General features: G+C 38.7%; 1 long non-coding RNA gene and 2 other non-coding genes across 5 annotated transcripts; all 3 read right to left on the bottom strand.

The window, feature by feature from the left end:
* Positions 1-6,842: 6,842 nt before the first annotated feature.
* On the bottom strand, positions 6,843-45,764 carry LOC124607329. 3 transcript variants are annotated; one of them, XR_006978807.1, is made up of 5 exons: positions 45,268-45,764; positions 45,001-45,111; positions 38,229-38,585; positions 24,376-24,504; positions 6,843-7,073 (listed from the first exon to the last, which is right to left on the bottom strand). It is a non-coding gene; the product is annotated as an uncharacterized LOC124607329 (long non-coding RNA). The 3 variants fall into 3 exon arrangements; XR_006978808.1 differs by lacking the exon at positions 24,376-24,504; XR_006978806.1 differs by lacking the exons at positions 6,843-7,073; positions 24,376-24,504 and having other exon boundaries at positions 34,740-38,585.
* On the bottom strand, positions 45,474-45,592 carry LOC124608560. Its single transcript, XR_006979182.1, has one exon. It is a non-coding gene; the product is annotated as a U5 spliceosomal RNA (small nuclear RNA).
* Positions 45,765-55,266: 9,502 nt separating the features above from the next.
* Positions 55,267-55,474, bottom strand: LOC124608408. The gene has a single exon (XR_006979052.1). It is a non-coding gene; the product is annotated as a small nucleolar RNA U3 (small nucleolar RNA).
* Positions 55,475-72,089: the final 16,615 nt, after the last annotated feature.

Raw genomic sequence — 72,089 nt, forward strand, 5'->3', positions numbered from 1 at the left:
ACTGATGACCTCAGATGTTAAATCCCATAGTGCTCAGAGCCATTTGAACTATTTTGCGATTAGATCTCAGTGGTCAGAATGCAGACAGGTCCTCAAGTCCCCTGTGACTGATACAGCACTGAGGAAGGGAGTCATTCAAAAAGCCTCATGGTGCCAATAGGGTGGAGCTCCATCCTGCTGGAAAATGAAATACTGGGAATCTTTCATAACTTGAGGGAATAGCAATTGTTCCAACATGTCCTGGTACGTGATCCCCGCAAAGAAAAATTGTCCATAAATTTTTGTATGGGATACGGCACAGAACATGTCGATCTTCGGTGAGTCTCTTTCGTGTTGCAATGGTAAATGTCGATTTTCCAGATCCCATATGTGAACATTGTCTGTTGACTGTTCCACGAAGATGGAACATCACTCCTTCACTGTAGAAATGCGTCATCCTCCATCTTTGCTAGCACATAACCACAAAATGCGAGATGCTTCTCTTTGTCATTGGGGTTGAGATCCTTCACAAGTTGTAATCGGTAAGGCTTGTACGGCAAACGGCGTCTCAGAATTTTCCAGACAGTAAGTTGGGGCATTCCAAGTTCTCGACTGGCTCCATTGGTAGACTTACTGAGACTGTAATGTTACTTTAAATCCGTCTTGATTGCAAATTTTTTTTTATTATTCATATGACCGGTTTCGGTTCATTCAGAACCATCTTCAGATCTGATATTTAAGTTACAGGAGTAACCCGTCCAATTCAGCAACTTTCACATGCTACTGAGACTGTGCACAAAACTTTCTTGAATCCATCAGACATCATCCTCTGACACAAGCGGTTGGCCTGTGCTTTTTCCTTTGTGCGCACTCACTGTCTGTTTGAACTGATTAAACCAACAGCTGATGCTTTTGTGAGTTGGTGGTTGAATACCGAATTTGGTACGAAATTCCTGCTGCACTGCAATATGCGACTCACTTTTCGCAAACTCCACCAGCCACTTCTGAAACCATCACCGCCAGCCCGCCGCCGCCCACCAAAAACTTTGAAACTTTCTCTTTTCATTGGTATAAAGCTTTTTTGGATTTGGATCTGTACTTGAATACATACGAATTTTTGAAAATGGGTCCATCATTTAGAATAACTCTGTACTTGCAAACTCGTGTGCTCGCTCTTCTTTCTGAACAAATTGAGTCCACCCGACAGCAGACTCAGGAGACCCATGTGCTGAGTCTATGGGCACACAGAGATGGCTACTTCAGAGATGATGCCACAGCACTCACTGGTGAGTTTAAAGAGAGTATATGGAGCTCATTTCTGGTCTCTTAGTAGCAACCACCACAGCTGTAATCTGCATTGTCGGCAGTATCGTCAATGCTTCGGCTGTACTGAGTGACTTACCAGGGGCTGCCTTATTTTCTGAAAAATAGTGTATAAATCACCAGTGCCTATGTAGTGAGTCCGTAAAAACGCAAAGGAAAAACGGTTGTAGTCGGATATAGAGAAGGCATGCTTTCCGACATACCACGACCAATGTTTATGGTTCAAAACAATTAGTTTTGAAACCACTTTAATTTACAGTAGCAAAAGGGTCAGTCCTAAATGGTGTGAAATATGATGAAACTGGGTAAACAGTATGAGCAGAGCATTAAGTTGCTTAGTTGCTTCACCTCCAAAATAAAGTTTGATAGGCTATTTCGCATACGATCTTAATATTAGTCTCTACTGATTATGGCTTCAACACAGAGAAAGAAAAGGGAACGAGGAAAAACTTAAAATAAGTTACAGATAAAGCAGAAAAAAATTTGGTGGTGTGTTGCAAGATGAGGAGCAGTGTAAATGGTAGTAGTAGTGTATTCATACAGCGACGATGTACATTGTATAGATTTCGTCAAAGAACATAGCATAATAAAAATACGATAAGGGTGTACAGTTTTTCACATAATACAATGGTTCATGGCACCCATCACAATATTTTTGGGCAATACCACTTTAATTACTGTAATAACATAAAAGAATGAAAAGGACCTTTTACATGAAATACATTACAAGAAAATAATTTATGTAACACCTTTTGTTCAGAAAAATTAACACTGTGGCTGTGACAAGCATTTGATTAATGGTACTATTAACATATAGTAAATGAATGCATTAATGGCACATCCAAAGGACAGAAAATGGTAGGGAAGGACACCACAGGCTATTACAGGAGCAACGGTCAGTATTCAAAGGAATCCTCATATGAGGCAGCGACCTTCTTACAGACATGTGGCTTATTCTGAATGGTTTCCAAAATACAACAAATTCAATATACATTCGGTTTTGGACTAGCGGCGTGCACATATGGGTACGTCATTTGCTTCCATTAGTATTATTCACTGATGAAGCCACGTTTACATGGAATGGAATCAAAAAACAGCACATGTAATAATCATCAATGATTGCAGGAAAACCCACATGCTATACTGGAAACCAATATTCAAGTTCGTTTTTCGATCAATGTTTAGTGTGGCATGATTGATAACATGTTGACAGGTCCAGTCATTTCAGAAGAGCGAATGATGGGACAGAATTACTTGCATTTTTTGAAAAAAATGTTTATTGAACACCTTGAAGATGTTCCTTTGGCCATGCAGACTGCAATGTACTTCCAGCACGAGGAAATCCCTCCACATTTTGCCAGATGTGTGAGGGAACATGTGTACCGCATTTACCCTTCTTGCTGGATTGGTCGTGGTAGTATAATTAACTGGCAGTGACGATTCAGACCTTACAGCATTAGATTTTAATTTATGAGGTCGGATGAAGTGTACTAATGAAAGGTGAAAATACGAGGTGGGTTCCTCGGTGGTATCATGGACGCTGCTGCCCTCATTAGGAACATGCAGAGGCATTCAGACAAACAACACAACTTGTTCTCCAAAGAGAGCACAAATGCACTGAATCTGGTGATGGGATATTTGAACATTTGTTGTGAACTATACAACATCTGTAATGTGATGTGTGTGAGAATGCTAAGAGGTGTATACTTTGTAAAACTCATGTTGCACATGAACCAGACAATGTATTGAATAACACAGAAAATAAATAACAGCGTACATTAACTCTTTCATGGTTAAAATTTAATTTAACATATATCTGAAAAATGAATGGTCAAAAACTGTCTTCCTTTGTGATAAATAATACACGTCCACTACCAAAAATTTTTTAAATAGACTGGTTTTGAAAATCCGTGAAGTGGAACATGTGTCCCACAAACATGAGTAGAAACTTTTCTCCACATGAAATAGGATTTACAGACTTAAATTTTTAATTTAGATTGATTTTATCAGGATGACACTTATGGGAAAAAGTATAACAAATCAGTTCCAAAACAAATTCATTCTCCCAATAATGAAAAAAATAAAATATTGCACACAAGTTTTCAGCATAACATTTTAAGATGGATTTGACATACCAATGTCACCTACATTGTATGCAGTTTTCTCGGGCATGTACATCCCACTGCATGCAAATTATGTACAAACCAGCAGAATTACTGTGGTATGTAGTAATGTTTCAAAACAATGACTATAATGTGTAAAAAAACAGAATTAATTACTTCACACATCCTTGGAATGGAGAAGATGGTGTTTTGATCTCATTTTTGTGAAACAGGTGCATTGTGCCACCTATAAACACATACTGCTCTATTTGATCACTCACAGCCTTATATACATCCAACAGGTGGCCCGCAGTATTTTTTTCCAAGTTCTGAAAGCACCTCACTGCATGCTTCCATTAGACATATATGAGATATAAAAGTCCCAACACTCAAACCTGTGTATCACTTTAGTGGCACATATGTGTCCCATCAACCAAGAAAGAGTTAAAATGTTTGGAATAGGGCATATGTCCATATGAAGTTTTTTGCTTCGAGACCATTCGGAATAGGGCTTATGTCCATATGGATTTTTTTTTTTTTTTTTTTTTTTTTTTTGCTTCAAATAATTGTCCCTGTCATATCCCTGAATATTCACCATTCTTCCTGAAACATCCTGCATAAGGATGTCAGTGTAAGCTGTCACCTTGTATTGTATTACAAATACACACTCTGAGCTTAATATACTCAAATGTGATCAACATAAATCCATCACTGCATACTGCTAGTTTGTAGCAGGCATAGGGCACAGTGTCTGGTGTGCAGCTGCAGATAAATGGTTATGGAGATGCTTATAATGAGATGCAAGTGGGAATGGAGAGAATGGATGTAGATATCTTAAAGAACATACACCTGTATGCAAAAAAGTAAACAGACAAAGGAAAATGGCAACCTCACTGATGATAGTGAATAACATGGTACTATTGATATTTGGATAGTATGTACACAGGATTATTGAAGGCTGATTAGGCTAGAGGATACGAAGATTTCAGTGTGAAGATTGCTCAATTTTGAGAAGAATAAGTGTTTATTATTTTTACTTTGTATGCTTTACATAGAAAATATGCACTGAGGTGACAAAAGTCGTGGAACCCCATCCTAAAATCGTATCAGACCTCATTTTCCCTCGTATAGTGCAGCAACTCGATGTAGCATGGACTCAACAAGGCAATGGAAGTCCCTTACAGAAACATTGAGCCATGCTGCCTCTGTAGCTGTCCTTAATTGTGAAATTGCTGCTGGTTTTTTGTATGAACTGATCTCTCAATTATCTCCCATAAATGTTCAATGAGATTCATGAGTGGCAATCAGGGTTGCAAAATATTCACTCAAATTGCCCATTCAAACCAATCGTGAAGGATTATGGCCCAGTGACATGGTGCACTGTCATTCATAAAAATTCCATCATGCTATGGGAACATGATGTCCACGGATGGCTGCAAATGGTCTCCAAGTAGCTAAACATAACCATTTCCACTCGATGATTGGTTCAGTTGGACCAGAGCAGCCAGTCAGCTCCATGCAAACAAAGGCCACAACATTATGGAGCCACCACCAGCTTGTATCGTGCCTTGTTGGCATCGTGGATCCATGGTTTCCTGAGGTCTGTGCCGCACTCAAACCTCACCATCAGCTCTTACCATTTCATATCAGGACTCATCTGACCAAGCCATGGTTTTCCAGTCGTCTAGGGTCCAACTGATATGGTCACGACCCCAGGAGAGGCACTGCAGCTTATATTGTATTGTTAGCGAAGGCACTCAGGTCAGTCATCTGCCACCATAGCACATTAACACCAAATTTCGCTGCAGTGTCCTAATGGATACGTCCGATGCATGTCCCGCACTGATTTCTGTGCTTATTTCATGCAGTGTTGCTTGACTGTTAACACTGACAATTCTACAAAAACACTGTTGCTGCTCCCAGTCAATAAGTGCAGATCATCAGCCAATACATTTTCCGTGTTTAGAGGTAATGCCTGAAATTTGACGTTCTTGGCACACTCTTGATACTGTGGATCTTCGAATATTGAATTCCCTAATGATTTCACCGGAGTACAAATGACATCTCTGTCAATGCACTGCCCTTTTATCCCTTGTGTATGCAATACTACTGTCGTCTGTCTATGTGCATATCTCTGTCAACTCAGTGTAGATGTGAACATAAAGAATCACAATTAATAATGAGAGGGCAGCAAACACGGTAAAAAGACTTTTGTGTGGAAGGATGTGCAGTAATTCTGTCAGGGTTGAACTTGTGTTTCTTATTAATTAGTTTATCTAATACCATAAGTTGTTATCTCATGCATTTATACCTTTTGGTAATACTGGAAGTCCGCATGTATGGCAGGCATTATCTACAGTTCTGAATGTGAAATGTTGGCAAATTATTCTAGACAGAGAGTGAAAAGTTTTAGTTCAGTGAATCTGGTAAGGAGGGTAAACTCCAGTAATAAAGTGTGTAGGGATAGTTTATTATCAGTGACATATGGTTAGCCTTCCAGCACTTTTAATTTTAGGAGATCTGTGGGATTGTGTTTTGTAAATGTTAATGATGACTCTTGCTGTCTTCTGGCTCTAAGAAGGTTCCAAATGTGTCTAAATATTTGCCGAGCATGTGACAGTGTACACTGAGCAATGTCACACAGAGATACTCACAGCTGCCGAGTTCTGAAGAATATAGTATAGCATACATGGAATCATCAGGGTGCATACAATGCAGAGAATGTGTGGTGTAACAACATACATAATGTTTGATGTCTATCGTACAACAACGCACTACATTCAATTTCTGAAGACTTGTATCTCATTATCACAATATACATGATAGACATGTGTCACTCATTGTTCAGAGGTCTAGCAGTGATGATGTTCTAATGATTTACAAGTCTACAGACACTGGATGTCATGTATTCTTCAATTACTGACATACTGAACAATGTTTAAATTCTATATATTGTGTTCAAGTTTTTAATGCTGTGTAGAGAGAGGGAAGGGAACCTCGTGTGTATCCACACTGATGCTGTGGTTGAAAAATTACATGTGTCAAATGATGATTACCAACAATCAAAACTGGTAGCAATAAGTACGATTACCATAGCAGCTGAAGGAGGTGATGGCTGTCAATGATGTACATATTCTTTGGTAGGATCAAACCAAGAGAAAGACCAGATGACAAGATATTTCTTTTACAGCAATCAGCTTAGTATTCTTGGGAAAGAAAATAAAGCTTTTGAGCTTCACCAGTTACGAAACAGTCCAAACAAATTCATAAGTCTGTTCCTCTGTTGGTCGATAAATATTTCATCGCTATTGATACTTTTTTTTGTATTAACAGTAATATTTTTGCAAGACAGGAAAGGAACTGGGGCTCTAAAGGACCATAAGGAGGAAGATAAAAAAAAAAAAGTATGTAAAATTTTTGCCGTCTTTCCATGTCAGGCACTTGATTTGCATTGCAGTGGATTTTTAATCATAATATACAACCAAATACATCACACTGATCATATAATTCTGGAAGTAGAGTATGAAATCCTATATACACAAAAACTTTGCATACTTCCTTTACTGTCCATTCTCACATTTGTACATGTGAATTCTACTCGAGCCAATGTTACTTCACCAACGGTAAGCCAGTACACTAGGAGACATGCCGGTCCTGACAGTCCATTACCTGAAAAAAAGTACTTGTTTTTAATCTACAGACACAATTTTTCTTTATTTTCCCTATTGGCTACCATTTTCAGTAGGTACCATCCTCAGGCCATCCTACAATAAAAAAAAATATCATAGTAAATAGTTAAAATAATCACGTGAGAAAAATTTACATAATATTTTCTCTCTATAATGGCAAATGTATGGCACTGAGTGCAATGTTAATAAATATAGGTAACCTCTTACCCTTGGCATACAGTCATCACATTTGCTTCCAAAGTATGTAGGCGTCTAAAAAACTTTTGGTGTGACTACAGACTAAAAACAAGATATATTGATTGCTGTTCCAAGTGGCAGTATTACAGGAATATGTAATAGTGCATTACCTCAAATATCTTCTAAAACTCTAGAGTTTTAACTCAAACATAACACAGATGGAATACTGAGAGAAACAACATACAAAAGGCAAGGATACAAGGCAATGCAATTCGTGGTCTGCCACCCTCCAGATATTGCATCAAGTATTTGTGCATCCGACAACTCAGATGTTATTTAAGTTCATTTTTCTCCTTACAACTCAGATGTTATTTAAGTTCATTTTTCTCCTTATAATAGGGCCAGACAGGATACCTTCACTTGGTTTAACACTGCATTTAAACAACTTGGATGCCATGTAGAGGCACTAAATGAGACATGTTATATTTTACAGTAAGCTATTCCTCAAGTAAAATGTAAGTAAATGTTTCTTCATTCAAAGGCGCATAATTGAGCAATTTGACATTACTCCATGCTTTTAGGGAAATACTGTACTTTAATATATTAAGCAAAAAATTCTTTTCCTACACTTTCTGATACTCATTCTAGAGCAGCAATCAAAGCACAAATTTAATAACTAAAATTCTGACTGGGTAAGGGCATAGTTGATAATGAGGCCAGTCTAAGACAATTGCTTTGGAGGGCCACAAAAATAGATATTTATTGGTCATACACCTCATGAAAATACACGATCTATTGATCAGATGCAATTACAATTTCCTTGAGACATATGAGTCTCAACTTTACCTTCAATAATGATAGAAGATGAAGAAATGAATTAAAATTTGTGGCACGGCCGGGACTTGAACTTGGGTCTCGTGCTAACCTGGCAGATGTACTAACCATTACACCACCTTAGCAGTATGGCTAAAAAGCTACAGTACTATTCCGGTCCAATGTCCTCACAAACAAAAAATAGTGACGATTTAAGAAGGGGAAAATGGGTTGATTGCATGAATTGAGCTCTGCGTATGGGATGGCATTGGACTAGGGTAGACCTTGGAGCTTTGTTAGCCATACTACCACATCAGTAGAAATCTTTGGTGTTCAGATGCATAAAACACACACACACACACACACACACACACACACACACACACACACACACGGTGTTTCAGAAGTGAAAGTCAATAATTCACACATGGAAAGTAAAGGCCAAAAGGAGCTAAAAAGCTCCAATAAACATGGCTCTGCAAATCAACCGTTGCTGAGGTATCACATTAATTCAAGTTGGGAAGCAACTGTAAACTCCTCCGGACACCACAGTATTTACATTGGTATCTCAAGGTTTGGGACCAACTATCTGTTTCTTCACGCATGCACAACTACTTCCCTTTCCCCCTTTGTGCACTGTGCCATACTGGCTTCACAATCAGTTATGCCCAAAAGGCATACATTTAGCCGGTTACATTGGTGCCTTAGAGAAACTGGAGTTTCACACACCATGTACAAGAAGATCGACCCAGATCCATAGCACACAATGTTGAAGAAAGGGTGTTACACATTGTACACGAACATCCGAGTACTTCAATAAGGTGGATTGCTAACCGAAAGCATGTCCTGAGTCATAGAAGTGTATGGCATATTTTACATCAGCAAGTATTCTGTCCATATCATCTCCAGCAAGTGCAAGCCCTCAACAATGCAGACTTCCCTCCTAGAGAGAATTTCTGCCAACGGGTACAACAAAAGTGTTTCCAGAGCCCCCTCTTTGTAAGCAGGGAAGCTGGATTTACTCATGACAGTGTTTTTAACTACCATAACTGTCACATTTGGGCCAATGTCAATCCTAATGCAACACACGTATCATGACATCAACAGCATTATTCATTGAACGTCTGGGCGGACTGCTCGGAGACTGCATAGTTGGGCCACACTTCCTACCAGGGAGACTAAGCAGATAGCAGTACATGCATTTCCTGCACACTGTACATCCAGATATACATGATGATGTCCCACTGAATCAAAACCTGAACATGAGGTTCATGCATGACAGTGCTCCAGCACATTGCCTGTACTTTTCTTGTGTGGATTACTGACTGTCACTTCTGAAACACCATATCTCACATTCACCACTGTTAATTTACAAGAGAAAAGGACGTTAAATTATTGTCTGGAGGCATTAAGCAGTATCTAGAAATTGAATAAAAACAAAAAGTTGTGTACGTAACTAGCTACAGCTGTGAGACATTTGTTTTTGTTGTTCAAAAAATGGCTCTGAGCACTATGGGAGTTAACATCTGTGGTCATCAGTCCCCTAGAACTTAGAACTACTTAAATCTAACTAACCTAAGGACATCACACACACCCATGCCCGAGGCAGGATTCGAACCTGCGACCGTAGCAGTCGCGCGGTTCCGGACTGAGCGCCTAGAACCGCTAGACCACCGCCGCCGGCTGTTGTTGTTGTTGTGGTCTACAGTCCTGAGACTGGTTTGATGCAGCTCTCCATGCTACTCTATCCTGTGCAAGCTTCTTTGTCTCCCAGTACCTACTGCAACCTACATCCTTCTGAATCTGCTTGGTGTATTCATCTCTTGGTCTCCCTCCACACTGCCCTCCAATACTAAATTGGTGATCCCTTGATGCCACAGAACATGTTCTACCAATCAATCCCTTCTTCTTGTCAAGTTGAGCCACAAACTTCTCTTCTCCCCAATCCTATTCAGTACCTCCTCATTAGTTATGTGATCTACCCATCTAATCTTCAGCATTCTTCTGTAGTGCCACATTTCGAAAGCTTCTATTCTCTTCTTGCCCGAACTATTTATCGTCCATGTTTCACTTCCTTACATGGCTACATGCCATACAAATACTTTCAGAAACGACTTCCTGACACTTAAGTTTATACTCAATGTTAACAAATTTTTCTTCTTCAGAAACGCTTTCCTTGCCATTGCCAGTCTACATTTTATATCCTCTCTACTTCGACTACCATCAGTTATTTTGCTCCCCAAATAGCAAAACACCTTTACTACTTTAAGTGTCTCATTTCCTAATCTAATTCCCTCAGCATCACCTGACTTAATTCAACTACATTCCATTTTCCTTGTTTTGCTTTTTTGATGTTCATCTTACAACCTCCTTTCAAGACACTATCCATTCCGATCAACTGCTCTTCCAAATCCTTTGCTGTTTCTGACAGGATTACAATGTCATCGGCGAACCTCAAAGTTTTTGTTTCTTCTGCATGGATTTTAATACCTACTCCAAATTTTTCTTTTGTTTCCTTCACTGTTTGCTCACCATACAGATTGAATAACATCGGGGAGAGGCTACAACCCTGTCTCACTCCCTTCCCAACCACTGCTTCCCTTTCATGTCCCTCAACTCTTATAACTGCCATCTGCTTTCTGTACAATTGTAAATAGCCTTTCGCTCACTGTATTTTACCCCTGCCACCTTCAGAACTTGAAAGAGAGTATTCCAGTCAACATTGTCAAGAGCTTTCTCTAAGACTACAAATGCTAGAAACGTAGCTTTGCCTTTCCTTAATCTAGCTTCTAAGATAGTCATAGGGTCAGTATTGCCCCACGTGTTACAGTATTTCTACGGAATACAAACTGATCTTCCCCGAAGTCGGCTTCTACTAGTTTTTCCATTCATCTGTAAAGAATTCGTGTTAGTATTTTGCAGCTGTGACTTATTAAACTGATAGTTCGGTAATTTTCACATCTGTCAACACCCGCTTTCTTTGGGATTGGAATTATTATATTCTTCTTGAAGTCTGAGGGTATTTCGCCTGTCTCATACATCTTGCTCACCAGATGGTAGAGTTTTGTCATGACTGGTTCTCCCAAGGCTGTCAGTATTTCCAATGGAATGTTGTCTACTCCCAGGGCCTTGTTTCGACTCAGGTCTTTCGGTGCTCTGTCAAACTCTTCACGCAGTATCATACCTCCCATTTCATCTTCATCTATATACTCTTCCATTTCCATAATATCGTCCTCAAGTACATTGCCCTTGTATGGACCCTCTATATACTTCTTCCACCTTTCTGCTTTCCCTTCTTTGCTTAGAACTGGGTCTTGATATTCATACAAGTGGTTCTCTTTTCTCCAAATGTCTCCTTAATTTTCCTGTAGGCAGTGCCTATCTTACCCCTAGTGAGACAAGCCTCTACATCTTTACATTTGTCCTCTAGCCATCCCTGTTTAGCCATTTTGCACTTCCTGTCAATCTCATTTTTGAGATGTTTGTATTCCTTTTTGCCTGTTTCATTTACTGCATTTTTATATTTTCTCCTTTCATCAATTAAATTCAATATATCTTCTGTTACCCAAGGATTTCTACTAGCCCTTGTCTTTTTACCTACTTTATCCTCTGCTGCCTTCACTACTTCATCCCTCAAAGCTACCCATTCTTCTTCTACTGGATTTCTTTCTCCCATTCCTGTCAATTGTTTTGTTATGCTCTCCCTGAAACACTCTACAACCTCTGGTTCTTTCAGTTTATCCAGGTCCCATGGTTCTTTCAGTTTATCCAGGTCCCATCTCCTTAAATTCCCACCTTTTTGCAGTTTCTTCAGTTTTAATCTACAGTTCATAACCAATAGATTGTGGTCAAGAGTCCACATCTGTCCCTGGAAATGTCTTACAATTTAAAACCTGGTTTCTAAATCTCTGTCTTACCCTTATATAATCTATCTGAAACCTGCCAGTATCTCCAGGCTTCTTCTCTTCCATGTATGCAACCTTCTTTTATGATTCTTGAACCAAGTGTTAACCATGATTACGTTGTGCTCTGTGCAAAATTCTACCAGGGGGCTTCCTCTTACATTTCTTACCCCCAATCCATATTCACCTACTACGTTTCCTTCTCTCCGTTTTCCTACTACCGAATTCCAGTCACCCATGACTATTAAATTTTCGTCTCCCTTCAAAATTTCTTTTATTTCATCATATATTTCTTCAATTTCTTCGTCATCTGCAGAGCTAGTTGGCATATAAACTTGTACTACTGTAGAAGGCATGGGCTTCGTGTCTATCTTGGCCACAGTAATGCGTTCACTATGCTGTTTGTAGTAGCTTACCCGCACTCCTATTTTTTTATTCATTATTAAATATACTCCTGTATTACCCCTATTTGATTTTGTATTTATAACCTTGTATTCACCTGACCAGAAGTCTTGTTCCTCCTGCCACCGAACTTCACTAATTCCCACTATACCTAAATTTAACCTATCCATTTCCCTTTTTAAATTTTCTAGCCTACCTGCCTGATTAAGGGATCTGACATTCCACGCTCCGATCCGTAGAAGGCCAGTATTTTTTTTCTCCTGATAATGACGTCCTCTTGAGTAGTCCCTGCCCGGAGATACGAATGGGGGACTACTTTACCTCTGGAATATTTTACCCAAGAGGATGCCATCATCATTTAACCATACAGTAAAGCTGCAAGCCCTCGGGAAAAATTACGGCTGTAGTTTCCCCTTACTTTCAGCTGTTCGCAGTACCAGCACAGCAAGGCCATTTCGGTTAGTGTTACAAGGCCACTTCAGTCAATCATCCAGACTGCTGCTCCTGCAACTACTGAAAAGGCTGCTGCCCCTCTTCAGGAACCTGGCCTCACAACAGATATGCCTCCGTTGAGGTTGCACCTACGGTACAGCTACCTGTATCGCTGAGGCGCACAAGCCTCCCCACCAACGGCAAGGTCCATAATTCATTGGGGGAGGGGGGGGGGGGGGGGGTGATGTGAGACAGTTATAGAAAATAATTTTTATTTGCTGTTAGCTATATATATTGTATTTATTCATGACCAGTTTCAGCTATTTCAGTGGTCATCAAATGGAGAAAAAATTATAACATCTGTTGGCCTGAGATGGCAACTGCCTGTTAACTGTCAAGAGTATGTGTGCAGCTTACCCAATTTTTCAAGATACTGTTAAAATTTGGTTACCTTGCATTTTACATTTTGTCATTGTTACATTGGATATATGAAACAGTCTTCTATGAGAAAAATGCATTTTTAAACCAATAGATGCTTCAATTGTATTCCCAGTTGATGATGATTAAAATAACCGAAATTCGTCAAGATACATAATATACATAGCTGATAGCAATTAAAAAGGATTTTCTAAAAATAGTTGCAGCAGCAAGTAATACATACTTTTTTACTACATCAAACATGTAAAGTTAACACCTTCTGTAAAAGGAATCAGACTTAATATCTTAACACACAAAGGACATATTTAATATCAGACAACTCATTGTGTGTGTTGTGTGAAGCATTGCAATACAAGATACATATCCCATTACTGATTATTTTAAAATTAATGACAAGGGAGATTACTACACAGTGTAAAACATTTAACATTATGTAATACTGCAGTCCTGACAGTTTTCTTTCCTTTTAACATGAAAAGGCTCTGCTTCTCGGAAAATAGATGTACTCTATTCTGCAGTCTTCAGGGATTCTAGGTTTATTTGCTTTTGTTTCTCATTAAACTGAACCAAGTAAACAATGGTTGCCATGTTGCCAATTATCTCTGGGGACCGTCACAGTCGAAACACTTCAATCAGTTTTCAACTTCACAGATTCAAAATCTGTTAATTGTGTCTCAAAAATCAATGAATTTAGTGTCAAAATTATTTCATATTTTTTGTTTCTACATATGGGTACTATAAATGGAAATGTGTAAGTCAATGCTAATTAAAAACTAGTATCAAATTACAGCAATATTTGAGCATAGAGACAATGTATGAAGATGTAGAGACTGTACTGCTAGTCTTATTCAAACAAGCTAAGCCTCAACACACTTGCATAACAGGGTCTTTGTTGCTGGAAAGAATTAATGAACTTGCAAAACACATTTGTACTGAATTTTCTGTGGAGGGAAGGGGTATGTAAAGTCATTTTCTTTTAAACCTCAGCAATGTAGCAAAAAATGTTTCGCAGTAAAAATTAAACTACACTCAATTTTCTGCCTATTTTCTGCAAGACTAACAGTTTCCACATTGCAGGTAATGGAAAAATTGCAGGTTATTAAAATAGTATTTTAATGTCATAAAATTGATGTTTATTGTTAAATGACATGGGTTAAAAACAAATATTAAATGTGTATAGCACAGCTGTCGAAGTACATCATGGGATAAACTGTCTGCTGGAGGTGTAAAAGGGTGGAAAGGCGGGGGTGGAGGTTGGAAGCGTGATGGAATGTAGATTGCTGAGTTGTGGTCATGTACTTCTCTCCTTAATATATAATGAGAAAATAAATAATTTCTTCTTATTACCCAATTTCTTTCGTATATTCATCTATGATGTAGTGTAGTGTCAGATTGTGTCTCTAGTACGCAAAATTTCATTGTATCGATTCCTGGTTTGGTGAAAGATATTTTTTTCCAAAGTTATGTATTACTTTAAGAGAAAAATACAATAGTATGTAGGTCTATAGGTACCTGTTTTTAAGAATAAATCCTAATTCCTTTAAAAAACATATTATTTGCAAAACATACATATATTTTTTCTGAATATTTTCGTTTGTTAAGTTACTGCATACAAACAATAGGAACAGAGTACATTTGTTATCAGATACTTAGTAGTGTCAGTCCTGTTTTTATGCTTCTGGACACTTTTGAATTCTAACGTGCGATGAATCGTGCTCTGTTTGGCAATCCATAGTCGTTTTTGGGCTAATGGGATAAACTCTTTTTGTACACATGTTCATCCACTGTGTTATTCATTAACTGTCACATTGTTAGTTCTGATTCCTTCATGGCACATTTAAATGAATTTTAGTTATATTGATCTGGTGTAAGACATAGCATTATTGTTAAAGGAGTTGGCTCAATAGCATAGCTCTTGTGAAAAATGTATGTTGATTTAACAGGTATCTTGCACATATTTAAACACAACAGCTGCTGTATGGCTACCAGAACACACAGCAGAGACTAACACTATGTGTCTGGCCTGGCACTGAAATCTACTACACTAAGTGTGCAGCAGTCAATGTGTTAAATAAAGGTAGCCTAGCACCTGTAGCATTAACGTATCATTTAAACAAACGCTTCACATGCATTTTAAGAAATATTTCATTTCGAACTAAGCCCTGGCACAGTGATCATTTCTTACAATTTTCTGAAGAAGTCTTTCCCAAAGAACTGTACGCAATTGGAATTACAGAAAGGAAAGTACACGTATCAAAAACTCCTAGGTATGTGGCATCGTCTGCCCTTAAGGGAACACAAATGAGCTTCACAAATACAAATGACATATTAGTGAATGTTCCACTTTGACAGGATGTGATGGGAGCTTCATATGTAGACTGGACAAAGAAGTATCGAAAACTAATATTAAATACAAAAAAAGTCTGTGATCATTTCAGTAATATGACACTAATAAATATTAGTACTTCTGAAAGGGACCATTGTGCGAAACATGGTCAGCATTTTACGCTGGTAAAGTAGCCTTATGGAAAGTTACTGAAAGAGCTGAAGTGACAAATTAACATTGAAGAAAACGTCCAGGTTTCAAACACAAGTGTCTCCTCTGGGGAAACTTGCAATGATGGCCAAGCCTTGTCTTTACAAGACTTGGTCTATTAAACCCAGCAATACCAATACATTTTCAATAACACACTTTAACTGTTGTTAACATTATCAACAACATACTTTTTATAGTGGTACTGATGTGTTAAGTAAGGTCCAGAACCTGAAAATATCTTTTACCGTGCTAATACCAGTATCAATGCATTTTCAATAATGTGTACTACCAAGCTATGGGTACTTTATGATTCCACAAATATAATTTAAAAATGCAGGTTACATTAGTTTATGTTGACTTTTACTCACAACATACTTTTTAAAGCGCTACTGACGTGTGATGTGTAAGTAAGGTTCTGAACTTCAAAATACTCACTATTACATTTATTGGTTGGATGATTCATAGGAGGGGTTGAAACAGCAAGGTCATCAGTCCCATTGGATTAGGGAAGGATGAGGAAGGAAGTCGGCCGTGCCCTTTCAAAGGAAGCATCCCAGCATTTGCCTGAAATGATTTAGGGAAATCACGGAAAACTTAAATCAGGATGGCCAGACGCGGGTCTGAATTTCCATCCTCCTGAATGCGAGTCCAGTGTGCTAACCACTGCAACACCTTGCTCAGTGAATTTATTGTAAAGAGTGACATCTACCATTAAGACTTAAATTTTTGAATTAAGTTTAACTGAAAAATTTATAACAGCTACAGAATATGGTAGGATTTTGAATTAAATTTAACTGAAAAATTTATAACATCTACAGAATATGGTAGGAGAATTAATTAAAAACAAATATTTGTTTCAAAATTTTAAAATATTAAGTAACTGACTAGATTACAATATTTTCAAAAGGTGGCTATAAGGTACCAAACCCCCTTTGGTACTACGAGGGTTGCATTATAATCATTAGTACCTACACACTCAGGTAACGTTTAATTTGTGCTACAGTTAAAAGCTAAAGATTATGAACACCTGTCCTGCTTCCACATAAATATGCAACCAGTGAGAAATAAAACTCAACTACTTTTAGAAGTACTGTGGTGTGATATTCTGTGCCTGAATGAGAATTGGCAAACACACTGACTGCCACAAGGCTGCCGGCAACCACTGCAAAGTGTTACAGAACATGAGTACAAGACATATATTCCAGTTGGCTTTAAATTTTTAACAGGTCATTTTAGATCAAATGTGGAAACTGGTGGGCTATCAATAGCTGTCAATACTAATCAAATGTGATCTTAACCATATATTTAAAATAATGGGTTTCAAGCATTTAGTTCATGAATTAGCATTAAAATAATAGTTATTGTTGAACATATGCATTATTAACTTGGTATGCATTGTTTACCAGTCATGACTGACTGCATCAAATTTACATTATTGCTCATTTTACATGTAAAGAAAGTTTATTCAACAATTTTTATATAATCTATAAATAAAATCATTTATGACAAGGGCATATAAAAAAGATTAAAAACAGTATTATTTTGCCACATCACTTGAATTACTACTGCAAAGATCTCCAACAGTGTATTATGGGTACTGCAGACAATGCTACAGGTGCTAGGCTACCTTTATTTAACACATTGACTGCTGCACACTTAGTGTAGTAGATTTCAGTGCCAGGCCAGGCACATAGTGTTAGTCTCTGCTGTGTGTTCTGGTAGCCATACAGCAGCTGTTGTGTTAAATATGTGCAAGATACCTGTTAAATCAACATACATTTTTCACAAGAGCTATGCTATTGAGCCAACTCCTTTAACAATCATATTATGTCTTACACCAGATCAATATAACTAAAATTCATTTAAATGTGCCATGAAGGAATCAGAACTAACAATGTGACATTTAATGAATAACACAGTGGATGAACATGTGTACAAAAAGAGTTTATCCCATTAGCCCAAAAACGACTATGAATTGCCAAACAGAGCACGATTCATCGCACGTTAGAATTCAAAAGTGTCCAGAAACATAAAAACAGGACTGACACTATTAAGTATCTGATAACAAATGTACTCTGTTCCTATTGTTTGTATGCAGTAACTTAACAAACGAAAATATTCAGAAAAAATATATGTATGTTTTGCAAATAATATGTTTTTTAAAGGAATTAGGATTTATTCTTAAAAACAGGTACCTATATACCTACATACTATTGTATTTTTCTCTTAAAGTAATACATAACTTTGGAAAAAAATATCTTTCACCAAACCAGGAATCGATACAATGAAATTTTGCGTACTAGAGACACAATCTGACACTACACTACATCATAGATGAATATACGAAAGAAATTGGGTAATACGAAGAAATTATTTATTTTCTCATTATATATTAAGGAGAGAAGTACATGACCACAACTCAGCAATCTACATTCCATCACGCTTCCAACCTCCACCCCCACCTTTCCACCCTTTTACACCTCCAGCAGACAGTTTATCCCATGATGTACTTCGACAGTTCTTAGCTGTGCTATACACATTTAATATTTGTTTTAACCCATATCAGTTAACAATAAACATCAATTTTATGACATTAAAATACTATTTTAATAACCTGCAATTTTTCCATTACATTCAATGTGGAAACTGTTAGTCTTGGAGAAAATAGGTAGAAAATTGAGTGTAGTTTAATTTTTACTGGGAAACGTTTTTTGCTACATTGCTGAGGTTTAAAAGAAAATGACCTTTACATACCCCTTCCCTCCACAGAAAATTCAGTACAAATGTGTTTTGCAAGTTCAATTTCTGGCAGCAGATATTGCACTTCTCAAAGCATTCAATTGAACACTTTTAGCGAACTATTGGAAAACAGTCTTGTGTTCCAGACAATCGACAGGTTGGTATTTCTATGTTTCTCTTGGTGCAGGTATTGTAATTATGTATTTCTGGCCTCATGATGAAAGCCCCTTGGTTTTCTTTTACACAGGTGAGGCATAAAAACACATCCTGACAGAAAGTGACCATTATTCCTAACCACTTGAATATAGCCTTGCAGTGCTCCAATTAAAGCCATTGCTTCTGATGCAGCAAGGAGTCACTGTCATCCGTAACACATCAGGAGGCTCTGTCCACTAAAGAACTTAGCCCACACCTTCACGACGTACTACAAATGGTTTTACAAACAGTTGTTGTTATTAATGCTAAATATGGTAATTCTGGGCTTTTTAAAGTGCTGCATGAGGAGATGGGTGCTGAATGCATACAACTGCTCTTTTTTAGTAAGCTCAATGGCTTTCAAGGAATGAAGAACTAAAATGAACGCCTGAACTGAGGTATCCTGTTCCTTAAACGAGAAAAATCACTCTCTGGAAGTCTGTTTCAGCAACAAAGATTTTCTGCTGAAAATGGCTTAACTCACTGACATTTTCAAGAAACTTAATATTCTTAACACATCACTTCAGGGTAATAATCAGGCAACTGTACTACATTGGAATGAAAAAGTGAAAATGTTATAAAGAAATGCTGGATGCGTTCGCTGCTCTACTGTCACCGTTACAGGATACAAATAATCAAATACTTCCAATGGAGATAAAGCCTGCCTTCTTCATCATCTTACAACACTAAAAGTCCACTTTCAAAAGCATTTCAGTGACAATTTGATAAATTTAACTGGATCAAAAAGCCATTCAAAAATGCTCCTGGACCATTATATCTGAATATTAAACAGCAAGACCAAAATGAAGATCCAGATTCCTTTTGCAACAACATACTTGTGCAAGACAAGGTTTTCGACTTTGTCAGCTATGATTTGATCTTTATTTGATCCTGTATAATCACATTTTGTAGAAAGGTTTTACTGTAGTAGGACAAGTCAATTAATTCAATATTATATGGGCAAGAATAAAACCAAATTGACAGTACTGTAAACAATATAAATACAAGCTATACAATAATACATTCAAGGTTAAAAATAAAAAAAAAAATAAAATGGACATCATTTGTAACATTCTACATCTTATAGCTCTATAAATTCATTTCAGTTATATATAGTACAGTTTATGAGTAACTGTTTCAGTTTCACCGTGAATAGCGGTACATAAGGGTTGTGATTGTACTTTTTTATATTCAGTAAGAGCTTATTATAAATTATTATTCCAGCCTGTACAACTCATTTTGGTACTATATTGAGAGTAGCTGAATCTTTCTGAATGATTTGCTTCTGCCTTGTGTTATGAATGCAAGCAGCACAGTTAGGAAATAATTTTTGTTGTTAGTTACAAATGTCATCAATGAGTAGATGTATTGACTTGTGAGTGTCATTATCCAAAGTGTCTTGAATAGGTACCTACAAGATCTCTGATCTGAAACACAGATCAATCTCACAGCTCGTTTTTGTATTTTGAAATTTTTTTCCACTTTTGCATCATTTCCCCAGAATATTGTGCCATATGAGATCAGAGGACAGAAATATGAATATGCAAAATAATTCCCAAATGATTGCTTCCCTGTCAAGATAGGGCAAAATAGTTCTTAGTGCAAAACATGCTGAGCTTACTTTCTTGAGCAGGTAATCACTATGTTCATTTCATCTTAATATGTTATCCATTTGTATTCCTAGAAACCTTACATATATAATTTCATTTAGTTTCTGACCATTGCCATCTATTTCAAGGGCTTAAAGCTTGTTATTGGTTATCTGAAGCTGCAATATTTTTCTTATTTTTGAGAGGTCTAATGATAAACTATTTGCTGTGAACCATTTATCCACTTGTGTCATTTTTCAGTTGTAATGTGCATTGAGGATTTCATACCCTTGATCAAGATATTACTATCATCAGCAGAAAGTACTACATTTTAATTTACTTATGCTGGTGGATCATTAATGTAAAGTAAGAAGATATGTTGTCCAAGGTTCAAGTATTGGGTTACACCATACTTAATAGTTCCCCACCCTGATTTTATTTCTTCACCAACCCACATTAGGGCAACTCTCTGTTTTCCGTTACGTAAGTAGAATTCCAACCAAGCTAAAGGTTGGTTTCTGAAGTCGTAGTATTAGACTTTTTGTAATAATATATTATGTTTTACACAGTTGAAACCTTTAGTGAGATCATAGAAAATCACTATGTGATACCTTCTACAGTTCAGATCATCTAGCATTTCTTTGTAAGACTAAATATTGCCCCCTCTGTGCAAAGCCCTTAACGAAAGCCAAACTGGGAGGATGGCAGTGAGCCATTTTCTGTAAGGTGTTCATATAACCTGTTGTACACAACCATCTCGTATATTTAAAAGAACTGGCAGCAGAGAGATATTACGTACATCTCTCACCACCTTTCTGTATTGGCATCACTGTAGCGTGTTTTAATCTATTAGGAAATACCGATACCACAGTTTCCATAGACTGGTTACATAAATAGCACGATACGTTGCTGATGAAGTCACTGTATAATTTTAGTGCCCTGATTGATATTCCATAATATTGGTGATTGGTGATTTTCAGTGTTCTAATAATTTTTATGATTTCACTGGGTATTCTGGATTTGAAGTGCCATGTCACTGTTGGTGTATAATGGGGAAGATTAAGTAGTTTTATGGCTTCTGATGGAGGCTGGGAAACACTGTTAATTGCATCTTGCGGCAGTCATCTACCCTTGTTGGGAATAAGATCACTGGGCATAAGATAAAGCTATTGGTTAATGGAAAATCAAGATTAAAATCCCCCACATAAAATAATTTTACTGTTGTTCTTGTCAAGTTTTGCAGGGACAGTTTCCAAATGAGCCCATCGGATGGTGCCTTGTAGCCAGTGCTCAGCATATGTAACCGAGTTGGAGCTGCACCAGATGCAAAAATCATCAACATACAATGCCGGGGTAACCGCAGGCCCAACAAAGGTTACAAGTCCTTTGATGGCTATGAGGAAGAGTGTGACACTTAACATAGAACCCTGTGGGATACTGTCCTCCTGAATCCAAGGAATGCTGAGAAGTGCCAGAAGAGCCAGCGGGATAAAAACTTGTGGATAAAAATCGGAAAAAAGACCTATTACTACAAGACTGTCAGACTGCTGTTTTCAATCTGAGTAAATGGTCACTTGGTGTCATCATGCCTGGAAGCCACACTGATACGGGGACAAAAGGTTCAGAGATTTGAGTATCCAAGATATTTGGAAGCTAACTATCCTCTCAAGCAGTTTACAAAGTATTTCATCCCAAGACGGCGAGCCTGGCTCTCCTTCCATGGTGTAGCCAGGGAAGGAAAGGCTGCCGGGTCATACGAAACAGCATTCAATGATCCTTCACCATTTGAAGACACGACCGTTTGAGAACGTCCATATTTTTGCAGCTTCATGCACCAAGCATCCACCATGATACCAACCACTCTGATCAGGGGCTCTCCTCATGGGTGCCACCCAGCCACAGAAAGGGGCCCCTGACATAGTGGCCACTGCAGATTCTTCCAATGCTTCAGGAAGACAAGCAACCATTCCATGGCATACATGGGAGGGAAAAGATCAGGTACCTGAAGTGTGATCCCTGTGTTGTCAGGGGGCTCAGCCAGATGGGTACATAACAGCCCCATCACATGGACTCACTACATGTGCTTGTGACCTAGCTGGGTGGAGGGGGACTACAGCAGAGAAGGAAGAGGTCACACCATAGATGCTAGGGAGGGAGTTCTTCCCAAATGGCTCATACGAAAAACAAAAAATTTAGAAGTGGAGGTCAAGCCTTATGCGGGGATCTAAATGGCAAAAAGGATGAAAGAGAACAGGCAGAAGGAAAAAAATTGGAAGCAATACAGGGAACCAGGTGGGTAGCCAGGTTGACATAAATCAGAACACCAAGAGAGGGGGGAAGGAGAGGGTAGCAGGGAAGAAGCAAGGATATGGAGGGATGGGCAAGGTGAAGGAAATGCAGCCAGGTAAGGAAGAATGGGCTGCAACAGCTCGGGGCGACGTGTGCGCCACGCACAAACTCACGAAAGAAGCATGAACCCCCTGGTGGGAAAGGGGGGGGGGGGGGGGGGGGACAGCAGACACTGCTTTTGCAGAACATCTGATTAAAGAAGGCCTCAAGGTGCAACATGAAGTCTTACAAAACATCCACAAAGGGAGGAAGATGTGAACTATCCTGAAATTATTGGAAATTAAAAAAACTTATGTCCTCTTGCTCAAGCTCAGTACTGAGGAATCGGACACAGTTCCATTACACACCATTCCTAACTGCAAATACTAATAATAATCCCACCCAGACCACTTTGTAAATTACCCATCCTTCTTTTATGCCCCAATTTTCCTTTCTTTCAAGTACTGTAGTTCAACTTACCCTGTTAAAATTTTACTTTGTACAATTCAACTTTTCACTTGCCTGTTTGTAATATTGAACCTGGTAAGGACAAGATTATCTTGTTCATTCACTGCCTCGGAAAAGGTCACCATATACTGCTCGATTTACTCACAACCCACACATTTATCTATGAACCCAAGAATGTCGCAACAGCCGAAAACTGAATTGTAAATTAGTAACAAATATTTTAGAATATTACACCAGTGTCATGTTTCTTTTTTCTTTTTTTCCACTAATAACTTAGATTGAATTCACAATTTACAAGAAGCAAAGCTGAAATTAGATTCGCCATAATTTATGTGAACTACCTATACCAGGTGTATACTGGATGTAGCTACTTTAACAAGGCCCAATATGGGTCCCAAAGGGGCTATCAACAGTTAAGGCAGTCCAAGGGGCTGTATTATTAGTACTGCATGATTTTGTAAGCAAGCAGCACATCTATACCATTCCATTAGATCTAACCAAGGTATTAGGCATTGTCTCTCACAGCATTTTAAATAAGAAACTTAAAAGAAATGGAATAACTAAAACAGAACTAGCACTTCTGAAATCATATTTGATATTAAAAGACATGATATAACTAAAACTACCATGTCTGAAATCATATTAGATAAACAGAAATAATATGGATGTTGTAAATTTAAATTAAAAAATCTGAACTTCTCAAAGTAAAATATGGAGTCTCACAAGGATCTGTGCCAGTTTATTTGTTGTCTACATGAACGATCAGCCCAACATATTACCATATAAATCCACAGCATACACTGATGACAACTTTCTTCACACCACACAATTTGAATACTGTTGAACAAATAATCATCATCATGATGAAAAAGGCAGGTCAGTGATTCCAGGAAAACAGGTTGACAGTAAATAAACAATAAAATAGAATGTGTCTTATTTTCCCTTAGAAATATTAATAATGCGCAAAATGAACTCAGGAATTCTGTATAATTGTTAAGGTTGCACCTCAATAGTAAATTATGTAGTAATACCCACACAAAAGCTCTGCAGAAAGTTTGCAAGACTTTTATATTTCATGAGAGACTGAAGGAGAATAAAGAGCTCATTCTTATGGCATACTATGCCTTTTACCAAGAACATTATGGAATGGTTCATTGGTAAGACTCTGCTGGGATAAAAGCCTTTTGCTCTAGCAGACAGAAGCCATTAGATGTATTTTGGTTTAAGTAACTTCTTGGAGGCTATATTTTACTGAGCACTAACCTGTTTACAGTCCCCAGATTTACTTACACATGCCGAACAGAATGTTCATATGTTTGAAAGTACATCAGATGTGCACTCATATTGAACCAGAAACTTATTGGACTTTCCTTGGACTCAGTTAAGTAAAGTCTGGAGAAAATTATGTCCTTATGAAAAATTATGTTCATTTATTATGAATGTGATTGTGAGCTAACAATATTGTAACTTATGGCACAAAACTTAATTTGTAGTCTATGCAATCTGTGTAACAGTAGTGTCTCACAGAAACTTTTAGCAATGTGATGCAAACAATTAATGCATTAATATGTCCAAGATCTTTCACTACCCCTGTATGCCACTTATCACTGTTCCCAAATAACAAACATGGAAAACAAAATAGTACACCTTGAAGATTATATCCACAGATCCATTTCTTTTTGTACACATTTTATTCAATGTCCTCATATACTCACTTTTCTATACCTACAATTGTAGTAATCTTAACTAAATCGAATGTGTTAATTTAAGATATCTAAAATGACTATTTGAACATATTCAAATTTTATGATTAATAGTTTGGCACTGAGAGGGATATAAAAGAAATTTATTGTACCAGTGGGATTCAAATTCAACAAACTGCCAGTCTACATGCTCGACCACTGTAGCGACACATAAAGGCCAGTTAAGAAATCCCTCATACTCTACTCATAAATCTCTGGAGAGCATTTGACCTTTTCCTACAGCCTACTTAGGTGAAATGTTTTAGGAACTTGAAATGTGCACCTACGTGCTTTTACTCACATATTTTGAACAAAATCAGTGATTCCTGTCCCATGCCCTCCCCTAGTTAGATTTAAATTTGGAATAGGTCTACTTAACTCTTGAACTCTCACTTTCTTCTCCAAAGCTCTACTGGAAATGGGTCTCTTTATGAGATCATCTACAGCATTTTCCATGTTGCTTGCATAGTACTTCATCCACTTTCAAAGAAAAATACTGGTGTGGTGTCTGAGCAACACAGCACCCACAGTGCCAGCAGAGATGATGTCAGATCAGAGCATGCACATTTGAAAACAGGCAGCTGTATCCACCCTCTTGCGTTGATCATGGCACGGCTGATCATTTCATCACTCAACACTGGTTTCTAGTTATTGTGGGGGTTGTGTTACAAAACACATCTTCATCTGTTTTATTTGCTTACCAGCACACACTGGAAGAGAAATGAGTTCACATTCAAAGAGAAACGGCATGCTGTACCACATTAGAACATGATCCACAGCCGCCACATGCTGTGTAACAAAACTAATTATGTGATGAGGTAAGATGAGCAATATCTATGAAATGATATTTATATATTTTAGTCTTTTGTATAATGATTTATGTATTAGCAACACCTTATACAACACCACAGTGGTTTACAAGCAAGTAAAACTATTTCAGTTTCAATCAGAAGCTGACGAAAGACGAAGCTTTATTGCAATTATACAAAAAATACATAAAAATTTACAACAACGTACAGTTAGCTACAAAAAAACTTACAAACATTAAATATTACAGATGGCAGTAATAGCGAGAAACAACAAATGAAGGAAAACATCTGAATTAACACATTTAGAAACAAACAATGGAAAATCCAGGATGGAATGTAACAACATTATAAAAAGGATAGCTGCTACTCTCACCATATAGCGGAGATGCTGAGTCACAGATAGACACAATAAAATGACAGAACAAAATAAGCTTTCGGCCAACAAGGCCATTATCAAAAACAGACAAAACACACACACACACACACACACACACACACACACAACTCACATACACATGAGACCACAGTCTCTGTTGTCTATTTTTGACAATGACCTTGTTCGCTGAAAGCTTACTTTGTGACAGTCTTTTTGTTGTGCCTATCTGTGACTCAGCATCTCCACTCCATGATGAGTAGCAACTATCCTTTTCATTACATTGTTTGGAAACAAAAGTTGCTCAAATAAGCCATCCAAAGGAACAAGCAAACTATGTGAATATTCACTTGAGTAGTATTGCTAAGAAATTAGAGCAGAAATTTCCAGATACCTAAGTTTTACTCATTAGGGACCAGCCAGCAAATATAATGTGCTCCTGCCAACAACTGAGACAGGGCGCAACTGTGGTATGCCAATTAAAAATAAAAATTTGGCAAGTCTAGATTCCACTCCAGTTCATACCCTTACAGAATGCATAAAAACCATAAAAGCAAATAAGCTAAAACTCTACCTATGCTCAAAAAAGTGGTGGCAGAAAATGTAGAAAACTACAAGACAACTTCAGTACTGACTTCAATTCTAAAATAACAGAAACAATAATGAAAAACAGGCTAATGAATTACCTGAAAAAAAAAATCTTCTTTACAATGAACAATTTGGTTTCAGATCCAAAGGAGGCGCAGCACACTTTATGAAAGCAGTTGTTCTTCAAGCACTGGGCAAAGGCGACCACGTGACTGACATCATCTTGGATCTGTCAAAGGCTTTTTCACATTGTTAAACATAGAATCTTGTTACATAAACTAGAGATATTAGGAATAAGAGGTGTGGTAGTTACTTGGTTTGAGTTTTATCTAGAAGAGACAGTGCAACAAGTTGAAATTTCACATGTTCCATGAAGATTACTGGTAAAACACAATTAGACTTGAAATATATTAAATTAGATTTACCACAGAGAAGTGTATTGGGTCCAATCTTTGTCCTAATCTATATTAATGATTTCCAATAGTGGGTAAAAAAAAAGTGAAATAATACTGTTTGCCAATACCAGCAAATCATAGATAAATCACCAATATAGTTAATAAAAAGTCATGATGGTGATTATGTGTTTAAAGGGACTAAACTACTGGGTCATCAGTCACTCCATTTCACGAGAGAAACATGTAACAAGGTAAAAAATGAAAAAAAGTGGGGACTTAGATGCTCCCAACTATATAAGCTAGTCATGGAATTTTAAAAAAGGGTGTGACAGTAGTTGTAACATAATAGGTAAATTAAAACTGAGATAACCCAGGCACCATCTTGCACACGAGGGTCCACAGGCACAAGATGAGGGAGGAAGCAAGTACCCTGCAGTAGCATGGGAGGGTACCAGCCGCTGGGGGAGGCTCTCCCTGCCACAACCATCCCTAACGCTGCAAGTAGGGGAGTATTACAGTTGAGAGTAAAATCAGCTTTCCCTCAAGAAATTCAACACTTCTGTAATAGCTGTCTCATCATCCGCAAGCATCTGAGGTAGTGAGGTAGGCAAGCTGAGTGTGTTGCAGATCGGCCAGCAGGGTGCACTCAACAAGAACGTGCACTATCGTCAGTAGACTTATCACAAATTCCGCAAAGAGAATCATCCCAATGCAGTTGGAACTCATCGGTGAGCCTTGTGTCGCCAATGCGTAGTCTGCACAACACAATGGCATCTTTCTGAGAGGCAGGGAAAGATGTATGCTACACTTTAGTGGACACCTTAACTGCTCCTAACACGTTTTGGGTCATAGTAGCCTGCCATTCTAATTCCCTGAGCATAAAAATATTGCGTTGAAGTTGTAATCGTAAATCTGAGCCCAGTATTCTGAAGTCCCAAGTTGATATGCTGTAATGGTGTCTTAAAAGTGAGAGTCAGCAAGTTCATTTCCGGGAATATCTATGTGTCTCAGTGTCCAGATGAAGGTCACTGTCTTTCCAGAGCTGTAGAGATCAACCAGTACGTCCCGGATATTGGCAACCACAAGATTTTTGGGATAGCACAGGGATATGCCTTTCAAGCAACTCATGGAGTCACTACAGATCAGCAAGTTTGTCATGGCAAGCCTCAAGGCCTGAAATATGGCAACCAATTCTGCAGTGTATACACTGCAGGCACTTGGCCAAGAGTGCTTCTCATATCCCCTTACGCGTGCAAAGGCATAACCAACCCTGTCGATTTCAATCTGTCCATCAAGATGTAGATGCATACCGAATTAGAACAATCGTGGAGGATCGAACAAAACGTCGGAGAAGGGTAGGATCAGCATCCTTCTTTGGGATGCAAAAGAGGTCCATCCATATCACAGGACATGGTACAGATCATGGTGGGCGTCAAGAGGGACGCTAGAAACACACACTAAAGGAGGCTGTTGGAGGTCCTTCAATAGAATATCAAGTCAGATCCCAGCTGGTCCACCCAGTTTTGTGTGGTGCGCTATCAGTCTGAACTGTTGGTTGTGGAAAAGAGTTGAGTGACATGAGTGAGTAGGCATCTTACACATCGTGACTGTGTAATTAGCAAGAAGCAGCTGTTGTTTAACCTGCAGTGGGGGACACTGGGTTCCACCCAGAGGCTCTGGAAAGGGCTCATATGGAAGGACTCCATTGCCAATCACATGCCAGTGTGGTAAACAGGGTCAGTTTGGGTGGTGCTGCCAATTCATAGGCAACGCATCCACCTGGTATAGCAGCTATTGCCCAGAGTCCCAGTACCTTGAAGTTGAAATGCACCTAATTCTTGGCTGACATGAGGAGGTTACAGCTTGGGCATCGCATGCAATCCCTGCACTGTCAGGGGGCCACCACCAAGTGGGTACCTGAAAACCCAACTATGACAGCCTGGTTACTGCAGTGGATCAGGTGCAGAGGTAGATCCACTTGATTGATAGGTGTAAAGGATAACAGCGCACAGTGGACAGTTAATGGTCCACAGTAAGGCGTCCTTCCCCAAACAGCCCGCATTTCTGTACAATTTGGAAAGTGGGGGTCAAACCCCTAATGGGGACCATAATTCAAAAAGGCAATAAAATTGAGTGGGAAAACCATTTAAAAAAAGTGAAACGAGCAGAAATCTTGAGAAGCCAAAGCATAGTCAAAATATCAAAGTAAAAACATGACCAAATAAAAACACTCCTGAATAAGGTTTTCACTCTGCATCGGAGTGGAAGCTGATATGAAACTTCCTGGCAGATTAAAACTGTGTGCCGGACTGAGACTCAAACTATTTGTCACTTAACTTTTGACACCTACCCGCACACCACAACATCACTGGCAAACAACTGCCGACTACTATCCACCCAGTCTGTCAGATCATCTGTGTGTACAAAAAAGCACAGCAGTCCAGTCTCCCTTTCGGGGGGCACTCCTGACCATATCATTGTCTCTGATAAACACTCGTCATCAAGGACAACATATTGGGTTCTATTACTTAAGAAGTCTTCAGGCCACTCACATATCTGGGAACCTATTCCATATGCTCGTACCTTCATTAACAGTCTGCAGTGGGGCACCGTGTCAAATGCTATCTGGAAATATGTAAGCTGCCTGTTGCTCTTTGTCCATAGTTCACAGCATATCATGTGAGAAAAGTGCAAGCCGAGTTTCACAAGAGCAATTCTTTCTAAAGTCATACTAATATGCAAACATAATCTCCTGTCTCAAGAAAATATATTATATTTGAACTGAGAATATGGTCAAGGATTCTGCAGCAAATGGAGTACCTGGTTCAGTACAACACATGAAGGTAAAAACAGTCACTGTTACAAGACATTTAATACTGCTCCAGCCATGTAAGTAAAGTCCTTTGCCACATTTTTGATGCGTCACTTAAGCAAGGAATAGCTCCTGAGAGGCTTAAGTATGCAGTTGTAAAACCGCTGTATAAGAAGGGGGATAAGACAGATACTGCTAACTATTGGCCAATATCACTACTGACAAGCTTTTCAAAGGTTTTAGAGAAACTAATGCATGCCAGGATAGTTAAGCATCTCAGTGAACATAATAGCTTCAGCAAAAGTCAGTTTGGATTTCAGAAAGGTTTGTCAACAGAAGATGCAATATTTGCATTTACTGGCAAACTCTTGGAATCTATCAACAAAAAACTGAAAGTGATTGGCATATTTTGTGACCTAACAAAAGCATTTGACTGTGTAAATCACCAAATTCTTTTACAAAAAGCTGCACATCTCGGTATAAGTGGTGCAGCAGGGAAATGGCTCGACTCATATCTGTCAAACAGGAAATAAAAAGTTGTAGTAGATAGTCAAGACGGTGTTCCAGTATCTTCAGAATGGGGTACCATCACATGTGGAGTGCCGCAGGGCTCAGTTCTGGGCCCCCTACTTTTTATTATATTTATAAATGATCTTCCTCTCTCTACGGAATATTGTAGATTCACCTTTTTCGCAGATGACACTACACTACTTATTGATAATTCAGTAGATAAACTTGAGGTAACGGCAAATAAGGTTTTAAATGAAACGGTGAACTGGTCTTATTTTAAATTACTGTAAAACAAACTACATTCAGTTGTTCCATCATCGTTTCACAGGCGTGCACTCGGGACAGCGACAATTCTTCTTGCGATATTTCGACTAGAAACCTCCCAGCCATCTTCAAGGCGAGTCGGAGACTGAGTTCATAGCGTTTGCGCATGTCTATTTACACGGAGTCACGTGATACAAAGCTGCTGAGGATTGAAAGCGCATGCGTCAAAGATATCAAAGTCGCCACTACTGCGCTAGTCATAGATAAGATGTATATAGCAAAGATAAACATATAAGCGCAGAGTGCAAACAAAATAGTGCTGCTGCGAATCCACCGTGCTTGTAAACAAATAATTAATCTTTAAAAGTGGTAGCATCTGTCGGAAGTGAAGATGCAGAAATTCTTTCCGAACGAAGGTGTGAAATAAGCGGTTTCCAAGCATTGTCAAGATGAAATCCTTCGTCGCGGTTTAGCAGGTTGTCGGCTAGTTGTATTTCTACAGCTTCCTTAACAACTGAGTCCCAGAAAGATGAAGCAGTAGTTAAAATCTTAACATCTTTATAATCCATGGCATGGCCAGTAGAAATGCAATGTTCGGCAACTGCTGATTTGTTGGTCTGAAGAAGACGTGTGTACCGCTGGTGTTCGACGCATCGTTCCTGTAAAGTGCGCGTGGTTTGCCCTATGTAACGTTTGCCACACTCACAAGGGATTTCATAAACTCCCGCCTTTCGCAAGAGCAGATCATCCTTAACGGATCCCAACAAGGCTGCAGTCTTAGCTGTTGGGCGGAATATCACATCAACTTTATGTTTCTTCAAGATTCTAGCAATTTTAGAAGAAACATTACCCACATATGGGAGAAAGGCTGTAGATTTCACTTCCCTTTCCACTTCCTCATCCTTTTCCTGTGATTTTTCTGCAGTTTTTATTTGCAGGGCTTTCTTAATCTGCTGTTGCGAATAGCCATTTCTCCTAAAAACTGCCTCCAGGTGTACAAGCTCATCCTGCAGGCTGTCAACGTCAGACACTACATGAGCCCTGTGGACCAAAGTTTTCAGAACACTCATAATTTGCAACGGATGGTGGCAGCTAGATGCCTGCAAATATAGGTCAGTGTGTGTGGGCTTACGGTATACGCAATGACCTAGGGATCCATCTTCTTTCCGGCGAACCAGCACATCCAGAAACGGTAAACAGCCATTCTTCTCTCGTTCCATAGTGAACTTGATTTTTCCGTGAATGGAATTGAGATGTTCCAAAAACTCTAGTAGTTTATCCTCTCCGTGGGGCCACACTATGAATGTGTCATCCACGTACCTCCAGAAGACCGTCGGTTTTAATACTGCTGAGTTGAGGGCTTTCTCTTCAAAATCCTCCATAAACAAATTAGCCACCAGGGGAGAGAGAGGGCTCCCCATAGCGGCACCATCAATTTGTTCGTAATATTGTTCATCAAATAAAAAATAAGTGGAGGTTAATGCATGCTTAAACAAAGCTGTTATATCATCCTCAAACTTGCTGCTAATGAGATACAAGGAGTCAGCCAGAGGTACTTTGGTGAACAATGAGACAACGTCAAAACTAACTAATAAATCTGTGCTATTGAGCTTCAAACCTTTCAACCTACTGATAAAATCCGACGAGTTGCGGATATGAAGTTCACATTTCCCCACAAACGGTCTCAACAGAGAGGCACCTACATTGCTAACTATTGGTCGAAAAGTCAGCACTTTTAAAATCTGCTCAAGAATCACAAACTACATTCAGTTCCACAAAACATCCAAAGATGAGGAAATATTTGTAAAGATAGGTGAGCAGACAATAACTAGGGTAGATTCCTCAAATACCTAGGCTTGCATATTGATAGCAAACTGAATTGGTCAAACCACATCGTGGATCTGTGCAAAAGACTAAGTTCAGCAACATACGGATTGCGCATTGTTTCTTTTTATAGAAATATGGAAATCATGAAGTCAGCGTATTATGGTTAATTTCATGCAATTATGGCATTTGGAATTATATTTTGGGGAAATCAGCCACTGGCTAAAAAAGTACTGTGTGTACAAAAAAGAGCCATAAGGATCATGTGTGGAGTCCATCCTAGAGCCACATGCAGGAATCTTTATAAGAAGCTTGAAATACTTACATCCACTGCGCAATATATATTCTCGTTGATGTGCTTCATAAGGAAAGAAAAATCCATCTTTAAGCTGAATAGTGCATATCACAGTCACAATACTAGAAGGAAACATGATATCCACTATGAACAGCCAAATCTAAGTATGGTGCAGAAAGGAGTCCATTTCAGTGGCTGTAAGATTTTTAATGTCCTCCCTTCAAGAATTAAGTGTTTGGTAGATGATGATCTCTTGTTTAAAAAAACCTTAAGGTAGTTCCTACTGCAAGGGTCATTTTATACATTAGAAGAGTTCCTGAACTACAGTGTTTAACATTTCTTGTATTGTAAATTGCAAATGTATGCCCAAATTTGTATTTATAATACCAAATATTTTTATTGTAAACATATACAAGGTCCGGCAGAAAAACCTCCCCTTTAAGGAAAGCTAATAAAAACAAAACCAAATAAGGTAGAACAATTTTATTTATACTAAATAAAAGTACATATTATGCCATTTTAGAAAATACTCTTATGGTCTTACTTTTTAAATAAAACATCCCTTAAATGGCTTCCTGCACTGTCGACACACTGTTTGAGTCTTTCCCTGAAGTTATTCATTACTCTTTGAGTCATTTCAGGTGGAATAGCTTCAACCTCTTGTGTAATTGCTTCTTTCAGGGCTCGTAAAGATTGTGGACGTTGTTCATAAACTTTTGCTTTTAAATAGCCCCAAAGAAAGAAATCACAGGGCGTTAAGTCTGGCGATCGTGGGGGCCAGCCAATGTCTCCACGCAACGAGATCACATGTCCAGGAAACATTTCCTTCACCAATGCCAGTGACTGCCGCGCTGTGTGGGCAGTAGCACCATCTTGCTGGAACCACACGTTCTCTATTTCACCAATAAGCTCCCTTAGTTGCGGTTGGAGAAAGTCGCGGAGCATGGCACAATAGCGTTCACTGTTGACGGTTAAATTCCTGTCATTTTCTTCGAAAAAGTAAGGACCGATCACTCCGGAATTGTAAACAGCACACCATACTGTTACTTTAGGGCTATGAAGTGGTCGTTGATGAAGTTCTTGGGGATTGTGTTCACACCAGTACCTGCAATTTTGGCTGTTCACTGTTCTGGCAAGGTGAAAGTGTGCTTCATCAGAAAAAATCACAATATCATTGGGACGAATGTTCCGAAGAAGGTCTTGGCACAAACTTACACGGACACCACAGTCTCGTTCACTCAGTTCCTGCGTAGTTACAATTTTGTAAGGATGCATTTTAAGATCTCGATGCAAGATTCTTCTCACACTTTGATCTGATATCCGTAATGCTGCCGCATGCTTTTTAGCGGATCGTCGAGGAGATTGTTGAACTGAAGCTCTAACTGCATCAACATTTCCGGGGCCTGTTGCAGTCCGTGGTCGTCCAGGTGGTTTCCTTTTTAATGCGGAACCTGTCTCACGAAAGTTAGCAACCCAAGAATAAATTGTTTTCTTATCGGGAACAGGGTCCTGTCGTCCGAGCGCAAAGCGAACGCGAAAAGCACGTTGAGTATTAATAGGCGATTCGCCATTTTGAATAAAATCTTCCACTACGAAGGCACACGATGTTCACCAGACCACGCCATGGCGTACACTGAAAACGGCACGTAGGCAGCTACTTAACGACGTGCCCCCCACCACTCTGCTCCTTCTACTGTCCGCTGCACGTTACTTTGTAATCGGGGAGTTTTTTATGGCGGACCCTGTATTTTTGCAATATTTATTTCTCTGTAACACTTATTATTTTGTAATCTTTATCTATCTCTAAAATGCATTTTTGTAGTGGGACCTAAGTTCCTGTTTACTGTTTTTTGTTATGTAATCTCTATCTATCTCTAAAATGTATTTTTTTGTAGTGGGACCTAAGTTACTGTTTTTGTTTTGTTTTATGTATTACCATAAATTCTGGCCAAAAGCTTGTAAAATTGACACGTTCCATATCCTGTGATAGTGTCACAGCATGGATCACTGGAACAAGAGATAAATAAATAAAAAAATAATAAATAAATAGATCTGTAATTTTATGGGTCTGCCCTTTTACACTTCTTATATACTAGAGTCATCTGTGCTTTTTTCCAGTTGCTTGGGACTTTCTGTTGGGTGAGATATTTGCAATAAATGCATGATAAGTAAGGAGCCACTGCTGTAAGGTACTCTCTGTACAACTGAATTGGGATTCGATCCAGGCTGGCAACTTTTTCATTTTCAGCTCTTTCAGTTATTTCTCTATGCCAGGGATGCTTATTACTATTTTGTCCATACGGGCATCTGTTTGCAGGTCAATCGACGATATGTTTATATGAGCCTCCTGCGCATCCAATTTCTTAAATGCGAAATTTAAAACTTTGGCTTTCATTTTCCTATCTTCAAGAGCCACTTCAGACTGGTCTGGTGACTGGGTGGAAGCCTTAGACCTTCTTAACAATTTTATATAGGACAAGAATTTTCTTGGGTTCTAGATCAGATCTTTTGCTATGACAGTAGTAGGTGTGTGCTTCGCACATAGGTATTTTCCACAGACACACAAATCTCTACTAACCTTTGCCACTCGTCATTTGTGCATTCCTTTTGAACCAAGATCTTTACTTCCTCAGCATTTTCTGAATTTCATTGTTTCCTTAATCCATTTACTAGGAACATAGTTCTCCAGACCACAATTTACTCTCTCTTTAAAATTTGCCCATAATTCCTTTACATCCATTTTACTGGAACTAAGTGATATCAATTCGCTAAGTGAGACGCTAACAACCAACTACTTATCTGCTCTTTCTAGCAGAAACACTCTCCTCCCCCCCTTGACTAATTTATTAACTTTCATAACTGTAAATGCTGCAACGATATTATGACCGTTAATCCCTGCCTCTATACCAATTTGTTTGATAATATCTGGCCTGTTTGTAGCTACAAGGTCTATGTTATTTCTATTGTGTGTGGGCTGTCAGACTATCTGCTCAAGACAGGTTTCAAAAACCGTATTCAAATTTCATTTACATCACATGGCTCCCCACTTGAAATCAATAGTTTATCATCATTACAACTACCTGCAGGCAGCTGCAAGCCTATAATCTTCTGACAAACACATCTGCTACTTAATGCTCAAGCCAACATATGAGCAACAATACTTTTGTATGGACATATTGCACTTTACACACTTTGATTTACAGTTACACATCACCTAAGTATCCCTGATACAATATATTTCTGCCACATTTGAAGAGTACATGGTATTTCCAATCCACCATGATAATTAGTGCTTGCTTAACATTTCAGTTAAGCTGTGCCTGTAGTGCACATCTTGCAGTTTGTGGGTGAGATTTCCTTTTTGTGGGGACAATAAGTCTGACAAATAGTTTTTTCTTGGTAAATGACACCATAGCAAACAGTGATTTGTCTAGGCATTCACACTTTTTAAATAAAAATATTTAATTGGGTGGTGCATTTGTTCTATATACATATATGTGTCATGTCACCATTTAATCTGTGGCACTAGGGCTTGCACTGTGCATTATGCAGGTAGTTATCCTACAAGTAATAACTAAACTGCAATGTTCTGGATATCTCTGAAAGACAGCTAATAACATCATTTTAAATGTAGCCACATCCCCCAATTCAATAAAGCTGTAATAGTTCATAAGCTTAGGCTTTTTTCTCTAGGCCCTTAATTTTTCAACTGATATTTCTTCTCCACAATTGGTAAATATGCCAAGTGCAAAATAGTTTTATCGCAGGTGGGTCCATTATTGCATTCCATGTATTACAGAAAGAAACAGCCAAGCCGCACATGAACACCTCTGATGAAATTTTACCAATCTCCAAACTTATAAACTCAAGAAATATGGACATCACTAGGGTATTGGTCCAGTTCGATACAAGGAAGGCACAAGGGAAAACCTCTTTAATATCTTCTAGCACTAATAATGTTGCTAATTCGAAATGGTAGCTATTTAGCTCACATGTTGCAGACAGACAAACGCAGCGTGTCCATATTTCTTCGAAAGTTCATCTTGGGCCTTATTCATTATAATCAACATAAAATCAGTGCTTTGCAGGCTTGAATGAGTTCTGGTAACTACGCCTTGGGCTTATAAAATAGCAAACAATGATTCTCACCTGAGATCAGTTCTTGCACATCAGTCTCTCACTAATTGCATTGTTCTGCAGTCTTCCTCATAAGCACAAATTGTAAGAATGTTCAATGTTTGCAAGATCTTGCATCATTAGGAGATGAATTCTTTCCTGTTCAAAACAGACTGAATGTCTGATTTTCTCAACTACAGCCAGGAAAGGGATTTTGTTGGGTATGTCTGCCACTACTTACTCTTTAACTTACATCAATGTGACATAAGTCACTGTTGTGTGCACCATGTGTTGAAACAAATGTTACCTGGCACGGGCCACCTGTGATCTGGGTAACTTTAATCTGTGCTAGGAACACTCCATTATTTTTTCATGTGTTTGGCACCCTTACTTAGTGAAATATGTTGATCTGAGCAATGGCAAATATAATAATGTCTCACACAACCATTAGCAACAACTTTAGAGCCACAGTTTTTAACAAAACTGTCTTTCTTGTCTTCTCAGTGCCTTCTTCCCACTGTTATAAATCAGAAAATGATCACAACTACAAATTTTCTATACTAATCTGAACATCATGCATTGTCTACAATGTTTTACATAACAAATTCCTCATGATATCTCAAAATTACAATCATACCACTTTGTCTTACCCCCACATTCTGTTGCTTGAGGTCCCACCATGATAATCACACTGATGATCCTTGAAGTTAAATTCATAATCGAAATTTTTATGACAGACATTATATTGATAAATATAAGACTTTTGACTTTTTTGAAAAGCTGGAATTACACTAAATTTCTCAGGATGAACCTTTGATGCATGCTCGCTCAGATGTTTGTTAAATTTTTACTGCTTCCCACACGCTGAACACTTGAACTGTTTACCGTCATTCACATCAACAGAGAAATAAAAATTTAATTCTTTTAACACAAAACATGCAAAGAACAATTTCTCTTCTCGTGGCTTCAAGAGCACTGGTGATTGCGTGACCGAGGCCTGAGGTGCCGAGAATGATTCGCTGAATGTGACATCTGCTGGCAGAAGATACTCAGTGACCTAACAACATGAGCTGCCACTCCAGAAAGCTCAGGATCTGATGTACAGTCACCTTCTTCGACAATGGTCAATCCATGCATTTCCGCTGCTTGCTTTCCTCCTTTGTCTTGGGGTGACAGTGATATTCCCTGCACTCATTTAATGTGAATCACTGGCTGAAGAGCACCTCTAGATTGACCTGACACATGTGCAACATTTCTGCTACTGCCTCAGTTACGTAGCTTTTTGAATCAGTGCTAGTAGTAGCGAAACCCAGTAGTCGCTGACCTCTGCTATATTGAAAATTCAAGCTAGATGTTGAAAACTCATTTTCCACTTTTTCCACTATTACCTCAATTGTGATATGCCAGCCTTCAAGCTGCAGAGCCTCCACTTCTGCAATTCCTGATTCTTCACAGAGACATGGTCTGGCACTTTCTTCTTTGTCACTCACACTTGTTTTACCACAGTGGAAGTGAGTGTGTCACCTAACCTCAGTGTCATACGATGGTGCATTGTTGCTGTGCACTTCAAACCTCAGCATGGATTGTTGCAGCAGCATTGTGCTCCCTCAAATTTGGGGAAAAGAGTACCACATGTTACCCCACTTCATCAATAGTCTGAGCCATTTTGTTTTGGTTTCTCTAACAGCATATTGTGTTACTGTGGTGTGGAGATTACAACACATGCCACAACTGCAGACATTTACCTGCAAACAAGCAAAAACATTAATCAGGCAACTTTATTTTTACAATGCGACTCCTCATTCACTCTGTACCTCAAACGTAAATTTAAGCAGGAACTCAAATTACTGTAGTATAATTAAACTTGACAAGCTCAAAAATATAGTGTCTTTTTTCCACATTGTATACATGTGATTTTTTCAAATATATTTTCTTCATCTCAGTTCTCCGTGAAGTATTTTCCATTGGATGTACAAGAAGTTCAACAGAGTCCCACCAGGTCACAAAATAAAGTGAATACAACATGGAGCTGTTGATCGAGTGCTGTACTTCAGTAACAGACATGGATACATAGCTATTAATAATACTTAATATAAAAAACAAGGAAGTGACTGTATGTGAAGATTTCAATGAAGACTTCATTCAGTATAGTTATAATTGTGTGCATCAATTTACATACTGTGGACATTCCCAACAATAATAGAAGGATACAGCACAACAGCAACTGATAATTTATTTTTAAACCTAATGTTTACGAAACACGCCCCATAATAAATTGTTTATCTGACCATTATGGTTAACAGGGAGTGATAAAGCATCCCCATCAAACCAGTTTAACAAAGAACATAAATGTAAAATTAGTAAAATTCATAAGGCAAATAATATTCAACTCTCTGATGTCACTAACAGTGAGACAGTTGATTAAACAGAAATCTTTAGCTGCTAAATCCAATGTGTAACAGCACAGCAGATCCGTTAGACCTCCTTAAACAGGAACTGCATACTCCCCCACAAGACAACATTTGCTGAATCATCTGCTAGACATATCACAAAAATCACTAGGTCACTGTAAAACAATGTTATGAAGGTACTTCACCCAAAGTGTTAAAATCTTTTGCTGAATTGGTAGCACTTGCCTGTATTACCTACTTAACCAGTTGATAAGTCAAGGTGAATATTTCCTGAAAGACCCCGGTATCTGCTAGTACAGTGTCTGTAAACTGAAGAGTGAGCACAGCTTGCAGTGGGGGAAGTGGTCGTTCCCAAAAGCATGCTCTAACTGTCATACAGGATGACTAAGACTCAATTTTCCATCTAGCAGCACAGTGTACCATGCAGTGATTATATCAACTCTGTACACGTTCCTTGCATTATTTACTAATTTCGTGTATCATATGCTTCTCCTGGCATTTCTACACACTGTGTTGACACAAGTTCAAAGGCTCGCTGCAGAAGGGCTGGACTTCTTGTGGTACATGGGTTGCTCTTCAGTTTGCAGACAGACTACCACCCCATTAATAAGCAACTTACCTCTAATTATAGATCCATCTCCTTTTGAAAAACGTTTTTTAAACGTAAGATCACTTTGGCTTTCATGAAGGCTTCTCTATTGAGTACGCAACATAACCCCGGATCTAGTAGAATTAAACGAGATAAATTTTCATGATGGCACTTTCCATTATGTTCCAAGGCCTTTGACTATGTAAATACAAGTTCTACTAAAGAAACTTAAATGCTATGATATCAGAGGCATTCTCCTTGCATGGATGACATTATGGCTTAACAACAGAAAACAGAATATCACATTAACAAATGACAGAAACATGAATATGACTAAATTTGGAACAAAGAGACATTAAACAAGGTGTGCCTAGGTTCCTATACTTGGCCCAGTACTCATATTAACCATGTAAATGATTTAATTGTGATATTACAGCATTCTTCTACAGCTGCGATGTTCGCAGAAGACACTAATTTCACGATGAAGATCCCAAATAAATCCATATCACAAAAAATCAAGAGAATAATGAAAGAGGCTAACAAATGATTCATAGCAAGTAGTTTAATGCTTAATATTACAAACACTCATTTTATTCAATTCCAAACTAGTCACAATGACTTACTGGGTACCAAAAGAAGAAATGACCTGACACATACTCCCCTGCCATTTTTGCACGCTGTGTTGACACCAATTTAAAGGCTCTCTGCTAATAGCTTGTCACATAATTGACTAAATAGAACCCTGACTCGTAAATGGGCCGGATCTTAAAAAGCCTGCTCCACTCCTAGAAGTGGAGATAATAAGAGTAAAATAAAAACAAAAAGAACTGAGAGGAATACTCAAATGAATACCATACAGGAGAAACACCAAGTTGGTATACAATATAACCTTTTGTATCTATAACTATCTTGTTATGTGTTTTAATGTTTTTTTAATTAATAATGAGGATGAATTTAAAAAGAACTGTACAATTCACAACCAGAATACTAGAAGTAACAATAATTTTCACATGGGGTGTTACATATGGCGCAAAAGCCTATAACATTTTACCATTCAACAAATTGAAAAGCCCAAGATACTAAATAAACAAAGGTAAAGAAAACTGGTACCTCATTAAAGACGACGACGACCACAACCCTACTATACTATATATTCTAATCTTACCCTTACGATTCCTAAGTCAGTGATATGTAGGGGGCTGTAGTATATCCCTAGAGTAAAAGTGTTACATTATTTTGAACAAATATTTTAGTGCACTTACAAAGTAGTTTTATTGTTTTTGCATGTTATTTGGTATGTACCTAAATATTTCTTTCCTAGCTTAAAAATAAATTTTTGTGAACTATTATATAAGAACGAGTTATTCCTTTTTCCAGACCTTACTAGATAATAAAAAAGAGATAGGAAGCATATAAACGCTCTTGGTTACAATGGAATAATTTAATTTTCTGTGGTTCCTACTGCCCCGGCTCAGCACTCGAGTCCAACTGTTATTTCTGTGACAAATCGTAACTAGAAGTTGCAAGTAGCAACTAAAAAGCGCAGTTAACGTTCTTTGCCTAGTGCCATCTGTTGACCGACATTCGCACTTCTTTATAAGAACCTTGTGCCTCACGAGATTGATGTACTGTGTCTGCATATTATATGACGACATGCACATTCAGTACCGATTATGGTTGGTCAAACACAGCTGTGTTCCTGAATGTATTACATCAATAAGACGCAATATTGCCTTTTTCTCCAGAAAATATCATTTAGAGACAAGTAACCTAAAAAGTGCATTTGATTCTGGTTTCAATATGACCGTTGTGGTTAATACTCCACATGCCTACAGGACTTGGCAATGTTAACACAGCAGAACTCAGACATCTGTATAAGTGTAATGAAATGAAAACAATATTATTGAGTCATATGAATGCCTCATACACTAAGCAGATTCAGAAGGATGTGGGTTGCAGTAGGTACTGGGAGATGAAGAAGCTTGCACAGGATAGAGTAGCATGGAGAGCTGCATCAAACCAGTCTCAGGACTGAAAACCACAACAACAACAACAATGAATGCCTCACTTTTGTTCCAACACAATTCAAGACCCTTGGAGAAAAAATGTACACCTGGTGTTACACATGGCAACTGCACACACAAGAACTTTTTGCAGACACTACAACCACCTACATAAGTAAGCTTTTCCTAGGTTACCTTCAAGTACTGTACTTAAACAATTCCTGATTAAACTGGAAGATCTGTAGTTCCCACTTTCATATCAACAGACTCAAAATGCATATTCTGGACCTCGAACTCTGTTACAGGTCAATGTCGCACCATTATTCTCCAACAAGTCCAATAATTAAATGGCGGAAAATTTACGGGTATAGGACCGCTTAACATGTGGAAAATGAGATTTTGATTATTCACTCACTGAATTTAACATTTATCATTCCTTTAAAATAGCACAACAACATCAATTAAACACAGTTCAATCACTCATACTGCACACTTATTTCATAATTATAGCACTTTTAAACTGCAAATCCTCTAAGAGACTTCTTGAATCTTCACAATTCTCTCTCAAGAGACTTGATGTGGTTAAATACGTATAACAACCAGTAATCAGAGTCGGAACTTTGGTCAAAGAGCAAAACTTAAAATATCTACAAAGTTACAAGCAAAAGTGCTTAGCTACAGAAGTGTTTTTTCTAAATCAAAAAGGTGTGAATTTGCAACACAGATGACTGGCCAGACATGGTCAGAAGTATATTCAGGAACACATTTAATGAAAAATTCAACAAATTCATGAATATATTCAAGTTAAAATTTGAGGAAATGTTTCCTAAAGTAGTACATTCTGTTGGGGGATCTAGCAGGAAGACTTGGGTAACAAAAGGTATCAGAAAATCCTCTGAAACACTCAAATATCGGAGATCTATCAAAAATTACAAGAGTGACCCAGCCTTCTTATAGTTTTTTCTCAGGTACAAAACTGTTGCAGGAAGCAAAGAGAATCCAAAATGAAGAGACCATACAGAACTCAAACAATAAAAGCAGAGCCATATGCAATATAGTAAAACAAGAAACTGGTAACTCAAAATCAAAGCAGATGAACATAAAAATTAGAAATAAAGGTAGTTTAATAGATAATCCTAAGGGCCTGGCAAACTTTATAAACAACTACTTTAGTAATATAGCAACAAAACTGCAAGAAAAGCTTCCTAAAACACAACACACAATGGCAAAGAACTATGTATCTCACACAATGCTACTGCTAGCCACAAATGGAGAGGAAATCAGTAGCATTGTACACAAATTCAAGAGTAAATCATCCACAGGTTTAGATGAAGTTCCAATGTATATACTAAAAGACTGCATTAGCAGCATAAAAAAAACCCTTAGCAGACATTATAAATGAGTCATTCTCATCAGGTTGCTTCCATAATTATCTAAAGCACGCAAAAATTCTTCGCATACACAAAAAAGGTTGTACAGAAAATGTAGAGAATTACAGACCGGTTACATTGCCATCTTCTTTTTCAAAAATAATGGAAACTATTATGAAAAACAGACTTATGGACTACTTAAACAAATACCAACTTCTATGCAAAGAATAGTTTGGTTTCAGGACTGGAAAGGGAACAGAAACAGCTATAGAAAAATTTACAAGAGTAGTTCTAGAAGCCCTAGATAAAGGAGAACAAATAACAGAGATTTTTCTAGATCTCAGTAACGCATTTGATACAGTTGACCACGAAATACTACTAAGTAAATTTTACGCACTAGGAAGAGGGTGGAGATATCTCAAATTTCAAGTAGCTCAAATTTTTTGGTGAAACATCTTTCAGATGAAGAATATTTGAACATTGGAGTACCTCAAGGGAGTGTGCTAGGCCCAGTACTATTTCTCATTTATATTAATGACTTCCCACAGTGGGTAATGCAAGATGAAACAGTGTTATTTGCTGATGACAGCAATATAATAATTACAGACAGGACACCAGAAATGTTAAATGTAAAAGCTGAAAAGGCACTTATGGCAGTTCACAACTGGTCACATAACAACAAAGTAGCCCTTAATGTGAAAACAACTAATAACATAAACTTCTATATAAAGAAAAAACCGAATATGACAAAATGAAACCATAGAGCGTGTAGTCAGCACAAAATTTTTGGGTATATATGTTGATCATACAACTAAAATGGGATGAACATATTAGGATGCTTGGGAAAAAAATTAGCACAGCATGTTATGCCTTACGAATATTAGACACCGTGTGCAATAGTTCATGCCAGAGAATGACATACTTTGGACACATACATTCTATAATAAGTTACGGCATAACATTCTGTGGTGCAAATGCCCAAAATGTGAAATATGTGTTCAGATAGCAAAAATGAGCTATCAGAATAATGAGCAAGAGTCACAAAAGAGTGCACTGCAGTGAGCTATTTAAAAATGGGGTATTCTGACAATCCAAGTGAATATATCTTGCAAACTACAGTTTTTATTCACAAAAATATTGAGCAATATTTAACAAACAGGTGCATACATGATCACCAATCCAGAAACAGTAATTGCTTGTACCTAGACAGAATGAATAAAACTAAAACCCAAACCACTATGTTTTACCACAGTCTAACATATGTTCGACTGTGGTTTTACCAAGGTGTCAAGATAAACAAAAGAAATAAAAAACATAAAGGAACTCTGTAAATCTAAAGCATTCCTTAAAGAATATTTATTAAAAATAGTTTTTACTCGATTAGAGAAGTCTTGTGATCTATTTCTTTTGATTGAAGCAGGTTCTTCTGCATTATGCAATTCAATGATAAATTGTGTGTGTAATATACATATACATATATTATGAATTTATTATTTATAGCTTGTATTTCATTATCTTACGTGACAAAATAATGTAAATATGTATGTATAATTCCGACATTCATACAAAGAAATTTGTTTACGGATGAATAAATATATAAATAAATAAAACTACGTCTGCAAAATCACAATGATTATTAAACATTTTTGCTGTCACTCATTACAAGCAATCTAACTTAGTATTACTAATATTTACTGTAATGAAAGCCACTCAATGGAGGATGTTTTACATTTGCAACAACGATCCCATTTAAGAAATTAAGTTCATCGAAACACTTAGAAACTAACCTCTCGTCTGACAAAGACAGTCTAAAGACGCATTGGCAATTTCTCCAGATCTGTAGACAATGATATTTTGAATTATCGCTTTACTGAGTGACTGAAATTTAGTTCGGGTACCTGTGAACATACCAATACGTCAGAATTCGTTTTCTAAACACGAACTATTACGGTACTGTATGGCTTCTTACATATTAATTACACTATTAATATTTCCACAATTTTTTCCTTAAAACAAAAGTAAAACCAACGGAAGAAAAAAAATGTAAAACATACTTGCTAACGACAGTTTTGTTGGGATGCAATTTTCTGTGTGAACAAGTGTAACTTTATCATACGGTGAGAAGTCGCGGAAATAACACTGGCTGAGTGCGAACCACTGCGAAGTGATACAAGGACCCGGACTCCTTCACTGTGACAAATCACAGGTAAGAAAACAGATACACGTCACCCACTGTGAACTAATTTTGAATTGTATTTGTGGCTCAGCGTAAGCCGAGCACTTCGAAAAATTAGTTATAGACTCATTTAGTGTTCCCCTCCACGGAAATCTTTAGTAAAAGGCGAAAGATTTATTCGTCTTGAAGGGAAACAAGAGTAACGTGAACAGGCCTTCTGCGGTACTTATGCCTTTTCATCGTATGCCCTTTGAACAAGAACACATCACGAAAGCAGAATTTCTGGACATATTTCGCCTAAAATTAAGTGTTAATTGTTGCTGACTTGGAAAATGCATTCTGATCTAGAGATATTAACATATGTAACTACCACCAAAAGCTGTTTCACGAATAAAGAACCATTACTTGGCCTGTTTGGTTGGTGACTTCCCATCCGCTATTTTCACTGCGAGGCAAGAGATGGCAGCACAGACCACGGCGGCTTTCGTACTTAACGGTTGGCGGCACAGATTGCCTTCGTGAGGCTTGGTGATGAGCAGGGAAACAGTCCTCCCCGCTTCCCTTATGTTTCAAGAAGTAATGAATCTTGTACATGTCCTTGCATTCAACCACATGCAGTAACAAACTGCAATAAATGATTATTTCGTTCTCTGTAAAGTGACCTGGACAGATCTGGAAGTGCTGTGACTAAAGTTTTCACAGTATTTCACTGTCCTTCAGAAGTATACGGAAAAAATTATGACTGATTAAATATTACATTAAAACATATTGGTTGAAATGAATGAGTCAAAAATCTCGTGGTTTATTTCAGATGCCTACTGCCAAATTAAACTGTAACTGATGCTTATACTACTGTGGAAATTAGTGCCTTGCAACTATAACAGTCTTACGATTTGGAAATGAGAGTTTTCTCTAGATGTATTAATTCATCATTCAGCTCTTTAGCGAAATGTCACATGCAAATGAACTAGATTCCGAAAAACTGCATATAGGAGAGCGAGTCTGGCACATGACATTGGCAAATCGCCTGTTTTGTTTACACAATAACGACTGAAATTTAAGAACAACACACATCTGCGCAGGAGTGCGACGGACGCATCTGTGCCGATTAGTTTCTTACCTGAGGCACTTATTTACATTTCACAACACATACTGACTTTATTTTAGAATTGTTACTAAAAGCTTTCTGTAAATAACTTGTCACACATGTCAGTTGTATTTATTTCTGTTTTTAAAGGATTTCGATTATGTGAAATATTGACCAGCTATTCACAATTGCATTTTTCTGTACATGTATTGTTGCAATGATGTTATGTTAATAAATAAATGCAAAAAATGCGCATAACTTGGGCGCATTATTTCTGGTAATCTGCATTGCGTTCGCGCTGTCCCCGAATAACAATAAAAAAATTAAAATAGAAAGCCAACGTATGTGAATGCCCCTATTAGCTTCCGTGAAGAGTGTCAACTTTGTTTACGCGTTTGGTGTACGATACTAGATTCAATGGTGGAAAAAGAGTGCAACATTTTCAATAAGTTTCTCTCTTATCCAAAGCCCAGTTCACATAAAAGCAGAACTTTACACTTTTATAAACGTTGTAACTTCGTTGTTTAACCCGTAACTGGTGAGGTGATATTTCTGTAACACAACTGGTGAGGTTGGGTTATAGATACCCAATAATTTCCATGGCCCTCATACTTCAATAGTGAAGGAGAAATGAAAAGTTTCTACATACATTGCAAAAGTAACTTTTATTGACATCTCTGAACAACTTTTGGCAGCAGAAAATTATTTACAGTGAACAGAATAGACAAGTTTTGAAATATATGTAAGTCCATAACAAGGTTTGCAACATGTCACGAAATACATATATCTGAAAAAAAATTTATAAACGAATTTGAATATTACTGTATAAAGCAATAATGAACCTTTTTAAAAGCACATTATTTTTTGACAAGTTATTACACACAGAAGAATTGGCAAGCCATTACTCTACGCAAATCGGAACGTTGAAGCTGTTACAGATCTTTTTCGTTTATCTGTCAGAGCCTGGTGGGCACTTCTTACACCTCACTTGTTTGCCCAAGTCTCGTCTGGCTTTACATGGAGCTGGTATCTTGAGAATTCTGCTGATGTTTAGCTGCAATTCACGGGGCAAATGGTCGTTTTGAAGTCGACGATTGAGATGAGGGCCTAAGAGTTCCTTGGCAAGATTTTTGATGTATTCCAATCTGGTTAGCTCTGGATTCCCTGGGAATCCACGGTAGATAACATAGGCATTCACTAGGCTAATGTTCATTAGGGTGAAAAATATGGCTAATGGCCATCGCCTTGTGCGTCTACTTGTTGAGTATACTGTGCATTTCTCATCTAAGGCGTCGACGCCACCTTTTGTGTTGTTATAAAAGGCAATGATTTCTGGTTTCTGGATCATTTGACTGGGTATGGTGCATTGAGGATGCAAGTAGGGTGGCCTTGCCTTTCTTTGGTACATAAGAGAGTAGTAGTGTTGTTTCCTTTGTGAAACCATAGAGCTTCTCCTACTTCTCTTTCCTTGGCACGTAAAAATTCTTTCGGTATTCCTTGTTTATTTCTTCGCAGTGTTCCTACGTATGTCAAGCCCCTTTTACGTAGTTCCTGTACGAGGGCAATGGACGAAACCAATTATCTGCTGTGCTTTGCGGTTACTTCCGATAATGGGTTTGGTCAATTTGAACACTGCTTGAGTTGGCTTGGAAAATTTCTTCTCTTCATCAGTGGGAGTTCTGCCATCACTATCCTTTCCAGAGTAAATGTAGGCGTTTAGCAAGTAGTGGGTTTTTGCATCTGCCAAAGCCATTATTTGGAGTCCATATTTTATAGGTTTGCTGGGGATATACATTTTAAAGCGGCATCGACCACGAACATTTCGTCAATGCAAGCGTACATTACAGTTGGGTAACTAGCCATACAGTTTTTCATAAACTCTTGGAAAACCCATTTTATAGGAGCTGTTGCATCACATTTTTTCCTCACATCTCTGTCTGAGGCGTCATCAAAACGTATACTGAGCAGGAACACCAAGACCCTCTTCAGTGACATTGTACAACGAAATATATCACGACCAGTACCGTCGGTTGCAAACATGGCTTGAAGATCTTCATTATTAGATTTTAATATGGCTGTGAACGTGAGAATCCCCAAAAAAGCCTTAAATTCGATCAGATCCAAGTCTTTGTAGTCAGTTCTTGTATCATCAGACAACTTTTCCCTCAAGAGGGCCAATTTTTTATTGGTTTGCAGAATTATTTCATTCAGTATTCTCTCACTAAAAATAGCGTCCAAGCAGTCGGGGCTCTACAAATCTGACCAAGGGCTTTGGCAGGGCCAATTATTCCCGGTAAATGTGAAACGATATTGTTTCCTTGTGCGAACATTTGAGGCTGGAGGTTTTTTGGACCATATGAAACAGTTCTTCCCATAATACACTCCTGGAAATTGAAATAAGAACACCGTGAATTCATTGTCCCAGGAAGGGGAAACTTTATTGACACATTCCTGGGGTCAGATACATCACATGATCACACTGACAGAACCACAGGCACATAGACACAGGCAACAGAGCATGCACAATGTCGGCACTAGTACAGTGTATATCCACCTTTCGCAGCAATGCAGGCTGCTATTCTCCCATGGAGACGATCGTAGAAATGCTGGATGTAGTCCTGTGGAACGGCTTGCCATGCCATTTCCACCTGGAGCCTCAGTTGGACCAGCGTTCGTGCTGGACGTGCAGACCGCGTGAGACGACGCTTCATCCAGTCCCAAACATGCTCAATGGGGGACAGATCCGGAGATCTTGCTGGCCAGGGTAGTTGACTTACACCTTCTAGAGCACGTTGGGTGGCACGGGATACATGCGGACGTGCATTGTCCTGTTGGAACAGCAAGTTCCCTTGCCGGTCTAGGAATGGTAGAACGATGGGTTCGATGACGGTTTGGATGTACCGTGCACTATTCAGTGTCCCCTCGACGATCACCAGTGGTGTACGGCCAGTGTAGGAGATCGCTCCCCACACCATGATGCCGGGTGTTGGCCCTGTGTGCCTCGGTCGTATGCACTCCTGATTGTGGCGCTCACCTACACGGCGCCAAACACGCATACGACCATCATTGGCACCAAGGCAGAAGCGACTCTCATCGCTGAAGACGACACGTCTCCATTTGTCCCTCCATTCACGCCTGTCGCGACACCACTGGAGGCGGGCTGCACGATGTTGGGGCGTGAGCGGAAGACGGCCTAACGGTGTGCGGGACCGTAGCCCAGCTTCATGGAGACGGTTGCGAATGGTCCTCGCCGATACCCCAGGAGCAACAGTGTCCCTAATTTGCTGGGAAGTGGCGGTGCGGTCCCCTACGGCACTGCGTAGGATCCTACGGTCTTGGCGTGCATCCGTGCGTCGCTGCGGTCCGGTCCCAGGTCGACGGGCACGTGCACCTTCCGCCGACCACTGGCGACAACATCGATATACTGTGGAGACCTCACGCCCCACGTGTTGAGCAATTCGGCGGTACGTCCACCCGGCCTCCCGCATGCCCACTATACGCCCTCGCTCAAAGTCCGTCAACTGCACATACGGTTCACGTCCACGCTGTCGCGGCATGCTACCAGTGTTAAAGACTGCGATGGAGCTCCGTATACCACGGCAAACTGGCTGACACTGACGGCGGCGGTGCACAAATGCTGCGCAGCTAGCGCCATTCGACGGCCAACACCGCGGTTCCTGGTGTGTCCGCTGTGCCGTGCGTGTGATCATTGCTTGTACAGCCCTCTCGCAGTGTCCGGAGCAAGTATGGTGGGTCTGACACACCGGTGTCAATGTGTTCTTTTTTCCATTTCCAGGAGTGTACTTCTTTCGCTCGTATTGACGATTCTGCCTTTTTGAAAGGGGTTCGTTTTCATCTGATGACGATGTGTCTGTTTCAAAGGAACGTGGTGGTTACAGTGAACTTGGGGATGATCCAGGAACTGAAGCATTAGGTATACCATGCACCTCATTCTCAGCTTCACGTGCTTCTTGCTCTAATTCGGTTTCATGAGCACTCTCGAAACCTTGTTCTATAACATTTTCAACCCCACTACATTCACTCTCAGACTCATCCAGTATAGATCTCGCCCAGTCACCAAATCCAGGAACACTAGGTTTCAGAGACCACCTTCTTGATGGCATGTCAGCTGAAAATCGGAAAACGAGAAAATCTCAGGGTAACTAACGTGGTTATCGATAAGCAGAGTTTCTAGTAATAACTAATCAAATAAACTCACTGCTTTGATGAGAACTGCATCCAGGGTTATTAGTTATCACAAGAAACCTGCTAGATGCCATACTTCCTATAAAATAGAATACGAGAATATTCCAAAAAAAAGTTCAGCAACTGGTGAGGTTGGGTGAAAAATACCCAGTAACTTTAAAAAATCGCGTATGAAATCAAACAACTCACCGCTCTGTTGAGTATCGCGCTTCAGGCCGACTTGCAACAAACTGACTTGAAGGTATAGGAACTAACAATGATGTAATCGCGACAATCTGGTAATAATGGGGCTTCAAAGATTTAGCTGGGTGTCTGACACCTAACATCACCAGTTAAGGGCTAAAGTAACCATCAGTAAAAAAAGTTTGAGTGAATGTTGTTTTGAAAGTCATGTTCGTCTCGCGCGTTGTGAAACAAACGATCGCAAAGTCAATGATGGCGACAAAATTATGTCGAGTTTGCAAGACCTCTTGTGAACTGCAGTTACCCGGCCACGGCCCAACCACTTGTACTATGCTTATACACTGAAGTGCCAAAGAAACTGGTACAGGCATGCGTATTCAAATACAGAGGTATATAAACAGGCAGAATACGCCGCTGCGGTCGGCAACGCCTATATAAAAGAAGTGTCTGGCACAGTTGTTACACTGGTTACTGCTGCTACAATGGCAGGTTGTCGATGTTTAAGTGAGATAGAAAGTGGTGTTGTAGTCGGCGCACGTACAATGGGACACAGCATCTCCGAAGTAGCGATGAAGTGGAGATTTTGCCGTATGACCATTTCACGAGTGTACAATGAATATCTGGGTCCCAATAAAACATCAAACATCCCACATCGCTCCGGTCGGAAAAAGATCCTGCAAGAACGGGACAAACGACGACTGACGAGAGTCGTTCAAAGTGACAGAAGTGCAACCCTTCCGCAAATTGCTGCAGATATCAATGCTAGACCATCAACAAGTGTCAGCGTGCTAACCGTTCAACGAAACATCATCGTATATCCTTGATGACTGCATGACACAAAAGCTTTATGCCTCGCCTGGGCCCGTCAACACTGATATTAGTCTGTTGATGACTAGAAACATGTTGCCTGATCGGACGAGTCTCGTTTCAATTTGTATCGAGCGGATGGACGTGTACGGGCATGGAGACAACCTCTTGAGTCCAAGGACACTGCATGTCAGCAGGGGACTGTTCAAGCTGGTGAAGGCTCTGTAATGGTCTGGGGCTTGTAAAGTTGGAGCGATATGGGACCCCTGATACGTCTAGACACGTCTCTGACAGGTGACACATGTGTAAGCATCATCTCTGATTACCTGCATCCATTCATGCTCATTGTGCATTCCGACGGACTTGGGCAGTTCCAGCAGGACACTGAGATACCCACACGTCCAGGATTGCTACAGAGTGGCTCCAGGAACACGCTTTTGAGTTTAAACAATTCCGCTGGCCACTTGACTCTCCAGACATGAACGTTATTGAGCATTTCTGGGATGCCTTGTAACGTGCTGTTGAGAAGAGCTCTCCACCCCCTCATACTCTTACGGATTTATGGACAGCCTTGCAGGATACAAGGTATCAGTTCCGTTCAGTACTACTTCAGACATTAGTCGAGTCTTGCCCGCGGGAGCCCTACACGATATTAGGTAGGTGTACCACTTTCTTTGGCTCTTCAGTGTATAAACTTGTAACACAACATGGACGAAAGATACTGTTAACAAAGCTCGCTTAATCCTCAGCCAACATGTCTAATATTTCTGACGTAACTAAATGCTGCGGTCTGTCACACCTCGTAAGTTTATTTCAAACAAATATGAGCCATATTTACTGCAAACAATTATAATGCCAAAAGTAGTTATTATCAAGAGAAAATAATACATATTGAGAAAAAACGGGCACTTCAGCTTCAAAGTCTGTGGCTGTCTGAGTAAAAATTCTCTTATTTTTTCGCTTCAAAGCACATTTTTCGTGCACGTTCATGACGTACTGCACGTCCACACTGTTGGACAAGGATATTTAGTCTTTTTCCTCAGTTTCAGAGGGCAAAAGTTACAGGTTTTTCTTTTTTCAAAATAGTTCTCAAGAGCCTGAGGCTGGGGATGTTCTTCATCTGGTATCTGCAGTATGTGTCTGATAGAAACAGTAAGTTCCCTTGTAAGACTTCCTTTCTGCAGTCGGCGAGTCATAAGGGGATATGTTAGCGCCTTTGCTAACGATTTCATGACTTCAAAGCGTGTTGTGTCTGGAGTCTTATTGAAAGATTGGTATAGGCGATAATCGTTTACGTCGTTGACAATATCTACCAGTGGGAAAAAAACTGATACAGGCCATCTTCATGTCCTGCGGCTTGCTGTATAAGCTGCACGTTTTTTATCCATACCGCCTTTTGTTACGTTATAGAAGACGTAATTTCTGGTTTACGATTCCTCTGGATCGAAACTCTCAGAATGATGCATACTGGAGACCAGGATTACAGCTTTCCCACCTTTGGAACATAAAGAGCGGTGACATCTCTTCCATGAAGCCGTAAACGGCGGTGTTCTGCTTTCAGAAAGACAGTTACTAGGGTTTTTTGGTTTATTCTTCTTTAGTGTCCCCACAAGTGTCATCCCCTTCTGACGAAGTTACTGAACCAGTTCTATGAATCCAAACCAATTATCTGCCGCCACATTTCTATGAGCTTCAATTGGTTTCATGAGCCCCATCACAGCCTGAGTTGGTATTTTCAGCCTCCTATCTTCATTTGACGAAGTCAAACTGTCACTCCCTCTTCCACAGTAGATTTATGCATTATAAAGATAATGAGCTCTAACATCAGTCTGATACATTACTTTTATGCCATATTTTGCCTGTTTCTTTAGGATGTACCTAAAGATGCAGCAACACCCTCTGCACGGTGCCAACAATTCATCCACAGCTGCAGCTCCCAAGGTAATACACTGTTGACTGTTTTCACTAAAGATTAAAAATCTTTCAAAAAAAAAAAAAAATGGTTCAAATGGCTCTGAGCACTATGGGACTTAACATCTATGGTCATCAGTCCCCTAGAACTTAGAACTACTTAAACCTAACTAACCTAAGGACAGCACACACATCCATGCCCGAGGCAGGATTCGAACCTGCGACCGTAGCAGTCGCACGGTTCCGGACTGGACGCCTAGAACCGCTAGACCACCGCGGCCGGCTTAAAAATCTTTGACATTGCTGCAGCAGGATCTTCTTTCTTTCCTCCCTATCTTCTGGCGTATCAAACCTAAGATCTTTTGCCGTGGTGCATCGCAAAATATCACGTCCTGTCCCGTCAGTTGCAAAGAGACAGTCTAGGGACTCGTTGCCTGATTTGAATATCGCTGAATACTTAAGAAGGCCAATGAATGATTTTAGTTCGATCATGTCAAGGTCATGAAGATAAGTCAATCTCTCATGGTTCTCATAATCTGTTCTCATTTTTGATATTATTGCATTTGGCCATGTGATTATTCCTGACAGAATATTTCCGGAAAACAAAAGTTCCTATACGGGTTCTGTTTCTGGATTTTCTCCCAAACTTCTAGCCAGTGGTCAAATTCCAGGGACTTGAACGATTATGTTACGGCGCCTTGTCCTTACACTTAACGGAAGTTGTTCTTTCCTCCATTTTAAACACTTATTTTTTTCGTAAAACTACGCGTAGGAGCCATCATTCCTGCCGTTATCGCTACCATCAGCATGCGTATATTCCATCTCTGGCACGTTATCTAACTCTGGTTCAGAATCTCAGGTACGGCTGCTTTCAATTTCGTACGATTCTGCCATGTCATTATTATTGTCTAGACACTCAGCAAGACAAGCCTGAAAACCTCAAAATTAGGGTCATTTACCGTTAGAATGCTCGACGTAGATGGTCTTTCTGCTGTCATCTCTGTAATGAAGAAACCTGGATATAAGTTTACTTATTACCTGATATCTGAAGCTAAAATAAAAATAGATTTAAATACACAGAAAGCAAATTACCAGAGAAAAGTTACGTAACTGCTATGCCGCGATCTCGCAGACGTTCAACACGAGAGGAAACTAACAGTGGTAGAAAAACAAGCTCGTCACTGCACGGCCTCCACACTCCAACTGAAAGGTAGCAGTAGTAGCTCGAATACTTCAGCAAAAGGAAGCGATAAGGAAAAGCTGCTGGTCTACGAGACTGCTGCATGTCAGTTAAGGGTTAAACATAGTTTGTTGATATCCTCGCGCACAAATAATGAAATAGTCGTAAGAACAGAATACTCAGCCTCTTGGTTATTTGTTTCAATGAAGGATACAGAACTTCACTCAGTGTTTTATTCCGGGGTCCTTATTGACGTTCCTCACCAGACACTATTTAACTGTTCATTTTACTGAATAAGAAAGCTTAAACCAACTCCGCCGTTTAGCGACTACTAGCCGCATATATACTTAATTTGAGAATACCACCACCAATATAAATACATGGTAACCTTACAAGCATGAAGGCGACAATGGCGAACAATGGCGAACGAAATGGAATTGACTAAAAACTATTAACTCTAAATTGTGAAATTTCAACAGCCTTGTTTCGTTGTATTAAAAAACACCACTCGGAAAGCACTATTCCCTTCCCACACCCCAAAAGGCATGGTGAACGATCATCGATTGCAGATGAGATCCTACGAATCCCATTCTGCATGCCTCACGCTCAGGGAAAGTGCTACCACTCATCATCGTGGTTGCGTCTACTCCAGTATGGAACTAGAGAGAGTTGAAGACATACTACAGAAATGATCCTGTGAAGTATGATCTTAGCACTACGATGCCTTACTCAGATACTTATCTCCACGCCGGGACAGCTTCGTTTTCGAGAACAATCAATGCCACTGATACAAGGGTCAAGTTGGAGCAAAAACAGCTCCATTAACTCATTTTACCGTAATAAATATGCGCAATCACTGCTTTTTAGCAGTATCCGTATCCTGTATTCTATATTACACGCTGAAAATGTTCTCATGGATGCCGACACAACTGCAGCGGGACAAAGTAGTTCAGCGCCGTACGTTAGATGGCTTGCGTGAGAGTGACTTCCGAAAACACCCGTTACTTGTCAGTAGGACAAGGTCCACACTCACACTTCGCAGGCATGCTGGTTGCTGGCAATGGCATAGTAATCTGCGTGTGTTTGGTGTGGGGGTTATGTTCCTGAAACCTCGGATTAAGGGCGGAACTAACTTTAAACTGGTTACTGGGTTATGTTTGTGCGTCGACATATTTTATAAAGGCTCGTTACTAAATCGTATGCTGGATATTATACGTGACATAATTTTCGTTACTTACATCTCGAAAATGTCAAAATCCCTATAAAAAATATATTTGCAATTTCTTTAAAGGTGTCTAACCACACTTGGCATGTACGTCAATTACTTATTTTACTGCACCGAAGCTTCATCGATCGGAGATTTGTTTCGCGTCACATTATTACCGTGCTAATATTTGACTGGCTGCATTAATTGCTGTAGCCATTCCCACTCTGTACATGTTTGGGGTGTCTTCTGTATCCAACGGGACTTCAGTTAATTTTGGGGTTATGTTGATGCTCACCAATACGAACGTGTGGTAAGCTACACTTTAATGAAACAATGAATAATCAGTTCATTTCACTGAAGAAAAAACACACACACACTTACTTTGTAATGAACTACTTTGTAATGAAAAACAAACAGTTGTCTTAGAAGAGCCAACTAATAATTTATATGTTCATATCAACTTTTCAAATTAGTTAGTTTCGTGTTTCATGGATCATTGGCACTATAGATCGTAATGATGTGTTTCGTGATGCTTGGTTACTTTGTCTACAAATTGGACAGGTGTTTCCATGTAAACGTGACAATATTTCTTTTATATCAGTTGCACTACTGTAGATACATTACTGTTGTTAATTGTTTATTTCATCTATTTGACCGCATTGGAGAAGCAGACGTACTACAAATGTTGGACAATACAGTCAGCTACAAACAAGATTAAAACGGTATATTAAAAATGTATTTTTAATCTTAGTTGAGTCTTACTGTATTCTCCAAAATCTTGCACAGTACGTCTGTGTTTCTGATGTGATTAAATAGGTAGTACTATGTAGAATTGATGCAATGTTTGCAAACAATGTACAGATCAACATTTTGAAGTCTGTAGTATTGAAATTACTGCAAAGGGCATATCTGTTAGAGTACTTACAATTCACACAGCTCTGGCATGGAAGTTTTGTATTTTTATGAATAAGTTATGATCTCTTTTGGCTAAAAGATCCAAGTCTTTGTAGTCAGTCATGTGTCTGCCATGGTTAACTTCCCTACTAAACTTACAGAGAATTGCAAAAGTCTTCTAGACATTTTTTTTTACAAGAGTAGAATAAACAGTGTAAGTATATGCGAAATCATAAATGGCTTTTCTGACCATAATGGCAAACTGTTTAAGGTCAACATCAGTTTAACAAAGTTTCCCACACATATAATTACTTTAGATGTATAAACACTGCCTTTCATTACTATTTGTCAAACATTGATTGGATTAAGTGTATAAGATAACTAATGTATATCATAAATTTAATATATATATATATATATATATATATATAAAATAAAGATGAGGTGACTTACCGAACAAAAGCGCTGGCAGGTCGATAGACACACAAACAAACACAAACATACACACAAAATTCAAGCTTTCGCAACAAACAAAAAAGAATTGCAAGGAAGAACATTGAAAACCATGGATTACTGAAGGAATTAAAATTTCTTGCAGCTGACTAAAAGGGAATTATATGCCTCATTAAGAACATCAAATGATCCCCTTCAAAGATCTTAATACAAATTGTCCTGTAGGGTTTTAAAACTGCTTAAAAATTGAGACACTTGTATGTTCAATCTGAAATTGATAACTCTAGGATTAAAATAAAATCAATTTGGAAGATCACAGAGAGGCTGTGGGAAGTGCAATAAGAATGATAATGCCATAGAGATAAGCTATAATGACAAGGTGGTATACAATCCTGCAACAATTTCTAACATTTAACAATCACTTATTAACTGCAGCAGACAATGTGGGTTATAAGCGCTCATTAAAAGCAGCCAAGAATTTATAACAATGAGCTAACCACAACTTATATGGCCCGATTTGTACAGCTCCAGCCACTATTAGTAAAGTTTCACATTTTCACTGAATCATTCCAGCAAGGTGTTGTCCCAGAGAGATCACAGTTTGGTATAGGAAAACCTGTTTTTAAGAATGACGACAAAACTAATTCACCCACTTACTGCCCAATATCTCTGCAAATTGCTTCTTAGAATTGTTAGAGAAACTGATGTATAAAACAACTGTAGACCACCTAAATATTCACAACATCCTCAGGAAAAACCAGTTCAGTTCAATTCCCCTCCCCCTCAAAAAAGTAAATAAATAAATAAAGCTGGCAACTTTCTCTCACACAACTGAAATTCTTGTATCCCTAAATAACAAACAAAACATCCCCCAAATGAATGCTGAATTTTATGGTTTGAATTGCAACACTGACAGATGGGCAGAATCATATCTACACAACAAAAAGCAGATGGTGATACCTAATTATACTGATGGCTGTTTTGTTTTATCTGAGTGGGGCACATTAAAATGTGAAGTGCCACAAGGATCCATTTTGGGACGTTTGTTATCTTCACCAATGATCTCCCACTCTATACAAACACTGAGAGCAAATTTACTCTTTTTGCTCATGACACTATTATTTTGATTCAAAGCTGAAAAATCAGTGAACTAGAAGATATGCACAATGTTGTACTTGTACACATCTTACACTGGCTTAAGTCTAAATTAACATTGGATATTTTAAAAAAACTCAATATATGCAATTTCATGCATCTCAACAAGAAAATGAAGTAATCCACTCGAACTGTGATAACCAAAATATATTACATTGTGAATCTTCTAAGTTTCCCTGCATTCAAACTAATGGCACGTGAAGTTGGTCTGGGCATATCCTAGAGACCTATAAGCTTTTCTTTTCTTTTTTTCTTTTCTTTTTTTTTTTTTTTAAAAAACCTCAGTATGATAACTTACACACTATGTGGAATTACCCCTGTGCTGATATGAATGCTGTCAAGGCTGCTTATTTTGTCTACTTTCACTCCGTCATGTCACATGGTATAATTTTTTGGAGTTATCAACCGTTAGCCAGAAGAATCTTTATTGCACATAAGAGAGCAGTTAGAATAATGAATGGCATTCATCTGAGAGATTCTTGCATAAACCTGTCCTGCAAGCTCCAAATTAATCACCACATCTCAGTACTTATTTTCTTTTACGATTTTTGTCTGTGATAACCATCGTCTTTTTTGACACATAATAGTGCATACCATGACCACAATACAAGGTTTAAAAATGATTTACACTAGGCTCTAAAATGTCTAAGTCTTGCACAGAAAGCTGTCTACTATTCACTGCAAATTTTTTTCAATTATTTTCCATCAGATATTAAAGATCCACATTAATGTCTCACCTACATTTAAATCTATGTTCGGAAACTACCTTACGGATAAGTCATTGTACTCTCTTGACAAGTACATAAAGATTGACCAGTGAGTGTTTTTGTAAATTTGTATTGTCATTTGTATTTATCTTTCGAGACTTCCAATTTCTAATGCTCTAGCCATTATTAGTCTTCCTGGTTTGTGACGGTTAATGTACAACTTTTTTTGCTTTAAGTTATTTTTATTAAGTCATATGTACTTTAACTATGTCTTATTTATTTTACGTTAACTATTAAGACACAAGGAATTACGGATGCTGGCTGCAAGCAGGCACTGATTGAAATCAATGGCAGAAGTTGAAAATTTGCACTGGACTAGGATTTGAACCAGAGTCTCTTGCTTACTAGGCAAGTAGATGCACGCCAGGCTCGAATTCTTACGGGAATCTGCAAAATGCCACATGTAATGAGGATTAAGGGCAAGGGGCATGACATCAGTAATTAAGTTGAGAATTTTGTGTGAGACGGCAGGTGTACTAAGGTAGTCTGTGCAGTTGCAGTGACCACTGTATCTGGATGACTCAGTGATCAGAGCATCTAGTCAGCATGAGGCTCGGGTTCAAATACCGGTGTAAATACCGGTGTGGCACACATTTTCAACTTTCCCCATTGATTTCAATCGATGACACTTGCAGCCAGTGTTGGTAATTCCTTTATCTCTTAATTCATAATGGTTGCTGGATAAAAAGGGTGTCTGTTCTTTTGTACATGTCCCAAAGATCAGATGCCAAACTTATTCAACTTTTAATTTTTTTTTTTTTTTTTTTTTTTTTTTTTTTTTTTTTTTTGTGGTATCCAAAAAATTTAAAAACCTCTCTCACACCGGCCTGATTTAGCTTCACTAATCAAAATAGTCCCCCCCCCATGAACCATGGACCTTGCCGTTGGTGGGGAGGCTTGCGTGCCTCAGCGATACAGATAGCCGTACCGTAGGTGCAACCACAACGGAGGGGTATCTGTTGAGAGGCCAGACAAACGTGTGGTTCCTGAAGAGGGGCAGCAGCCTTTTCAGTAGTTGCAAGGGCAACAGTCTGGATGATTGACTGATCTGGCCTTGTAACAATAACCAAAACGGCCTTGCTGTGCTGGTACTGCGAACGGCTGAAAGCAAGGGGAAACTACAGCCGTAATTTTTCCCGAGGGCATGCAGCTTTACTGTATGATTACATGATGATGGCGTCCTCTTGGGTAAAATATTCCGGAGGTAAAATAGTCCCCCATTCGGATCTCCGGGCGGGGACTACTCAAGAGGATGTCGTTATCAGGAGAAAGAAAACTGGCGTTCTACGGATCGGAGCGTGGAATGTCAGATCCCTTAATCGGGCAGGTAGGTTAGAAAATTTAAAAAGGGAAATGGATAGGTTGAAGTTAGATATAGTGGGAATTAGTGAAGTTCGGTGGCAGGAGGAACAAGACTTCTGGTCAGGTGACTACAGGGTTATAAACACAAAATCAAATAGGGGTAATGCAGGAGTAGGTTTAATAATGAATAGGAAAATAGGAATGCGGGTAAGCTACTACAAACAGCATAGTGAACGCATTATTGTGGCCAAGATAGATACGAAGCCCACACCTACTACAGTAGTACAAGTTTATATGCCAACTAGCTCTGCAGATGACGAAGAAATTGAAGAAATGTATGATGAAATAAAAGAAATTATTCAGATTGTGAAGGGAGACGAAAATTTAATAGTCATGGGTGACTGGAATTCGAGTGTAGGAAAAGGGAGAGAAGGAAACATAGTAGGTGAATATGGATTGGGGGACAGAAATGAAAGAGGAAGCCGCCTGGTAGAATTTTGCACAGAGCACAACATAATCATAGCTAACACTTGGTTTAAGAATCATGAAAGAAGGTTGTATACATGGAAGAACCCTGGAGATACTAAAAGGTATCAGATAGATTATATAATGGTAAGACAGAGATTTAGGAACCAGGTTTTAAATTGTAAGACATTTCCAGGGGCAGATGTGGACTCTGACCACAATCTATTGGTTATGACCTGGAGATTAAAACTGAAGAAACTGCAAAAAGGTGGGAATTTAAGGAGATGGGACCTGGATAAACTAAAAGAACCAGAGGTTGTACAGAGATTCAGGGAGAGCATAAGGGAGCAATTGACAGGAATGGGGGAAATAAATACAGTAGAAGAAGAATGGGTAGCTTTGAGGGATGAAGTAGTGAAGGCAGCAGAGGATCATGTAGGTAAAAAGACTAGGGCTAGTAGAAATCCTTGGGTAACAGAAGAAATATTGAATTTAATTGATGAAAGGAGAAAATATAAAAATGCAGTAAGTGAAACAGGCAAAAAGGAATACAAACGTCTCAAAAATGAGATCGACAGGAAGTGCAAAATGGCTAAGCAGGGATGGCTAGAGGACAAATGTAAGGACGTAGAGGCCTATCTCACTGGGGGTAAGATAGATACCGCCTACAGGAAAATTAAAGAGACCTTTGGAGATAAGAGAACGACTTGTATGAATATCAAGAGCTCAGATGGAAACCCAGTTCTAAGCAAAGAAGGGAAAGCAGAAAGGTGGAAGGAGTATATAGAGGGTCTATACAAGGGCGATGTACTTGAGGACAATATTATGGAAATGGAAGAGGATGTAGATGAAGATGAAATGGGAGATATGATACTGCGTGAAGAGTTTGACAGAGCACTGAAAGACCTGAGTCGAAACAAGGCCCCTGGAGTAGACAACATTCCATTGGAACTACTGACGGCCTTGGGAGAGCCAGTCCTGACAAAACTCTACCATCTGGTGAGCAAGATGTATGAAACAGGCGAAATACCCTCAGACTTCAAGAAGAATATAATAATTCCAATCCCAAAGAAAGCAGGTGTTGACAGATGTGAAAATTACCGAACTATCAGCTTAATAAGTCACAGCTGCAAAATACTAACACGAATTCTTTACAGACGAATGGAAAAACTAGTAGAAGCCAACCTCGGGGAAGATCAGTTTGGATTCCGTAGAAACACTGGAACACGTGAGGCAATACTGACCTTACGACTTATCTTAGAAGAAAGATTAAGGAAAGGCAAACCTACGTTTCTAGCATTTGTAGACTTAGAGAAAGCTTTTGACAGTGTTGACTGGAATACTCTCTTTCAAATTCTAAAGGTGGCAGGGGTAAAATACAGGGAGCGAAAGGCTATTTACAATTTGTACAGAAACCAGATGGCAGTTATAAGAGTCGAGGGACATGAAAGGGAAGCAGTGGTTGGGAAGGGAGTAAGACAGGGTTGTAGCCTCTCCCCGATGTTGTTCAATCTGTATATTGAGCAAGCAGTAAAGGAAACAAAAGAAAAATTCGGAGTAGGTATTAAAATTCACGGAGAAGAAATAAAAACTTTGAGGTTCGCCGATGACATTGTAATTCTGTCAGAGACAGCAAAGGACTTGGAAGAGCAGTTGAATGGAATGGACAGTGTCTTGAAAGGAGGATATAAGATGAACATCAACAAAAGCAAAACAAGGATAATGGAATGTAGTCTAATTAAGTCGGGTGAGGCTGAGGGAATTAGATTAGGAAATGAGGCACTTAAAGTAGTAAAGGAGTTTTGCTATTTGGGGAGCAAAATAACTGATGATGGTCGAAGTAGAGAGGATATAAAATGTAGGCTGGCAATGGCAAGGAAAGCGTTTCTGAAGAAGAGAAATTTGTTAACATCCAGTATTGATTTAAGTGTCAGGAAGTCATTTCTGAAAGTATTCGTATGGAGTGTAGCCATGTATGGAAGTGAAACATGGACGATAAATAGTTTGGACAAGAAGAGAATAGAAGCTTTCGAAATGTGGTGCTACAGAAGAATGCTGAAGATTAGATGGGTAGATCACATAACTAATGAGGAAGTATTGAACAGGATTGGGGAGAAGAGAAGTTTGTGGCACAACTTGACCAGAAGAAGGGATCGGTTGGTAGGACATGTTCTGAGGCATCAAGGGATCACCAATTTAGTATTGGAGGGCAGCGTGGAGGGTAAAAATCGTAGAGGGAGACCAAGAGATGAATACACTAAGCAGATTCAGAAGGATGTAGGTTGCAGTAGGTACTGGGAGATGAAAAAGCTTGCACAGGATAGAGTAGCATGGAGAGCTGCATCAGACCAGTCTCAGGACTGAAGACCACAACAACAACAACAATCAAAATAGTAAAAGCATGCGTATGTTAAGGGACTTTTCATTCACAAAGCAGGCGTATCACATTCACATAGTTCAATACTGTTCTATCCTGATTAAATTGAGCTTAACTTAAATTCCTAAGGCAGTGAAGCAATTTTGAAGTCTCGGTGCGACGAAAATTGTCAGTCGATCTCCTGAAAACATTTGTAATAATTATTAACTTTCGGTGATCACATGGGGAAGACCAGAGATCTGCTGGTAAGACCGTGTTAGCCTATTTATTTGAAGTAACTGGATATCTTGAGCATACAAAACGGCAGGTTCGTCCAGTGTAAATCAGACATTCCCCACTGATCCCGTGCAACACAGCGTAGTAAGCAGACACTGTCAATAATAATCAGTTAAATAATACGTGAACAAACTTACTTTAGTTTAGTTCATGTATTAAATTCCTTCTCATACAGAATCTCATCAAAATGGCGACTAGCTCGACAATACATACATATACATCCTCCTCCTTTCACGGCTAATTGGCAAGCTCCTTCATTCTTTTCATAAGAGAAAACAGATAGCAGAGAAGCTATTCCATGGAGTAAATGGACGCTCCAAGGAATAATAGGGCTTGAAACTACTTTGCATTGATAATCATCGTACATTAAAGTTTAGGAATCGGTAAGATAAGAAGAGATATTTCGAGATATGTACTGAGTTATATAATTTATAAAATTTCTGAAAACATAGCGGAGAGACCGCTGCAAGAAACATTACAAACTTTTAAGCATACTCACCAATTTGTTACATTTTTGGTGATGTAAATTGGTTTTTTGTATCTCATTCCACACCCCTGTTATTCATCAGAAATGGATCTATGGAATTCCAAGTAAGTAAGTAAATGAATATAGAGTGGCTGCCTACTGATAAATGCAGTGTATGTCTGAAAACTGGACATGTGGATACTGTTAAGTCGTATTCACTGCATTTGTCACAACAGGGAACTGTAATTCACATTTTGTTTGCATGTACAGAATTATGTACATATCTACAACCAAAAATGCAAATAACCAAGGTTTAACAATAACAGGAGAACAGAAGTAGCCGACACAAGTGAACGTGGTAATTAAAAAACTGGAGAGGAATGGTTGAGGTCCTGATAACTAACTTAAAATGTATATACCAATATGATTTCTGTATTTAACATTGGTGGGGTGGGTAACATAGCATTTCGTGAGATCCTTACAATATTTCAGGAACTAATATTAAGTTAGGTAGGTGTATATTACATTCTACATCTATACTCTGAAAACCACTGTAAAATGCACTGCAGAAGGTACTTCCCACTGTACCAGTTATTAGGGCTTCTTTCTGTTCCATTCGTGTAAGAGGTGCCCCTGTGTGTGCTGTAATCTTGTCTGTCATGATCCCTAAAGGAGTGATCCATATGGTTTGTACTGTATTTGTAGATTCGCCATTTGAAGCTTGTCCTTTAAACTTAGTAAGTAGCCTTTCCCAGGAGAATTTACATCTGTCTTCGAGTCTTCTGTCTTTCTTTGTATCTCTGTAACACATAGCTACCATTCCTACAGAAACGTCAGAAAATATACAACACTAATAGTGTGTGCATAGAGGCATCTAAGGAACCACTCTCCTTGTGATACACATATGAATGAAATGAGATTAAATTCCAATGTGTTACACAATGGGAAGTAGGATTTAGAAGTAGACATGAGCTGCTTATGCTCTAATAGTTGTACTGTGTGTGACAACACACTAGCCCCTGGATGAAAAAGAGACTAACCTTGAAATTAGGTCACAAAGAACTTATCTGCTGTAAGTCACACTTCATTACATCAACTGTATTTTCAACGTAAGTTTAAGTAGCACACAGCTCCGTCACACAAAAGGATAATTTGAATGGAAATGTTTGAGTACATTTTGTCAAATGGAGCCTATAAAGTTATTTTGATAGAATGAATGAAACTGAACTTTTAAAATGGCTTAAGAATCTAGGTGGCCTGAAATTTACATCATTGCAAACAAAAAATGAGATTGTAATTTTGAATGCAGTTTTACTCCAGGTTTACACTTGGCTGAAATGGCTTCACTGAGAATTCCAACTTCGCAGCTAAAACACAACGTATTTTAATTTGCAATAGTCCGCCTCTGGTAGCTGAGTTGTCAGCGTGACAGGATGTCATACCTAACGGCCCGGGTTCAATTCCCAGCTGGGTGGGAGACTTTCTCCACTCAGGGACTGTGTGTTGTGTTGTCCTTATCATCGTCATTTCATTCCCACCAACACGCAAGTCACTGACGTGGCGTCAACTTGAAAGACTCACACCAGGCGAATGGTCTATCCAATGGGAGGCCCTAGCCACATAGCATTTCCATTTGCAATACATGAGCAGTTGTCTTTGACGGGATAGTAGTGAAGTTTGGACAAAAAAACTGGTCATTAAGAGCCTGTTGTTACTATCTACGTAGATGAAAATCACTTTGAATATTTCAAACATCCAAAAGATTGTGCCTCCTCACGTGCAAGCAAATACTTCATACAATTAAGGAGTAGTGCAACATCTGGACATAGATTAATGCAAATTATTATATTTTATTACTCATTCCAAATCTTGGAAAATTGTCACTGATGATAATATCTACAAAACATGATTGATTGTAATAGCTTATTATTAGGACCAAATGAAAACAAAAATATTATTTACTACACTTGGCTGTAGAATTTTTGAATTACTTGATATGTAAATGAATCACATTAACAGTACTGAAGCACAATTCTGACCTTGTGGGCAGAAAAATGTTCTGATGAAACAGGACTTGCAATGTGCCACTTGAGGTTAACATTCAAAACTTCTCCAGTTTGGAAGACTGCCCCTTTAAGCAACCAATTTGTCACCAGTTATATTATTAGTGTTAGCAATATAATAACTGCCTGCAGCAACCCCTACTGAGCTTCAGGTGAAGATCCCTATAGGACGACACTACTAACAATGGCTTGCATACATTGTAGGTGTTACACGGCTGTTCTCTGAAAATAAAAGATACATTCTATATTTTAAACGTGCATTGTGTATCATAACATAGTTAATCATCATATAATCGAGCATATAGTTTTCTTTGTCTCGAGGTACTACCATCCTATTTCCTCAGGTTATCTACTGAGTCGTCATACCAACGTAAGTAAATACACAGCAGGAATGGGTGAACTGTGCTCCAGAACACTTGTGCCTTTCCCAGCACCATACTCTTCACTTACTTTTGGTGCAGTTTGTTGTCTGATCTGTGTACATAATAGACAGATCATAGACATCTGTGTGTCTAAGAAACCCCATAATTTGTCATCCCTAATTGTTGCACCTTCACTCATCAATTATGATGTACATAAATGATATAGCTCATGAATATCTAGCAAGTGTCATCTTTCCTTCTGCAATTGCTTCTTGCCTCTTGGCCATCATAATCTGACCTCTTTAAATCAGTGGCCTAACCTATTTTGTACAGACCAAGTTTGGTGGTTTCTTACTACATGCACCACATTTTATGTATCTTGTGGAATACACCATCTGAGCCAGAACTTTTTTAATACATTATGGTAGTTTAATTGCTGATAAGTTACCACTGTAAAATTTTCTTTAAAGTTTTTCATAAAATAATGATTGGTATGTTTACTTATATAACAACATTCATTGTTTGACTTCAAAAGAACAATTATTTCACATCGGAATGGAAAAGTGAAGACAATGGGCATTTAGGCTTGATAAGTGACAGGCAACATAACTTGTTCATGTAACTTGACACACTGCATGTCAGCATATGAAAATAAATAATTTGTCAATTCATGAAATAACAGACTCCTGGCACAAACAGGATATAAAACCAACCACTTAGCCATGGGAAATGCTAAGAACAAACAGAAGAAAATGTAACAAGCAAAAAGCTGATATTGAATCTTGACTAATCATTACAGTACCAGTCATTTTACAAAATAATTTGTTGCACATTTTTAAAAATGAGTCACATAATCTTGAACGTCTACAATCATCTTCAAATGGTACTTCACGAAAAAATAACAGTGAATGTGTTTACCACTTAGTACATGAAACATTGTACACATAGATCTATAATAATCTCAATGTTATAGTCTGCATTTTACTCCAGAACAAAATGTGTGTGCCTCTATAGCAGAGTAATCATTATAGATGGCTGGCATGTGCAGTTTTCAGTTTTGATTCCCAGTACTACCATGGATTTCTCCTTGGCAGGAGGACTAGTATATGGTGCACACAGCCTCATGATGTCAACTGAGGAGCGACTTGAATGAGATGTAGCAGCTCCCAGGTCTGGAAAGTCATTAAATCGGCCGGGAGAGCAGTGTGATGGCCACATACCCCTCGATTCAGCATTCACATAATGCTAAATGATTCGGCAGCCGGTCAACATCCATTGGACCTTCGGGGCCTCGAAGAGTAGCTGAAGCGAATAGTATTTTATGTCCCTACACCAGCTATTTCAAGGCAGACAGACCATCTATCACTGCTGTATACTGACCGTGTATGGTGATGAAGTTCCAGATGAATGCTGATTGTCCATAGGATTAAATCACACTACATAATTTGTTTGTCATTTTGAATGACAATCATGGTGCAATACTCATCTTGGTTTTGATGTTATATAAATCTAATACTTAAATAAGATTTTCATTTTTCTGATATGCAAATATAACTTCTAGAAGAGATTTGCAAAAAAAATTTTATGCTTGTGTTACATGTACATAGAAATGTGAGACACAAATTTGAAAAGACGGAACCCCTCTGAATAAATTATCAGTAAATGAAACTTACATATGACTTGAATAAACTCCACTTAATAGCTGTAATATAAACACTGCTAAATAGTTACTGTTACTGTGTGAAATTTGCAACTCCTTATGAATATACTAATACACTAGTATAATCCCCACATTCAGGACACACTGTTGGTCACAACTAAAATAAAAGTTGAATAATTGTGGATAATAAATTGGAGCACAAATCGCGAGAAATTCTCCATTTCTTTCTCATAAAATATCCCCTAAGATATGTACAATTACATGGTGCACTGACAAAAACTATACTGAAGGGGCGATACGCCGAGTTCACCGAGTTTCACTAGTGAACAGAACATTTTGCAATCTTTTACAGCTGCAAACTCGTACAATGCTCTAGGGAGAAATCATTTCATTTGAGCCTCATGCAATGAACACGTCTACGAATAAGACTGTAATCAGTTAGCAAAATGACTTCAGCAGTCATTAACTCCAAGTGCCACTTCTGCTTTCATAGCATAGAATGTACTAAACACAGAGTTGTCCACTACCTAAAGTTGGCAGCAACAAGAAATAACTCAATACTGACAGATGAAATTAGATTTCTTTCAATTCTGCAATCCCCATCAACTACCTTACCAAGTCCTAGACGGTGTGTCTATTGCCTGGAGTTTTACGTCACTACTTGGTTGTGTGATCATTGTACTACAGGAAAGTCTGGAAATGGTCAAGTCAAACTGATGAAAATAGTATATAAGAAGGCAATTGACAAACTGCAGCACAATTGACACATTAGCTCATGGAGAGGCAGAAAATCAAACCGCTTGCATTAGGTATAGTAAGCCTCCTTTCAGAGCCTACTAAGAGAAAATAATGGGAGGTCTTGAGTTTTTCATGGATGGACTAAAAAATAAACACCAATATTGTAATCAACTCAAATGCAGTCTTCATACAACAGAAAAAAATACAACTTAAACAATCTGTTTACATTAATAGTTGCCATTTTCAAGTAAATCACATCGTTATAGTCACAAGGATTACTTTAAAAGGAAGATAAAATGTAAAGTAATTCAAAGAAAGACCAACACAAATTTATTTCATGTAATAAACTGCACTTTCTTATGTAGCTCATGTGAATTGGGGGTAGTTCCATGTCACTCATCTCTGTAATAAGCAGATTTCTTCATATTAATTTTAACATCAGACCCAATAGAATTTAAACAAAGTTAACAGATGCTTCACAAGTATTATAGGAGAATAATGAAAAACACTATTATTTAAGAACACCCAAGTTCTACACTTGGACAGTGCACTTTAAAACAAATACTAAACTGTGATTCACACACTGCTTCAGTGTGTGCAGCAAGGTTCATTTTATCTTGAGACACTTCACAAGAATTTGCCTGTACATCTTGAGACTCCAGTAACGAAACTCTCCAGCACTAACTGCAAGCATCTGTCTGAAAATAAAATCTTGTTAATCTATTAACCATTCTGTCCTGTAACAGCCATCTGTCTGTTGACATCAGAAATGGCTGTCATGTGATTACAATCTATTGTTAACATTCTTTTGTCTCTTCCCTCCTCCTCCTCGAGTTCAAAAATATTTTTCCAAACAAGAAACTTATCAGTTCCCCCTTCTTTATGTCAGTTTCTGCTGATAACTGTGAACTACTAACTGCAATACACACTGGATACAAGACTTTCAATTGTGCACTCCTTTCACCTTGGCAGTCCCCCGTCCTCCCAAACAGTAGCTACTAGTTGTGAAACATCCTGTATAAAACCTTAACCCTCTATTGCATGGTGTTGCCATACGGCAACAAAGCATAAATTTACGTATACTGTTAAGGAAACCACTTGTACATGCATGGTGTTGCCGTACGGCAACACACAGTCTGGTTGTGTCAAGCTAGACTGTGTTTAGCATCGTTATGTTGGCAGAAACTGCTGATAGTCTATAGTCATTGCTGGAGGTCCACTATACGTAAACACACACTACAGCAACGGAAAAGGTGAATTAGATTACACCTAAAGAAATTATATTTTTAAGGTATGTAAAATGGTGCTTAATGATAGCACAGATAATGTTTCGATGTCTATGTAACTGAATGATAAATAATTACTTAGTATTTTCCATTTGTTGCTATATGGCAACACTACGATCTTGCCAATGCAAGCATAAGCTTTTTCAACATAGGTGGATTCAGTGCAATGCTGTTTATTACTTTAATTTTGTAAACATGGCATCAATTCCAGCTTCATGCTTCCTACGGTGACAGACATTCAGTGGCAATTAGGAATATTCCTGAAGAAAGCAATGATTCACAATTGGGCAACACCGACAGTGAAGAAGAATTTGCAGACGATTCAGAGGATGAAAGTGCTGGACATAATATTCCTAATGGAACTTAAGCTATAGTCGTTTCTGAGACTGACGATGACAGTGAAGGAGAAAAAGAAGAGGAGGAAAAGGAAAAAGATGAGGATGAACATGATGAGAACAATGTTGCTGTTGTTGTGGTCTTCAGTCCTGAGACTGGTTTGATGCAGCTCTCCATGCTACTCTATCCTGTGCAAGCTTCTTCATCTCCCAATACGTACTGCAGCCTACATCCTTCTGAATCTGTTTAGTGTATTCATCTCTTGGTCTCCCTCTATGATTTTTACCCTCCACGCTGCCCGCCAATACTAAATTGGTGATCCCTTAATGCCTCAGAACATGTCCTACCAACCGATCCCTTCTGCTAGTCAAGTTGTGCCACAAACTCCTCTTCTCCCCAATCCTATTCAATAGCTCCTCATTAGTTACGTGATCTACCCATCTAATCTTCAGCATTCTTCTGTAGCACCACATTTCGAAAGCTTCTATTCTCTTCTTGTCCATACTAGTTATCGTCCATGTTTCACTTCCATACATGGCTACACTCCATACAAATACTTTCAGAAACGACTTCCTGACATTTAAATCTATATTCAATGTTAACAAATTTCTCTTCTTCAGAAACGCTTTCCTTACCATTGCCAGTCTACATTTTATATCTCCTCTACTTCAACCACCATCAGTTACTTTTCTCCCCAAATAGCAAAACTCCTTTACTACTTTAAGTGTCTCATTTCCTAATCTAATTCCCTTAGCATCGCCCGACTTAATTCGACTACATTCCATTATCCTCGTTTTGCTTTTGTTGATGTTTATCTTATATCCTCCTTTCAAGACACTGTCCATTCCGTTCAACTGTTCTTCCCAGTTCTTTGCTGTCTCTGACAGAATTACAATGTCATAGGTGAACCACAAAGTTTTTATTTCTTCTCCATGGATTTTAATACCTACTCCGAAATTTTCTTTTGTTTCGTTTACTGCTTGCTCAATATACAGATTGAATAACATCGGGGAAAGGCTACAACCCTGTCTCCCTCCCTTCCCAACCACTGCTTCCCTTTCATATCCCTTGACTCTTATAACTGCCATCTGGTTTCTGTACAAATTGTAAATAGCCTTTCGCTCCCTGTATTTTACCCCTGCCGCCTTCAGAATTTGAAAGAGATTATTCCAGTCAACATTGTCAAAAGCTTTCTCCAAGTCTACAAATGCTAGAAACGTAGGTTTGCCTTTTCTTAATCTAGCTTCTAAGATAAGTCGTAGGGTCAGTATTGCCTCACGTGTTCCCATATTTCTACGGAATCCAAACTGATCTTCCCCGAGGTCGGCGTCTACCAGTTCTTCCATTCGTCTGTACAGAATTTGCGTTAGTATTTTGCAGCCATGACATATTAAACTGACAGTTCGGTAATTTTCACATCTGTCAACGCCTGCTTTCTTTGGGATTGGAATTATTATATTCTTCTTGAAGTCTGAGGGTATTTCGCCTGTCTCATACATTTTGTTCACCAGATGGTAGA

Source organism: Schistocerca americana, chromosome 3, assembly GCF_021461395.2.
Source record: "Schistocerca americana isolate TAMUIC-IGC-003095 chromosome 3, iqSchAmer2.1, whole genome shotgun sequence".
Lineage (NCBI taxonomy): Eukaryota > Metazoa > Arthropoda > Insecta > Orthoptera > Acrididae > Schistocerca > Schistocerca americana.